Source organism: Caretta caretta, chromosome 1, assembly GCF_965140235.1.
Source record: "Caretta caretta isolate rCarCar2 chromosome 1, rCarCar1.hap1, whole genome shotgun sequence".
NCBI lineage: Eukaryota > Metazoa > Chordata > Testudines > Cheloniidae > Caretta > Caretta caretta.
In genome coordinates, this window is record NC_134206.1 from 126964118 (window position 1) to 127025781 (window position 61664).

A 61664-nucleotide genomic window follows, 5' to 3' on the forward strand; every position below is an offset into this window, starting at 1 on the left:
TCATGCCAAGTTACTGGCCAGACATGAGGGTGGAGCCGAGTCTTTGTCAGATGCGCATACGATGCTCCTGGTTGCAGAACCAGGCTCAAAGTCCTTAGTCTTTAGGGTCTGTTTTTATAGGAGTTTATTCCTATGCCAGTCTACGGAGATTGATTCAGCAACAGCATGATGAAGCCATCAGCAGATGGCACATCCCTGATGGCTCCGTGCTGCCAGATGTTATCTTGTTCTTTGGTTCTCCCATCCTTGAGGCTGTTGGGTGGATTCCACTCTGCCCTCCGGGGGTCATCCAGTTATCTCCACTTAGCGCTTTCTTCGGCCAACTGATACTGAAGCTTATGCTCAAATAAATTGGTTAGTCTCTAAGGTGCCACAAGTACTCATTTTCTTTTTGATACTGAAGTGGTAACTCTTAGGCTAGCACTCCTAACCATTCATCTTCTATTTACACACAACATCCATTCACATGCATTCTCTAGCTTTATTTCAACATATATCTCTTCTGACTTTAACAACTCTTAGGGTGTAATAAAACTGCTTAACCCCCTTACCATATAACATACATAAAAGCAAGATAAGGAACGCCAGAAGGGTGGGAGTCTCTGTGTGCTCTTCCGAGGAACAGTTGTTTTTGCAAAGTCTTATCTCTTCTGAGAACAGACTCTCTGTCCCAGGATGTGCTGAGCAGTTTGGCCTTGCAAACCACTCACAGAGAAAGGAAAAAGTAAAGGCCTTCTAATTAACATTACTTTGGAATCTTTAAACTATATAAAATTAAAAATCATACAGAAATCCTCTGGTATAATAACACCTGCCTGGGTTCGGAGCTATGAAACTCCAGAGAGAAAAATATCCTCAGAGTAACACATTGCCACCAGCTCCTCTGATGTTTGACAGCTGAGTCAATGTATGCAGTCTCTGCTGTCTTGACTTCTCAAACCATGTATGTGTCAGTGGAGGTATAATGCCAAAGAAGGAAAACAGTAAAATGCTTGCAAACAATAAAATAGTCAAAGTGAAGGCTAGGGGGTAGGCACTAGTGACTATGTGCACTCTAAGGGCAGTATTTCTTTATGCGTCACCCTCATGACAGCAGGAAGGGGTGAGGCAGGGCCTGAGTTAATGACTGTTACCATTGTTGTTGAACTTAACATCGTCAGAGCCCAGTGTACTCCAGCTCCACCACCTCAGAGAGCTGCCCTACCTAGACAGCCAGGGATTCCCCCCTGGAGGGGAAACCCCAAGGTGTGTGAAGCTGGCAAAGCCGATTCTAAACCTTCTCAGGGTGCCCTTATGTCTGGGTTGGGAAGAAAGAAGTTTAGAATCAGGTCTCTGTCCCATTTGTGCCATGCTAGGTAAAATGTAGAGAAAGATGTGCACAATTTGTTTTAACGTTAATCGGGACTCAATGCATCATGCTGAAAGCATACATCCAGGGTAAGTGAAGAGTTTGTGGTTGAATTTCTTTCAGTATTTTTGCTACCTCCACGTCCTTTTTGGTTGGTGGGTGTTGCCCCAGGCCCAAACAGTTAGCTAGTATTCAAGGCCTTGCCAGACTGTTTCTGTTAGGAGGAGAAATGGATGATAGAGTCAAGTATTTCATTGGTAAATAATCTTGTTTATTTACAAAAAATGTACACGAAGTCCTCTTTCTCTGAACACAATAGGAACAAACAGGAGGCAGTTTCCTTGTTCAGAAATCCAAGCCTGCTTCCCAGTCAGTCCTGTGCTTCAAGGAGCTCTGTCTCTGTGTCTTCTCCAGGCCATGCTATAGTGCTTCTCAGGCTTTCTGCTGGATTTCTGGTGCTGTCCACATTGGACGCGCACACACAGTTCCACCAATCAGTGCCTTAGCCTGTGTATAATCAAGGTGGGCCATTTCCAGCAGTTGACAAGAACGTGTGAGGAATGGTGGGGGTGGGGAGGGGAATAAACGTGGGGAAATAGTTTTACTTTGTGTAATGACACATCCACTCCCAGCCTTTATTCAAGCGTAAATTAATTGTATCCAGTTTACAAATTAATTCCAATTCAGCAGTCTCTTGTTGGAGTCTGTTTTTGAAGTTTTTTTGTTGAAGAATTGCCACTTTTAGGTCAGCTTGGGAGCTGGGATCAGCTGAATCTGTGGACACAGCAGGTAAACAAACCGGCCTGGCGCGCCAGGGGGCTTACCCTAGTGGGCTGCGTGCCAAAGGTTGCTGATCCCTGACCTAGAGGATCACAGAATTATAAGTAATAGCCTACATGGATTTGTCAAGAACAAATCATGCCAAGCCAACCTAATTTCCTTCTTTGACAGGGTTACTAGCCTAGAGAATAGGGGAGAAGAAGTAGACATGATATATCTTGATTTTTATATGGCTTTTGACATAGTCCCACATGACTTTCTCATAAACAAACTAGGGAAATGTGGTCTAGATGAAATTACTACAAGGTGATTGCAAAACTGGTAAACAGACCATGCTCAGTAGTAATCAATAGTTTGTTGCCAAACTGAGGACGGGGGTATCCTGTGGCTTCCCACAAGGGTTAGTTCTGGGTTTGGTACTATTCAGTATTTTCATTAATGACGCAGATAATGGAATAGGGAGTATGCTTCTAAAACTTGCAGATGGAACCAGGCTGGGAAGGGTTGAAGTACTTTGGAGGACTGGATTAGAATTCAAAATGACCTTGACAAATTAGAGAATTGGTCTCAATTCAACAGGATAAAATGAAATAAAGACACATGTCAAATATTTCCCTTAGGAAGGAAAAATCAAATGCACAACTGCAAAATGCAGAATAATTGACTAGTTGTTAGTACTGCTGAAAAGAATCTAGGGATTCTAGTGGATCACAAATTGAACATGAGTCAATAATGTAATGCAGTTGTGAAAAAAGGCTAATATCATGATGGGGTATATTAAAAGGAGTGTTATATGCAAGACATGGGAGGTAATTGTCCTGCTCTAGGCACTGGTGCGGCCTCACCAAGAGTACTCTTTCAGAGTAGCAGCTGTGTTAGTCTGTATTCGCAAAAAAAGAAAAGGAGGACTTGTGGCACCTTAGAGACTAACCAATTTATTTGAGTATAAGCTTTCTACTTTATGCATCCGATGAAATGAGCTGTAGCTCATGAAAGCTTATGCTCAAATAAATTGGTTAGTCTCTAAGGTTCCACTAGTACTCCTTTTCTTTTCAAGAGTACTGTCTCTCTTTAGGAAAGATGTGGACAAATTGGAGAGTATCCAGAGAAGAGCATTACAAATGATAAAAGGTTTAGAAAGGTTAAAAAAACTGGCTATGTTTAGTCTTCAGAAAAGAAGATGTGGGGAGGGGAGAGAATAACCTGATAACAGTCTTCAAAATCTGTTAAGGGCTGTTTTAAAGAGGACAGTGATCAGTTGTTCTGCAGGTCTGCTGGAGGTAGGACAAGAAGTAATGGGCTCAATCTGCAGCAAGGGAGATTTAGGTTCAATATTAGGAAAAACTTTCTAACTATAGCTCTGGAATAGGCTTGCAAGGGATATTGTGAAATCCCCATCATTGGAAGTTTTTAAGAACAGGTTTCACAAACACCTGTCAGGGATGGTCTAGGTTTACTTGGTCCTGCCTGAGTACAGGGGGCTCAACTTGTTGACTTGTCAAGGTTCCTGACAGCCCCACAGTTCTATGAAATTATGATGACTCTGATCTTTATCCAAGCAGCCAACTGTCCCGTTAAAGTTGGTGGATCTTTTGGACACAAGGTAAATCAAATTGGGCAACTAAATTAAACAATTGGTAAAAATATTGTTCTCTACACAAGGCTAGATTTGCAAATAATGGATATGAGCAAATCATTTTGTGGTCACCTGACTTAGGTACACAAATCCCTACTGTGCTTGAACTTCAAGTTCTTCGTGCATGAACAACCATAACTAGTGCATACACATTGGTGGATTTGCATATCTAAAGTGGATGCCATCTGAATATTTTGGTCTAATTTATTTTCATTATATGACTCTTAGTCAGTGGTTGAGTTTGTTTAAGTCAGTCTGAGTCTTTGGAACAGTTCTATCTGCAAGTCTGAACAAGGATCACTGTGAGAATGTAGTTAAATAGGTGCAATGTCAAAGCCAGAGGAAACGGTCAGTAGAGACTTTCACAACAAAAATATGTATGGAAGCTTGTAAGAAAAATCACAGCAATTTCTAGGACAGAGCAACCATACTAAGCACAAGTCTATAGCATTAGGCTTCCATAACTGAAGCAAGTGGGGTGAGTGGAGCTGTCTGGATATTACTGAAGGTAGAATTTGGCCCTAATTTCCCAATTGTCTACCTAGAAGATTAATATCTGCAAGTATAAAATGTAATTTTTATTAAACTTGAACTTAAAACTACTAGTATATTGTCAATTTGCTTTATAAAAGTAAATCCTATTTTAATTTTGAGTGCATGCCTAGCAATCTGACCTGAAAGGATGTGTTTTATTTGCTAAGGCTACAGGGGCAGACTAAAGCTAGTGATTTAGGCCCAATGTACATTTTCGAGTTTTGCCAGCAAAGCTGTATCAGTTAGGAACGTGAAAAAATTGTATGCCTGACCAACATATCTGTGCTGGCAAAAGTCTTAGAATAGATGCAGCTATACTAGGAAAGAGGCCTTTTGTTGAATAGTTTATTTTGTTCAGGAAACTGGTAATAACCATACCAGCAAAAGAACTCTGGCAGAAAGGGGAACTGAGCCAGGGTTTCCCACGTTCCATGTACGTGCTCTAATCACTGGGATAAAAGTTTATAAGGTATGGACCACCTCCTCTGGCCAGGTTTTGAATGGTGCCCTATCCAGTAGGTGCCCTCTGAACACACCTACCAGACTGGGTTTTGCACACAAGTTAGGTGTTCATCCACCTGTCTTCCCCCGTCCATGGGTCAGTCATGGGACTTAGGCAGGAGATAGGCATCCGGATGCCTAGATTGTGGTTTCAGAACAAATGCTTGGAGGAAGAAACATAGGCACCTAAGGAACTTTTACCCTGAAAACTTAGGCACTGAGTGAGTTTGTGAGGTGACCTAGGGCAAATTATTTCTCTCCCTGTGCCTCAATTTCTCCATCTGTAAAATGGGGATAACGATACTCCCTTAGTAAAGCATTTGGCAGGAGTTGCGTGGACTGCAGTAGAGCCTAAAATTGGGATTTAGGCACCTAAATACCTTTGTGGGTTGAGGTTTTTGAGCATCTCTCAGAGACCATAAAAACTAGGGGTCAAAACAGAAGGTTTATACAGGCAAAACACTACGGACAATCCATCTTAGGTTTATGTTTTGCTGCTACTGCTGTTAAAGTTTATAATAAAGAAAAACTCCAGGAAGGGCATGTTTGGACCAGATCCAGTTTCTATATCGTGTGTGAGGAGCAAGAGGAGGAAAATGCTACCAGTTTACACTATGCTTAAGTGTGTGTGTGTTTGTGTGTTTGTGTGTGTGTGTATATGTATGGGGTAACCCCTGCTTTTATTATGGATAGTAAAACAAACAGATTCCCCATACTCTCACACCTACTCCTTGCCATCATAAACTTTCATGGTAATTGCAGACTAAGGGGAATATTTTTGTGTGAGACCTTTGTTAAAATATTGGCAGCCCATGACTGAAAAACCTTAGGTCTTATTGCTTAGGACGAGAAACCTAAGAACCCATTGATTTCAGTCGGGGTTAGATCAGTCCCTAAGGCAGGGGAGGTAATAGTTGGATGGTGTGTAATGTTCTAAAATATCCAGCCAATTAAATAAGTGAAAACATTACTCAAGTTATGTTAACTGGATGGTCTGGTTTTGTGACCTACTTTCCCCTTTGTAGTACAGGTTTTCAGAAACAACACACTGTTGGACAAGGGTAGTCGTGTTTTATAGCTCATTCTTTGGAATTCCAACCATATATTATCATTCCTGTCAGAGTGTGTAGCTATGTAATTAAGTCCTTGAAACATGCACTTCAATTAAAGTATAATATAAGAATAAAAATGTTTTAAACTTGTATGTGTGATCCCTCTCATTTGAGGATCTCAGTATTTTACCAATATTTATTAAGTCTTCTAACAGCTTTGTGAGTTACAGAAGTGTCACTCTCCTATTATAGGAGGCAGTGTTGCCTATTCCTGGCTCTGCCATTGGTTTGTGGGGTGACCTTGGGCAAATTATTTCCCTCCCTGTGCCTCAATTTCTCCATCTGTAAAATGGGGATAATGGTACTCCCTTAGTAAAGCATTTGGGCACCTACTGATGAAAAGTGCTATATAAGATCTAGGCATTATTATCCCCTTTATACAGACTGATAAACAGACAAAAATCAAGTGACTTGCCCGAGGTCACACTCACAAAGTCAGTGGCAGAGCTGAGAATAAAAACCATAATTTTGACTCCCAGAAACTTTTTTTTTTCACTTTGTGCCAGCTGTTCTTGTGTTCAGTCTACACAGATATTAAGGAGTGAATGAAGACAAACAGTGCTACATTCTGCACGAAAGTCAATGGCTGCTTATTTCATAAAGAGGTGATTTACAAAAGCTTTTCAGTTAAAGCAAAACACGCCAACCACAACAACACAAAGGAAATCCCAAATCACTAACTGATCAGTAGACTCAGTTACAAGCTGTTAGGATACAATATTTTAAATCTTTCCCAGCTTTATTTTCCTGCCAAGTCCTCATGTCAGGATGGTGTTTTTTCTCTTGTAACAATTAATGACATCACTAAGACCTAAAACAGAGCAGGAAGATGTTGTTTTTCTTTCAGATATTTCAGGGTGCAGTGGAGAGCAAATGGGTGTAGATAACAAACACACTTTGACAGTTGTAAATGCTGCCATATGTCAGAGGAAGAAGTTAAACTGTGCAGATTTAATTTACAAGTGATTTCAAGGCAGGTGTGTCAGTAAAACTTTTAACCAGATCTGTAAAGTTAAGCTGTTAAAACACTAATGAATTTATTAAAACCACTTTTTCTGATTGTGGTATAACATGCCACTGGTGACACTGATTCACCCAGAGTTGTTGGCAGGGGCTATCAAACCTGGGACCTCTGATCCTCTACTCCAGGAGCAAAAAGACACATCTCATTTAACCAAGCTTGTAGCAGACTCCTCAATCATTAGCTGGCCTAGCCACCACTCGGGGGAGACAGAGTGCCACTCTGAGAAAACAGTTTGAAAGAACAGTAATGTGCAAAATCTTGTTTCTGTTTCTTTGGACACACTGTGGACTTCTGGCTGCTGTACTTGCCTTCCATAACGAGCAAAGCAGGCTCTTCAAAGGGATTTGACATATTGATTGAATCTGGGGTGGTATTATTGGCCAAATCCTTCCTGTTCTATTGGAATGAGTATCCCCTTTGAATTCAATGGGCTAATTTGTGTGATCACACAAAGGCCCCCCTGACAGAGTGGAGCTCATGAATAGCTTCCTCTGGCATGTACCCCTTTACTGGACTTTCCACCACCAGGTGCCTGCATCCTATGCCCTGCCAGCAGAGCTCTGGTGGTGAATCACACACATAAAAGTTAACACAACACTAACTGAAATAGGTATAAAATGTTCCTACACACACACATTAATGTGTCGTTTCTTTTGGTAGGTCAAGGTGATTTTGATTTATCTGATGCTCTTGATCATCCAGGTAAGTAAAATTGCCCAAAAAAAGGGGGGAGGGGGCTGGGTTGCCCTATTGTGTTTAATATTATTGCTACATCTTTAATACATTTTCCATTTTATGAGAACTGGACCACAACATAAATTAGTTCAATTTAAAGGACATGCATAAAAGTCAATGGAAATGCCGGATTTAGCACTTTTGATGATCAGGCTTTTTAGAAAAACTTGCTTAAGTTCAGGTTCTATTTTAAAAGAATTTTGGCCATAAGACCTTGGCACTTAATTTGTGGTCTAAGGGATGCTTAAGTTTTCTTTATCTAGAATATTTATCAAGATTTACAGATGCCTCCCTTTGATGTATTGAAAAGTGTTTCAGTTTGTATTGATTTTATGGTCTCACTGTGTCTCATAGGGGAAACAATTACTAAGAAGCCTCCACCGGCTACTAAAAGGCCAGTGTTTGGTGAGTAATAAATTTAAATTGGGAAATGGTTCATGACAATGAACTCAGATTTGTAGTTTCTACAAGATTCATTGTGATGTGTGCCAAGTGCAGGATCTGAGATCAAGGTTGTGCGATAACTGTCTAAGTATCAAGTATAGGTTAAAAATAAGTATTAAAGGAAATCTCTTGGACATTTACCACATAATAAGAGTTCCTTAATGGGTATAATATAGCTCTAGACAGTGACTGGACAACACTGAAGTTGTATTGCCTTATAATTGGTAATCTCTTACCTGCCCTGGAATCCCCAAGGAACATACAAATAGACAACTGTAGCTTTTGTTTGCCTTACAAAACATTTGTGCAGGGGAAAAGGCAAGTCCACAACAAATGACTTTTAAAAAATATTATTAGTATTGAAGACTAAAGTCTCATATGCATGGGACTTTTTAAAATTTGATGGACTCCCTCTTCTGGCATTCACTTGTTAGCGTGACTTTTAATAGTGCTACAACAGGCTATGCCAATGAAGAGAAATGAGCTGTCAATGGTAAAGGAGGACTAGAAAGGTTTAAAGCCATAAACCCTGGAGGAGATTGGATGTGACAAACTAATTTTAAAAGGGCAAACCAATTTTCTCATTCTCTCCGTTTAAAAATACTTTTTATTTGATTATGATATTCCACATGCTACACTGAAAGAAAATTTAAGTTCTAAAATGAAGCATTCAGGAATCAGGAAATGGATAAGGTTGCTATGCAATCTTAATTTAGCTCCCTTCTGACCATGCATTATGGTAGAGTCTTTCACTACACAATCAGTTTCCCCCCCACAGGAATCCTATCTCATTCAGTGCATAAGTTGGACATTGTTCTATGTATGTGGCAGCTGTTAAATATTTGTATCATCACAATCCAGTGAATGGCTTCATGTTTTATACATTGCACAGTGTCCCAGCCCCCACATTGCATGAGGCCAAAAGTCCTTTCTTACCTCTGTCTCTTACACCATACACGGAACAAATAATATAGCACATGGAGCAGGACCCCTCATAAAAATCTAAATAGATCTATTCTCCCACTTTCCCTGCTTCATTACACTATGTCTATAGTGAATCGGGTGGGATTCTTCAAGATTAAGGAGCCCCTTCCTTATGTACCTCTACGTATTATTCAGAAGGAGTCACTGTCCTTTTAGAGCTCCGCCTCATTGCATACTCCCCCTCAAAGACCATATTTCACGCAGACCTGCACACTCTAAATGAAATTCCACTCAACTTTTTTGTCCATGTGTAACTGCAATAGAAGTTGAGAGACTGTCTACTGAATGGAAAATTCCACTCAACTCGCATGCACACATGTGCAGTACCAATGGAATGTTGCCAGATCATTAGTCTAATGTATAACAAAAAACAATGCACATGCATGCAGCATGTTTTAAAATCTTTATAACTTGTCCAAAGCAAAACTGATTTTCACCAGATCCCAGAAAGGCATATGAGCTACTTGGGGACTCTGTCCTCTGATTAAAGGTTCCCCCACTCCCGCACTATATTCCTACTCAAAGTAACTGGACAGTTTTTGCTCAAACATTCCAAAAACGTGCTTCTGGGCTGAGAACAAATGTGTCTAGTGTTTGCCCAAAAGGTAAAGGTTATTAAAATATCGACATCTTTATTGCTAATAGATGATCATCTAAAACCTCACCCACGTCCTCCTCACGAGCCGCAGCCGGGAAGCTATGGACATGATGGTGGTAAGAATATTTTTGTGCATTAAAAATAATTGAGGCTGCAACTGGTTAATTTTGGTTTGCATTTTTTGTTGTACATTGTGCTATGATAATGAACATATTTATTTTTATTAGATGCTTATGGGATCAGTATGTTTATTTCTGATTTTTTAAATTTATTTTTCAACATATAAAATGTAGCTTGTGTATCTATTATAGATATGCTGGTCTGGACACCACATTGCACTGAGTTTTTTATTTACAGCACGGATTCAACCTCTTTGTTGTTTTATAAAGAATTTGGTGTAGGGCCCTGAATTTACAGCTCATAAATTCTGGATAAAGAAAAAATTTTATAAGAATCTTCACGTAAATTTGTGAATTACTTTGAGTGAAAATCAATTTAAAATGAACTATTTAAAACGTGTCCCAGGATGTCTCACCTTTTTGTTCCTAATTAAAACACCACAGCTTTAAAAAAATGAGCTTTCCCCTTATTCATCGTCACTGTTACGTTCTCCGTCATCCTGCCTGATGAGCAATATTTTGAAGATTGAATGGCTAGTCTGGAATCTAAACTTTTATTTTAAAAGATAAATGCTTTGCACCTTTGTGGCTGTGAAGAAAAATTTGGAACTGTAAACTGAAATGCAGCTCACCCCTATATCCCAGCTGCCTTGAAATTTTGCTAGCAAGGCATTGGAGAATGATGCGGGCAATAATCCTTCTTTCCATGTAATGTGGTGGAGCTAAATGTCTAAAAATACTGAGTCACCTTCTGTGAGATGCTAAAGCACTTGCAGATGACCTGGGCCAACGTATTTCCACTTGTCTTAAACAATCGCTTTACATTTCCTATTTAAAAGTAACATTTCACTCCTTCCCCAAAGTGCCTTCTGTTTACTCTCTTCTTTGTCTTCTTTTAGATAAAGACCTTTATTTAAGAGATGCCTCTGGTGGTGGTACTCTCTAAAAGTTTTGTAGTATGTTAGACTACTTTTTATTAGGCTTTCACATTTCAGAAAATAATTCCCCCAGCATCATATTTCAGATGGTTAGACTACTAGAAATTGGAGACTAAAAACACTATTAAACCCTGGGTGAAATGATCAGAAGTACCTGAAGTCCCATTTTCTAGAGTGATACAGGTGTTTGGACTCCTAAGCACCTAATTGCTTTTGAAAACAGGATTTAGGATTGTAAATCACAGGCACATTTTAAAATATCAGCCCTTATCTTTACATGTTTATAAATATGTGCCCATTTAGTCATCTCTTAGCCAAACTCTTATTCTTTTCTCATAAATCAATCTCTTCATTCCTCCCATTACATCTGTAACTGTATTCAGTTTGTTTACATCTTCCTAGAAGTCAGGAGCCTGGAGCTGTGTGCAGTTAATCCAGCTGTGGTCTCATGGGTCTCAGTTCAGCAAGGTACTTAAGGATATTTGTAACTTCAAGCATAAGAGTAGTCCCAAATGCATGGGGACTAGTCACATACTTCTAATTACACACGTGCTTAAACACCTTGTTGAATCGGGGCTATACGGAGAGATTATTACTTCCCAGTTCTGTTATACCAGGGATCAGCAACCTTTGGAACGTGGCCCGTCAGTGAAATCCGCTGGCGGGTCGGGATGGTTTGTTTACCTGCCGCGTCCGCAGGTTCGGCCGATCGCAGCTCCCACTGGCCGTGGTTCGCTGTTCCAAGCCAATGGGGGCTGCGGGAAGTAGTGTGGGCCGAGGGATGTGCTGGCCGCCGCTTCCCGCAGCCCCCATTGGCCTGGAACAGCGAACTGCGGCCAGTGGGAGCTGTGATTGGCCGAACCTGTGGACGCTGCAGGTAAACAAACCGTCCCAGCCTGCCAGTGGATTTCCCTGACAGGCCACGTGCCAAAGGTTGACGATCCTTGTGTTATACTATGCCTTTGCATTTGCAGGCCAAAATTGCAATGGCTTGTTTGACTATCATATCACACACATTTCAAAATCAGGCATAATATACTATCCTCTCTCATCCCTACATCTTTCAGCATTTCCAGGTTTCTCACTTCCATTTGATACCTGTTTCCTCAGATGTTAGTCTATATTTTTCAAAATTGAAACTTATTTTGTCCCGTCCTCCACATATTTACTTTATTTAATCTTTTTAGGCCATTTTTTATTATTATTTTTTGCTCATAGTGGTGTTTGCAGCTCCTTCAAATTATTATTATTATTGGTTAATTTTATTAATGTGTTGCCTTAATATCTCTTTTAGATAAATAAGATACCTAATTCAATTCACTACAGTTTATTATTTTTCTTTACTTTTGGTTCCTTCAGCCAATTTTCCATCCACATTTTGGTCTCTGGTTCCTGTATGATACCCATAATATCCCACAATCCTTCCCTGATGTCAGTATCTGATGTGTTCATAATGGTGGAGCTGGCTTAAGAAACACAAAATATTTTTCTCAAAAATTGTCGTGGGTTCTTTTTTTTCTTCTTATTTTCACTGAAGATGGAAATTTTTTGACGAACATTTTGTAGTCAGTAGAAATTCTCTGATGCCAAGAAAATCAGGGTCAGGATGTTTGGCCCTGCTTGCAATGGTTTTACCTACCAAGGAGGACATTTTCTGAATCTATTGGAAGAAAAATCAGCAATGGACTATAAAAAAATCCCAAAGTTTTACACTTCTTGTTTACTTTTTTATGCACTTTTGAAACTTTGGCCTTCATTCTGCCAAAGTCAGATTCAGGACTCACATAATTTGTCAGACCACTCTGTTTATTAGCAAAGCGCTTTGCCAATGCACCCATGTGATTGTGAGCCTCCTGCAGATGCTCAAGCTAACTTATTTATACAGATAAGCCAAAGCCAATTTAACATAGGAGACAAAAGGAAGCAGAAACTGACAAATATACATACATATCTTATTTGCATACTAACGTTTACCAATCTCCTAGCTCAGTAGGAGCTCTAAGTTAATTAGTTTGAGGACCCATTGTCTCACAATCCTTAATGTTTCTCTTTCTGACAACTATATTTCAACAAACCCTTCAAGTAGCATTTCTTTAATGAATTATAATTTCATGCATCCGATGCATCTGATGAAGTGAGCTGTAGCTCACGAAGGCTCATGCTCAAATAAATTGGTTAGTCTCTAAGGTGCCACAAGTACTCCTTTTCTTTTTATAATTTCGATATAATTCATTCTACTTTCAGTCTTCCTTCTAACAAATTTATGATCAATAGAGGACCACCCAAAACCTCAGCCATATCCACCTGCTCACCTGCAACCAGGAAGGTATAGCAATTCTGTTAAGAATATTTTCTCCTAAGAATGTTAGATCCAAAAATTATTTCAGTCAGATTTTTATTTTGTTTGCTGGATGCACTCTGATGGTGCACTTATTTATTAACCACTGTAGGGAACTTTTGGTTTGCTATGTGCTTGTTTGTTTGTTCCTTTTTGATCAACATTCCAGGTCCACTTTTTGAAAAAGGTTACTGGGTCTTTGTGTCTATTCAACAAAGTATATCTAGCCTGAAAAATTTACAAGATATTGGATCCTAAAATCATGTTGATAATCATCTTGTTTTCCCTTCCACTCCTGTTGACAAATTTAGCTGCACCTATCCTGGGAATGGATAGGAACCAAAAATTTTCTATTGACATGACTGGAATTCTAGCCTTCAAATAGATTCTAATGGTTGACCTTGAGGTGAAAGACAGAAAGTGGGCTCTATGCCCAAAAGGTCTGTCTCCACGTAAGGCTCCTGGGGGAATAATCCTCTCCCAGGACACCAAGAATAAACAGGTCATGGTAGTGTAAGGGAGGGGGAAAAGATGAAATTCCAGATAAATTTGAATAATGAATAACACTTTTATCTTACAGACCGCTTCAGTGACTTAGATCTCAATGATGGGAAACCTCTACCCCCAAGGCCTGCAGGTACTGTATGCCAGTTCTGTTGAATATTTCACAACCTTGGACATATAGTCACACAGCTGCCTGTTTTTGCTTTAGACTTGCATCTAGCTGGTATAGGGCCAGATTCTTCTCCTCTTACACATATTGAGCAATCTCTTGCTCCACAAACAGTGCTAAAAGATGTCGAGTGGTCAGTCCTCAAGAGAGAAATCACTTTAATCCACTTAAGCAGGGTGGATTTTATTTAAATCACTAGTCAGGAAGACTCAATTTAATCATTGTTTTCTACATAAAAGTGCATTCTTGTTGGTTGTTATAACAATACATATTCTTCACAACTCAGAGATAGATGTAGGTTTCATTTTTAGAAGGTACACACTATACATTTTTAAACAGTGATTTATTTTGAAAGCTTTTCAGGTTAGTTTTACAGCTATATCAGAAAATGAATGATTGGTTATTTAATTTACCAAAGGCAATTGAAGCAAATATTTATGAAGTCATTGGGAGGTGAACTATCTCCAATTCAACAGGTTAATCATTAATATTTGGAGAATATTCTTGCCATGCTGTATTAAGAGGAGAACATCACCAGACAGACATTTAAATTGTTTTATTTAACTAAAACAACAATGTTAAGTATTCTGGATTTTTTTCTTCAACAGCAAACATATAATATTTTAACAAAACAAGCATATGTCCCTCGCGTCTCACATTTATCTCCAGACTTATTCTCCTTGTCCATATCTATTCCACCCCCAACAATCTTCTATTCATTGAACTTTTTGAAACTTTGCACTTTTAGAGAGAGGTAAGGGATTGACTCTGTGTACACAAATTTGCAGAGGGACAATAGAATTGAGGTCTGTTATTTTTCACCTCTCTATATTATTTATTTATTTAAAAACGTTTTTGCTGTTGACAAGTATGTTACCTCTGGAGACACAAATCCACAGTTTGAGGACTGCAAAACTAAGCATCTCTGATGGTATCTTCTAGACTGAGCACTGAGTCCCATTGGGTAGATAGAAAGATTAACCTAAATAATCTATACAGAAGCCTGTGTAACCCCAGAAGATTGGGTCCTTAATCCATGAACTATTGGAACTCATTTACAAAACTTTTCTTAAACATTACATGAATATATTGTCTCATACTATAGAATTAGAATTTATAATCCCTATTCCATAATGAGATACCTTTGAGCTATAATGTATCTTAATTAAAACTATCTTTTCCTTAAAAAACATTTTATAAAAAATCTGATTTAAATAAAAAAAAAATCGATTTTTTTGATTTAAAAAAAACCACATTGATTTGTATCCACCCTGCGCTTACGTGCTTTGCTGGGTTGGACAAGGTCTTCTGCACCTTGCAGGATTGGGCACATAGTCTGGTTGAATTCAGTGGGACTATTTACAGATTAAGGGGCTATTCAGAGAGTGTAAAGGTGGAAGCATTGGGCCTATAGTGAGTTAGTGAATGGCTCCCCGGGTGGTTGTCTGCCAGTGGAGAATAGCCAGAGTGTTGCAGTGCTCTGGCTACTCCCCTGTCTCACACCCCACGCTGGCAGCTGTCTTTTATTTGAAATTTACAACATTTTTTATGAAGTTGGGTAAGCAGTTTCAGCCCCATTTTATTGGGTGGGGGGTGATTAGTATTATCATTCTGAGGAAATTAAGACAGTGACACAATGTGCCTCCAAAAAGTTAAGGTCCAAATCAGGATTAGAACCCCCATTTCCTTACTCCCACTCCCCAGTTCTAACCAAATACCATTTTGCAGGCTGCCTCTGCATGGAATTTGTTGTTGTTTCGCTCTGTGTTAGCTGTGAGTTTTCTCCAAAAGGTTTCTTCCAACAATGAAGTTATTTCCTCTTTTCCAGGAGAAAAGGAGAGTAATGTCAATCATGGTGGAAACACTGGTCAGTAAATACATATATACATATTACCTTATGGTATATTTAGGACAGTTGTAACAATGCTGGTTCTGGTGGGACCCAACTGAGAGTCCAAATTCAGTGCTTAAAGCAGGGCAGTTACAGCCCAAGGCTGGGGTTTCTGTGCACACCAAGGCAAACCAAACCAGCCAAACAGTGAAAACTTCGGTTTTACCCCACTGGCTAACCATAAGTCACACAAGCAATTCCCTTAGACACTCCAGTTTCCCAGTATCACCACCAGTGCCACTCGTTATGGGGACAAATGGTTATGAAAACCAATACCCCAGTAAAAGAAAAAAGCTTCTCCCGATCCCAAAGGACCAAGCCCCAGAATCAGGCCAATATACAAATCAGATCTTACCCAAAAATCACGCTGTTGCCAATCCGATAGAATCTAAAATCTAAAGGTTTATTCATAAAAGGAAAAAGATATAGATGAGAGCTAGAATTGATTAAATGGAATCAATTACATACTGTAATGGTAAAGTTCTTGGTTCAGGCTTGTAGCAGTGATGGAATAAACTGCAGGTTCAAATCAAGTCTCTGGAGTACATCCACAGCTGGGATGGGTCATTCAGTCCTTTGTTCAAAGCTTCAGTTTGTAGCAAAGTCCCTTCAGAGCAGTGGTTCCCAAACTTTAACAGGCCGCAAACCCCTTTCACTAAATTGTGAAATCTTGTGAACCCCCTCCTAAAAATGAATATTTCCAGGGATTTAAGTTTAAATTTCCTCCACACTCCGCACTCCATGGGGCTCCTGCTGCTGGACCCCGTTGACCGCCCCAGTCAGCTGAGCTCCACTGAGCTCGGGATGCAGGTCCCGCTGATCGCCGGGACTTGGGCTGCCAGCCCAAACTGCCCAGCCCTGCTCTCCATAGGGCTCAGGCTGCCAGCCCCGCGTAGAGCGCTGGGGTTCGGGCTGCCAGCTCCTCTGCTCACAGGGGCAGGGCTCGGGCTGCCAGCCCCAACTGCCCTGCCCTGCTCTCCGTGGGGCTCGGGCTGTCTGTCCTGCAACTGGGTCCCACCTGCTATCTCCAATGCCCAGGGTCCTCTGACCGCCATTAGTGAAATTTTTCTGGCGAACCCCCTGTAATGTTCTACGAACCCCCAGGGTTTCGCAAACCCCAGTTTGGGAATCACTGCTCCAGAGATACGAAGCAGGATTGAAGACAAGATGGAGATGAGTCATCAGCCTTTTATAGTCTTTTCCAGGTGTAAGAACACCTCTTTGTTCTTACTGTGGAAAATTACAATACAGCGAAATGGAGTTTAGAGTCACATGGGCAAGTTCCTGCATACTTTGCTGAGTCACAAGGTGTATCTGCCTTCTCTCAATGGGTCAACTGTATAGCTGATGGTCCTTAATGGGCCATCAAGCAGGCTAGGCAGAGCTGACACCAACTTGTCTGGGGTGTCACCCAGAAGCATTGCATAAGTTTGAAATACAGACAGTATAGAGCCAATATTCATAACTTCAACTACAAAAATGATACACATACACAGATAGCATAATCATAACCAGCAAACCACAACCTTGTCTTAGACATGTCATTTGACGCCCTTTATACAAGATTTGGTGCTGCTACAGGACCTTGGTTGCAACAATGATCTATATGTTCCCAGTTCATGTCAATAACCTCACAACAGTCTTAGCTGAACCAAAAGAGTTTTAAAACATATATAAAACATATGTGTAGATAAGTCACTATTTTCTTGTCTGTAGTAATAATATGGTTTCTGGTCCTTATATTTTTTTAAAAAAATGTTTTATTTCATGCTGCAAATGAAATTCAAAAGTTGTATGAACCCTTTCTCATGTCAAACTGTGTTTGCAACGATTTACTTTATGTACTGTAAAATAAGGATGCTCTTTTGTTGCTTCTGAATAAAATATATTTTTTCTGTCAATAGATTCTGGAGTAGTTGCTGGAGTTACGTCACCTGTGATTTCTGTGCTTGTGCTGTTAGTTGTTGGAACAGTTGCTGGTTACACAGCTTACAAGAAGAAGCAACTCTGTTTTAAAGCTAATGGTAAGATTTACACTAGCTTTTTTGTTCTTTTTTTGGAACAGTGGCAGATCTTGATTGAAACAGCACTTTCTTATTTCTTGTAATATAAATTAAAACCATCTTGTACATTCTTATAGGTCTTGCAAATATTTAAGTGGAGTAAAATGAATTCTTTAAACCAGGTGCACTATATTTTATTATCCAAACTCAAAGACTGAAACAGATATATATCAGTCTTTGAGTTTGCAATACCTATAATGTTTCAAGTAGTAATTGCAACTTCATTGTTCATCTTTATTTTTTGTATTGCAGTTGCGCAATTAATATGCTATGTGCTTCCCAGAGTGGAAGACACTGTCTCTGCCCTGAAGAGTGTAGGGTCTTGAATATGAACTTATATTTAAAATATTTTTATTCCCAGACACAAACTTAATGAAATTGAAACTAAGGTTGAAAATTCATGCATGTGATGGTCAGTCAGTCAGATGCTGCCTGATAAGAACTGCGAATATAATAATGAATTAAATATTTAGGTGGGATATTCAAAAGTGCTCACAGCTGTCCTAACTTGGCTTCCATTGAAGTCAATGGGAGTTTTACTACTGACTTCCGTGAGGGCAGATTTTGCTTTTGAAAAAATCCCAATCTTAGCGTTGTTAACAGTTAGCATGCATACTCTTTTCAGATATTTGAAGTAAACCATTGAAATGATCAAATTCCTAGGTCCCCGGTGTCAGATAGTGTGATGGTGGGTGGGAGTGGAAGTTGCACTGGTACAAGGCAGCTGCAACTTTTCCTGCAGCAAGGCGGGGGGTGGGGCTATATAGGAGGGCATGGCCGACCCCAAAGAGGGGCATGATTATAGCATCAATGCATCCCCTGAACAGCCTCTGCCATCAAAGATCCGATAGAACCCACAGCAGGAGCAGTTAGAGAGGACAAAGGTTATCTGTCCTTCCATAGGGGCAGGGAGGAGCTATAGTAAAGGATAGAGATTCATTGATCTGAATAAGCATCCATATCAGAATTTTTAAATTTTCTTTACAATCTTCCATTTTAGGTGGGACAACTGTGTAAGCTGGCAAAAGAGGAACTGCCCAGTGATTATGAATATTTTCTGCACAACACTGGACTGCTTATTGTTAAGATGTACTTAATTAATATATGAATGGATAATATAGTACAATCTGATGCATATTATACATGTGAATGTATATTTTGGTTCAAATGATAACTCCGTGATAATTCCTCAGTTATGTGCTATAATATTTTGCTAAGGTTAAAGGTTTGTGTCTGAGCATTGGGATCACAGAATATTCAGTGTTTTTTCTAGGCCTATTTTTTTTTTTTATAAATAGGTTAATACATTAGGTGATGAGAAAAAAGGAACTTCTGTATTATATTGGTGTTCTCTTGTACATTTGTATTTTTTGTAAAGTTTGAGGCAAATACTTGAAGTTTGGAAAAAAGTTTGTAAAGATTTTACTTTATTTTATACTTGATATCTGAATTCTGCTGAATAGAAAAATCTATAGTTGGAAAAGCATTTTCATCCTTCATTTTTCAAAAAATGACAAGGGAGATGTACGGTGCACTGCAAAACCACCGACAGAAAGGAAGCCCCAAACCATATGTGAGGGGCTCACATTGATTTTTAAGAAAATGTGTTTAGCTCTACTTAAGTTCTGCAAATCTTGCTTGAACTCTGCTTCTTTTCTATGAAATTTCTTAATATAGAAAGGGCCAGTTCCAGAATCCATTAGAGTCAGTGGGTGCCCTCGCATTGTCTTTTATGGGCTGAATCAGCCCCATAGGTACTGGTTTTCAGGTAATTTGAAGACCCTGTAATAGAAACTAAATTGCAGTAGTTCTTTAAATCAGTCATCATAATCACTACATTACTGGCCTTTTTACAAAAACAGTCAGAATTTTCTTGTGGAGGAAGGAATCAATTTGATTCGGGGAAGGATAGCTCAGTGGTTTGAGCATTGGTCTGCTAAACCCAGGCGTATGAGTTCAATCCTTGAGGGGACCATTTGGGGATTGGTCCTGCTTTGAGCAGGGGGTTGGACTAGAAGACCTCCTGAGGTCCCTCCCAACCCTGATATTTGATGATTCTATGATGCAGATTACAGCTGTAGAATGCAAGGAGAATTTAAGGAGAGTGCTTGTGGGTAGGAAACATGATGCTTTGAATTCTAAGCCCCATCTTGAGTCACATATAACCAATCTGTCAAATTTGATCTTTTTGATGTATGTTGTACTTATGATTTTAATCATGTAGTCTCTATTCATCTCTAAACTGAGTGTTTTGACCTTTATTTTACAAATGAACTATGTTGTGCTTTCAATTACACATTAATGGGGGTAAGCCTGAAGAAGTGCAATCTGTGCTTGTTTAGTAAGAGGAAAGGAATAATTTAATGAAGAAATGAGCATGAAATTTTGTTTATAAAGGTGATGAAAAGAAGAGGTAATCTGAAAAGAGAGAGCTCTTTCCACAAAAACACACACACACATGGGTGACCAGATGTCCCGATATTAGGGGCTGTCTTATATATACAACTATACCCCTCTTCTCCCCTATCCCCCCAAAGTGTCCTGATTCTTTACACTTGCTATCTGGTCTCTCTCTCTCTCTCTCCCCCACCCCTCTCCACAACCCCCCTAAAAGATAGTTTATATCCACTGCAATCCTCTCAGTAAGTGAGGAAAGGAATTATTAAGGGAAGGACATTTTACTCATGTCAGGTGTTTTGAGCCTGTAATTTTGTGTATTCTTTTAATTCACTTCAAATATGAAGATGTTTTGACAACACACAAAGCAAATAACCTCTTTACAACTCTTTCACCTTTACATCGCAGGTGAGGTAAATTCTCTTTAACTTGATTTTAAGGAGACAAGATATTCCTTGAAAGGTGTCAGACCACCATGTTGATGGTTGAAGCTGCTCGACACATGCTGCATTAGAGCACAGACAGATTTGACCTGTTGAAGTATTAAGAGATTTCTGAAACAGGTGGTGCAACAGGTGAGCACCCAAATAATATATAACTCAGCACATCTAGAAGAAAATTGTTGTATCTTTTTCAGTTGTTTAATATTAAAAGATGTTTATTTCTGTTCTATCCAGTGTAAACTTTCAATAAATACTTCCTTTGTTTTATCTAGGATGAATTGGTGTTGGTTGTTACTTTCTAGGAGACAACGATGGCTGATGCTTCTGAACAAAATAGATCTGTCATGTTAAAGGAGGCAGGGAACTATTCATGATACTTCATCTTTAAGGGTATTGGGGAGAAAGAGAGGGCTGCAGTCTTTCTTCAGGAGCATACGTGCCAACATTTCCCAGGGCCGGTGGGTGCTCAACCACCACCCCGCCCCTGGCCTGGACCCGATTCTACCCCTGCCCAGCCCCCTCCTGCCCCTGCCCCATCCCAACTCCACCCCCTCCCTGCCCCTGCCCCATCCCAACTCCACCCCCTCCCTGCCCCTATTGGACTCCTTCCCCAAATCCCGGCACCGCCTCTTCCCCGAGCGCACCGCGTTCCCACTCCTCTCCCTCCTTCCCAGCACTTGCGGCCGTGAAACAGCTGTTTCGCGGCGGCAAGTGCTGGTTGCTAGGGGGAGAAGCAGGAATGCAATGTGCTCGGGGGAGGAGGCAGAGCGGAGGCGGAGGTGAGTTGGAGCGGGGGTCTTGGCTGTCTGTGGGTGCAGAGAACCCACCAATTTTTCCCCCTGGGTGCTCCAGCCTATGTTGGCCCCTATGGTCAGGAGTAGTGCCAGAGAAGGGCCTCTGTATATCCTTAAGGGCACACAAGGACTAAACGGTGTTATGGTGTTGTCATAAATATAAAGGGAAGGGTAACCACCTTTCTGTATACAGTGCTATAAAATCCCTCCTGGCCAGAGGCAACAGCCTATTACCTGTAAAGGGTTAAGAAGCTCAGCTCACCTGGCTGGCACCTGACCCAAAGAACCAATAAGGGAACACAATACTTGGGGGGGGGAGTCTTTTGTTTGTGCTCTTTGTTTACGTTTTGTTCTCTCTTGGGACTGAGAGAGGCCAGACAGAAACCCATCTTCTCCAACCCATCCTAATCCAAGTCTCCAATATTGGAACCACTATAGGTAAGCCAGGCAAGGCGGATTAGTTTATCTTTTGTTTTATGTGAATTTTCCCTGTGTTAAGAGGGAAGTTTATTCCTGTTTTCTGTAACTTTAAGGTTTTGCCCAGAGGGGGATCCTCTGTGTTTTGAATCTGAATACCCTGTAAAGTATTTTCCATCCTGATTTTACAGAGGTGATTCTTTTACCTTTTCTTTAATTAAAATTCTTCTTTTAAGAACCTGATTGATTTTTCATTGTTCTTTAGGATCCAAGGGTTTGGGTCTGTGTTCACCTGTACAAATTGGTGAGGATTATTATCAAGCCTTCCCTAGGAAAGGGGGTGTAGGGCTTGGGGGGATATTTTGGGGAAAGATGTCTCCAAGTGGTCTCTTTCCCTGTTCTTTGTTTAAAACGCTTGGTGGTGGCAGCATACTGTTCAACGTCAAGGCAAAGTTTGTACCTTGGGGAAGTTTTTAACCTAAGCTGGTAAGAATAAGCTTAGGGGGTCTTTCATGCAGGTCCCCACATCTGTACCCTAGAGTTCAGAGTGGGGAAGGAACCCTGACAGGGGTGAACCACTGTTACACCCTACTTTTCATTTGTTTACAGTTTAAAAAAACAACAAGATAAACACATTCCTATGGAGTGGAAACTTCCCATGTTTATTTTCTCAACCAAAAGGTGGATTTTATTTTTGCAAGTTTATGCAAAATTGACTCAGCCACTTGATTTGGCTAAGCAAGAAAAACAATGTTTTAAAAAAATTCTCAGTAGTCTAATTGCATACACATAGTGGATGGTGGTTTTTTTTTTTTTGGCTGCTATTGCTATTGTTTGCTATTGCCTGGTGATGTTTTGTTTTGTTTTTGGGTTTGGGCAGCTTTTAATTTATGAGAGTAGGAAAAGAAGACAGTCACTTGATCTGATCACAGGACTCAGAGGCAGGACTGCTAGACTGTATTCTTGGCTCTGCCACTGACTTACTGTGTGATCTTGGGTAAAGTAAAGCTTCTTTACTTCACTTTTCCTACATGTGCAGTGGGGATGATCAAAACTACCTTGCAGAGGTATTGTGAGGCATAATTGAATGTTTGTTAAGCACTTTGCGATCCTTGGATAAAACATGCTATGTACATTCAAAATGTTACTGTGGCCAAATATTAACTTGCATTTGGCTGTAAGGGATATAATAGATTCAGATTTCAGAGTAGCAGACGTGTTAGTCTGTATTCGCAAAAAGAAGAGGAATGCTTGCGGCACCTTAGAGACTAACAAATTTATTTGAGCATAAGCTTTCGTGAGTTACACGTGTAACTCACGAAAGCTTATGCTCAAATAAATTTGTTAGTCTCTAAGGTGCCACAAGCACTCCTTTTCTTAATAGATTCAGAGAACCCCCAAAACAGAATTACACAGGAGTAAAACAGGAGTAATGCAGTAGTGAATCTCTGTCTTCTTGGTTACTACAAGTTGGATTAGATTCTATGTGAGCCACCAGGCTCTTTAATGGTGTTTTTTCTTTAAATCAAAACTCTATCTAAAACTTATCCTAAGATGAAAGAAAAAAAAAAGACTCTTCTAAGGGGTGCATGTTGTGTACCCTTTCCTGGTTTTTTTTTGAGCATGCATGTGCATGTGTCAACCTATATGTGCAGACTCATGGGCTGATGATATGAAGTACCTCCCCTGAAGAGCAAGCTGAGGAATGTAGTAGCAAAGGTAGCTTTTGTTCAATTTTTGTACCACCTGAATTCTCAGCCAGTGTGGTCCCAAATAAGCAATAGCAGCCTCGGGGATGATGACTATGCTGCCTACAATCCTTCCCAAGTCATCCTACAGTCCAGAATAGCCACAACAAAGCTCTCTGGCTATACTTGCTCCAGATCACTCACCACCAGTTTTGCCCTGATAAGATGCTGAGCAAGGGCATCACCCATCAAAGGGAGGTTATGTGAGCTTGACAAGTCTGGAAATTATTATTTGTATTGCGGCAGCACCGAGTAGCGTGGACCAAGACCTATTGTGCTAGGTGTACCAACACAGAACAGAGAGATGGTCCCTGCCCCAAAGCGCTTTCATTTAAGTCCCTGAACATGGCTTCAGGAACCTAATGTAAGGCACCCGGGCCTGGAAACGTGTGTGTGTCTTCTTTCTTGCCTGCTTTGTCTCCACAAACAATAACACCCCTCTCCTCCTCCACCTCCACCCAACAATGTCGAGATGGGGGAGGGGATTTTATGGCTTTTTCTCCCCAGAACCCTTCTGCCCAAGGCAGTGGGAGACAGAGTGGGGCTGAGACTGTAAAGGTCTCAGGGAAACACACAAGCCAAATGCTTTGGAGCCAGGTTAAATGGCCACAGACTGGGTCCCCCCCCGCACCAGCTGTGTGTGTGTGTGTGGAGGGGGGGGGTCCCTGGAGCACGCCGGAGCAGGAGGCGGGAGCTCCCCTGGAGCGGGCACAGTCCCGCTGGCGCCCCAGAGGTTACCTGAGTGCAGGCGGACGGCGCTGGGGGCGGAGGCAGCCCCGCTGCCCAGCAAATGGCTGCGCGAGGGCAAAGCGGGAGGACTCGCGCGGGCCCCCGCCCCTCATAAAGGCATCTGGGCCGGGCCGGGCGCGGGCTGCACCCGAGGCTTTGTCCGTGCGCTGGGCTGGGAGGCGGCGGCGGCAGACGCGACCCCCGGCCAATGCAGTCGGGCCGGGCGCGCGTCTCGCAGGCACGCTAGAGCCTCCGGAGGGTCAGGCTTTGTCCCCTGCTAATGACCGCGCTGCTGCGGGGGCTGAAGGGAGCGTGACTTTGTAATTCCCTTCCTGGGTCTCCAGCCGCAGGGAAGAGGCTAATTACCAGCTGGGGATTTGTCAGCTCAGCCCAGGCCTGCTGGACGCCCGGGAGACGGGCTGGGGTTGTTACTGCCACTGCCCTTATCCCACACACCAGCAATAATAGCCCAGCCTTCTGGCTTGAAAGGATGGCTGGTGAGTAGGTTTTCTTTCTCTCTTACTGGAGATCATGTTAATTAACTAGGCTTTATTTGATTTTTAAGCCCCTTGTCTTGAATAGAGTACACCAGGTGTGGTAGAGCTGTGTAGGAGTACGATAGGGTTCCCCCTCCGCCCCCCTTTGGGTTTAGGGTGCATACGGATTTCCCAGTGTTTTTCTTGATAAAGACAATGTCATTTAGTGTATGTAGTGTTTGTTCACAATAGAATAATACTATGCTGTAATTAGTAGGCCTGGATTAGGATTTTAGCCATCTGGCTGGTAGGAGCTAAACTCATTTATCTATTACATATGCAAATATAAAGCCCTTTACCTGGCTTATCATTGGAGATTTCAGATGTTCGCAAGGTTACGTTTGGTTTAAAAGTATACTTATGGACTTTCTTGATGTGGGTGAAGAAAAGCTCTCTGTTTTATGCTGCTAATAGTGACCCAGGTATTGTTTATGAATAACCCTCAGTTTAAGAAAAGCCTAGTGGTAGTTTGTTGTAATACAGGACATTTGGTTGGGTTTGATTTTCCTGCCTCCTTATTGCCCAGGATCATTTCCTAATTTGTACCAGGACTTTGCCAAAGCTGAGCCCTGGCACCTCTAGGCTTGGCAGTTCATCTTCTTCCCTGCCCCTCCCCCCCCCCCGCCACCTCTGGGCTTGCTGCATCAGTTATGAATGTGAAAAGATTGCTTGAGAGCCATCCCCTTTTTCATTACAAATTTAAGCATTGCCCAGGATTACTGTGGTATAGAAGTTGTGGGGGAAAAGGTTCTTCACATTGCTTTAAACTGATTCCTCTGACCAATTAAGGAGTATCACTGAGGGCTTGAAGAAAATTCCGCTTGGTTCTGGACCACAAAGATAGTGGCTGTGGTTTGGAACTTTGAGTGTTGGGAATGATACATGGAAGGAATTGTATGGAAGGAATCCAAATAAATTAGAAAAGAAACCATTTTAGGCATCCTTATTTGTCAAGATTAAAAGTTATGCAGATGTCTTACTGAGTTGATTTTGGTAGCATGCTGAACTGTGATTTGTGAAAATCTAATGATGCATTGCATGGGCTCTTCTTACCTATCCCTCCAAAGTCAGAATTTCCAGCAGCTCCAGGGCCAAATTTAATAACTGATTTTTTTTAACTGATATGTTAAAATCCTGGGACTAATATGGATTGCAGTGAAATTATGGTTAACAGAGTGTCAAAACCATTTTCTCATGTTATTTATTTGGCTTTCACCATGATTATTGATTATATTAAAAATCATGAATTCTAAGCTGATATGTGATTAGACCATACCTCGCTTCTCAGTTGAAAATAAATACAATTCAATAGAAGTTACATGGTTTGAGATGCAATTACTACTGTTCCCTTGAAGGAACTATGCAAAGCATAACAATGTTGAATAATTTAAAAAAAACCCCGAATAACTATATGGATTTCCCTCATGGTAAAATTTGATCCTTCTCTGATCAGACTGACCAGCGTGTCCAAGTTAGAGTTCAGGAGAGAGTCTGTTCAGTCATTGGACAATGTTAGGTCCTGATCCTGCCAACACTTGCCTAACTGTGTAACATTAAGCAGGTGATTGTTTGAAGTGTTGTAGCTGAAGAAGAGTTCTGTCTAAGCTCAAAAGCTTGTCTGTTTCGCCAACGGAAGTTGGTCCAGTAAAAAGGGATGAATCACCTGCTTAAAGTTAAGCAGTTAAATAAGTGTTTGCAGGTGTCAAACCTTAGTGGTTATTCTTAAGAACATAATCTGAGAATGGCCATACTGAATCAGACCAATTATCTATCTAGCCCAGTATCCTGTCTTCCAACAGTGGCCAATGCCAGGTGCTTTAGAGGGAATGAACAGAACGGGGCAATTATTGAGTGCTCCATCCCCTGTTGTCCAGTCTCAGCTTCTGGGGATGTCCAGAGCATGGGGTTGCACCCCTGACCATCTTGGTTAATAGCCATTGATTGAGCTATCCTCCATGAACTTACCTAATTCTTTTTGAACCCGGTTATGTTTTTGGCCTTCACAACATCCCCTGGCAGCAAGTTCCACAGGTTTCCTGTGTGTTGTGTGAAGAAGTACTTCCTTATGTTTGTTTTAAACCTCCTGCCTATCAATTTCATCAGTAAACCCTAGTTCTTGTGTTGTGTGAAGGGTAAATAACACTTCCCTATTCACTTTCTCCATACTGTTCATGATTTTATAGACCTCTGTAATATCCGTCTTAGCTGTTTCCTTTTCTAAACTGAACAGTTCCTCTTTTTAATCTTGCATTATAGGGGAGCTGTTCCATATCCCTAATAATTGTTGTTTGCCTGTCTCTGCTCCTTTTCCAATTCTAATATATCTTTCCTGAGATGACACATCCAAAACTGCACACAGTATTCAAGGTGTGTGCACACCATGGATTTATATAGTAGAATTATGATGTTTACTGTCTTATTGGTCCCTCTCCTTATGGTTCTTAACATTGTTAGCTTTTTTTGACTGCTGCTGCATGTCGAGTGGATGTTTTCAGAGAACTACCCACAATGACTCTAAGATCTTTCTTGAGTGGTAACAGCTAATTTAGACCCCATCTTTTTGTATGTATGGTTAGGATTATTTTTTCCAGATCACTTTGCACTTATTAATGTGGTGGGCTTCTTTGGTATTTTTCCCCCTATGGGTGTTAAATTTAATTATGGTTGGTATAACTGAGCGTTTTAACTATGTTCATCTTTTTGCCTAGATCCTGTATTCCACTTAGTCAATTCTTGATTTAGTCTTCTCTTCTTATGAGTTCCAGGACAAGTTGCTCCCTGAAGCAGTCATTTAATGTGTTCAAAAATGTTATCTCTGCACCCTTCCTGAGGTGACATACCCAGTAAATATTAGGATAGTTGAAATCCCCCATTACTATTGTGTTTTCTGCCTTTGTAGCCCTTCTAATCTCCCTGAGCATTTCACAGTCACCATTGCTATCCTGGTCAGTTGGTTGGTAATATATTCCTACTGCTAGACTCTTACTGTTGAAGCATGGAATTTCTATCCATATAGAGATTCCATAGTACAGTTGCTTTATTTAAAATGTTTACCTTCTTTGACTCTAGGCTTTCTTTCACATGTAGTGCCATTCCCGCACCAGTGCAACCTATCTATCATTCCTATATATTTTGTACCCTGTTATTACCATGTCCCATTGATTATCCTCATTTCCATGATGCCTGTTATAGCAATATCCTCACTTAATGCTAGTTCACCCATGTTAGTATTTAGACTTCTAGACTGTGTATAATAAGCACTTGTACATTTGTCAATATTTAGTTGCTTGCCTTCATGTGTTCTATTTAAATGTGATTCTACTTGCGCTATATTGATGACATCTTCATCATCTGGACCCATGGAAAAGAAGCCCTTGAGGAATTCCACCATGATTTCAACAATTTCCATCCCACCACCAACCTCAGCCTGGTCCAGTCCACACAAGAGATCCACTTCCTGGACACTACAGTGCTAATAAACGATGGCCACATAAACACCACCCTATACCGGAAACCTACTGACCGCTATTCCTACCTGCATGCCTCCAGCTTTCACCCTGACCACACCACACGATCCATCGTCTACAGCCAAGCTCTGCGATACAACCGCATTTGCTCCAACCCCTCAGACAGAGACAAACACCTACAAGATCTCTGTCAAGCTTTCTTACAACTACAATACCCACCTGCAGAAGTAAAGAAACAGATTGATAGAGCCAGAAGAGTTCCCAGAAGTTACCTACTACAGGACAGGCCTAACAAAGAAAATAACAGAACGCCACTAGCGGTCACCTTCAGCCCCCAACTAAAACCCCTCCAACGCATTATTAAGGATCTACAACCTATCCTAAAGGATGACCCAACACTCTCACAAGTCTTGGGAGACAGGCCAGTCCTTGCCTACAGACAGCCCCGCAATCTGAAGCAAATACTCACCAACAACCACATACCACACAACAGAACCACTAACCCAGGAACTTATCCTTGCAACAAAGCCCGTTGCCAATTGTGCCCACATATCTATTCAGGGGACACCATCACAGGGCCTAATAACATCAGCCACACTATCAGAGGCTCGTTCACCTGCACATCCACCAATGTGATATATGCCATCATGTGCCAGCAATGCCCCTCTGCCATGTACATTGGTCAAACTGGACAGTCTCTACGTAAAAGAATAAATGGACACAAATCAGATGTCAAGAATTATAACATTCATAAACCAGTCGGAGAACACTTCAATCTCTCTGGTCACGCAATCACAGACATGAAGGTCGCTATCTTAAAACAAAAAAACTTCAAATCCAGACTCCAGCGAGAAACTGCTGAATTGGAATTCATTTGCAAATTGGATACTATTAATTTAGGCTTAAATAGAGACTGGGAGTGGCTAAGTCATTATGCAAGGTAGCCTGTTTCCTCTTGTTTTTTCCTACCCCCCCCCCCCAGATGTTCTGGTTTAACTTGGATTTAAACTTGGAGAGTGGTCAGTTTAGATGAGCTATTACCAGCAGGAGAGTGAGTTTGTGTGTGTATGGGGGTGGGGGGGATGTGAGAAAACCTGGATCTATGCAGGAAATAGCCCGACTTGACTATGTAAAGAGTTGTCACTTTGGATGGGCTAGCACCAGCAGGAGAGTGAATTTGTGTGGGGGGGTGGAGGGTGAGAAAACCTGGATTTGTGCTGGAAATGGCCCACCTGTTGATCACTTTAGATAAGCTATTACCAGCAGGACAGTGGGGTGGGAGGAGGTATTGTTTCATATTCTCTGTGTGTATATAAAGTCTGCTGCAGTTTCCACGGTAAACATCTGATGAAGTGAGCTGTAGCTCACGAAAGCTCATGCTCAAATAAATTGGTTAGTCTCTAAGGTGCCACAAGTACTCCTTTTCTTTTTGCGAATACAGACTAACACGGCTGTTCCTCTGAAACCTGTTTTTATGTTTGACTATTTCTCGCTAGCTCCTACCTGTACTTTATCAACTACGTTCCTATCCCTTTATTAGGATATAGATTTCCTCCTTTAATAAGTTCATCCCTAATGGATGTATCCACCTGAACCATGTGCTCTTCCACACCTGTTCATTTTCCCTCAGCCCTTAGTTTAAAAAGTTCTCTGCAGTGAGATTCCATTTTGGTTTAAGTGGATCCCATCTTTTCTGTATCAGCTCCTCCATTCCAAAAAGGTTCTTCCGTTCCTAATAAACCTAAAACCTTCCTACTTACAGCATTGTTTCAGCCACCCATTGAGACCCTGCAGTTCTGTTTGTCTTCCTGGCCCTGCATGTAGAACTGGAAGCAGTTCAGAGAATGCTATCATGTAGGTCCTGGACTTTAATCTCTTCTGTAGCAGCCTAAATTTGGGCTCCAGGATCTCTCCTACCTTTCTCTGTTACTGGTACCTTCATGTACCACCAGTTCCGTCCCAGCACTGCACATAAATCTGTCTTAGATGACTCATGAGATCTGCAAGCTTTGCACCCAGCAGGCAATTTACAAGTTCTCCTGATCATCACAGACCCAGCTATAGGTTTCTAATAACCAAATCCCCCATTACTATTACCTGGCTCTTCCTAGAAACTGGGGTTGCCTCCCCAGGAGGAGTAACCTCAGTGTGAGCGAATATCCGGACATCATCTGGAAGCAGGGTCCCAACTATGGGATTGTGTCTCTACAGTCCAACTTGATGTTCTTTTTCCCTGAGACTTTCATCCATCTTTATTGTATCCCTGAAAGTCTCCACTATGTACATCTGTTTCCCTTAGCTCCTCCAGTTCAAACACTGTGGCCTCAAGAGCCTGTAATATTTCCCTGAAGGCCATGAACTGCTTGCGCCATATGCATACTTATACCACCTGCCCACAAGGAAGGTAACCATACATGCTGCATTCAGTGCAATACATAGGATAGTACCCACTCTGCTACTGGACTTCTGCCTGCATTATTTTTACTCTTGTAGGGATTTTGGTTGGGTGTGTTTTGTTTTTGGTTGTTGTGTTGTGGTGCTGGTGGTTTTTTTGTTTGTTTGTGGGGGTTTTGTTTTTTTTTTGAGGAGGGGGGAGTTTTGTGAGTTTTGGAGTATTGGCCTAGGTTTAGGGAATCATAGAATATCAGAGTTGGAAGGGACCTCAGGAGGTCATCCAGTCCAACCCCCTGCTCAGAGCAGGACCAATCCCCATCTAAATCATCCCAGCCAGGGCTTTGTCAAGCCTGACCTTAAAAATGTCTAAGGAAGGAGATTCCACCACCTCCCTAGGTAATACATTCCAGTGTTTCACCACCCTCCTAGTGAAAAAGTTTTTCCTAATATCCAACCTAAACCTCCCCCACTGCAACTTGAGACCATTACTCCTTGTTCTGTCATCTGCTATCACTGAGAATAGTCTAGATCCATCCTCTTTGGAACCCCCTTTCAGGTAGTTGAAAGCAACTACCAAATCTCCCCTATTTTTCTCTTCTGCAGACTAAACAATCCCAGTTTCCTCAGCCTCTCCTCATAAATCTTGTGTTCCAGTCCCCTAATCATTTTTGTTGCCCTCTGCTGGACTCTTTCCAATTTTTCCACATCCTTCTTGTAGTGTGGGGCCAAAACTGGACACAGTACTCCAGATGAGCCCTCACCAATGTCGAATAGAGAGGAACGATCACATCCCTCGATCTGCTGGCAATGCCCCTACAAATACATCCCAAAATGCAATTGACCTTCTTAGCACCAAGGGCACACTGTTGACTTATATCCAGCTTCTCGTCCACTGTAACCCCTAGGTCCTTTTCTGCAGAACTGCTACTGAGCCATTCGGTCCCTAGTCTGTAGCGGTGCATGGGATTCTTCCGTCCTAAGTGCAGGACTCTGCACTTGTCCTTGTTGAACCTCATCAGATTTCTTTTGGCCCAATCCTCTAATTTGCCTAGGGCCCTCTGTATCCTATCCCTACCCTCCAGCACATCTACCTCTCCTCCCAGTTTAGTGTCATCTGCAAACTTGCTGAGGGTGCAATCCACATCACCCTCCAGATCATTAATGAAGATATTGAACAAAACCGGCCACAAGACCGACCCTTGGGGCACTCCACTTGATACCAGCTGCCAGCTAGACATGGAGCCATTGATCACTACCCGTTGAGCCCGACAATCTAGCTAACTTTCTATCCACCTTTATAGTCCATTCCTCCAGCCCATACTTCTTTAACTTGCTGCAAGAATACTGTGGGAGACCCTTGACTTTAGCAATTTGTCCACATCCTTTCTGTAGTGGGGGGACCAAAACTGGACACAATACTCCAGATGTGGCCTCACCAATGCTGAATAGAGGGAAATAATCTCGTCCCTCAATCTGCTGGCAATGATCCTACTAATACAGCCCAATATGCTGTTGTCCTTCTTGGCAACAAGGACACACTATTGACTCATATCCAGTTTCTCATCCACTATAATCCGCAGGTCCTTTTCGACAGAGCTGCTGCTTAGCCAGTTTAGTTTAGGTTTCAACTAAACTCATGTCTAGTCGGTCCCCAGCCTGTAGCAGGGACTACAAGTGGCGGTAGCTATGTCCGGTGGGAGAGTGTCTCTTGCCAACAGCACTGGCCACACTGGTGCTTCTGTTGGTGTAACTTACGTCTCTCCAGAGGGGTGTTTTTTTAATCACACCCCTGAGTGACATAAGTTATACCGACAAATGTGCTAGTGTAGAAATAGCCCTATACGGAGAAAATAGAGTCCTCTGCCAACTTCTGTTTGTTTAGCAATTTTCAGTACACCTATCAGTTTTAGTTTTAAAGCGTTACATCTTTAGATTATCTTGCTGAAATTGGACAGAAATAATACATTCATTTAATTAAAAAATAAACACACTTTGATATCAAAACCTTTTTTACCATTTAATTAGTATGTATGTACTATGTTCCTCTGGAACAGTTTGCTTCACCCAGTGATGCTGGTTTTGCCCAGAACTGTTGATAATAGTACCATGCTTCAGAGAAATTCCCCTTGAGACAATCTCCTTGATAAAATCTTATGCTATTGCCGGTATAATTTGCTTCTGCATAATTTCCAGCACTTTTAAGTAGTGGGGTTGATTTAATAATGCTTCCAAAACAAATACTGACTGAAGATATCCAACAATTTGGAGGAGTCGGTGGCATCCACCCAACATCATCTCCTGGTCAATTGTGTGGCCTAATGAGCCCAGATGTGCTGGGTGGTGGGTGGGCTCACTCTGAGAGATGCTGTTCACCTGTTGGCTGTGCTATTCTAGCTTTTCCCCTGGACAACCCGGTAATGGCATTCCTGTTAGAAAGTAAAAATATATTGTTATGCAACCAAGTTTAGTAATAGGTTTACACCAGCAGGCAGAGACTCTGGAATAATGATGCAGATGTGAGCCCAGTAAATAAAATAACCAGCTGTTACTGCAAGAATGTGTAGAGACTGCTTGCCGCCGCCTCCTCCTATTGGTGCTGTGACAGTTTCATTTCCCTCAGAGGCAAGAAGCACAGGCATGCCCCTGAACATCTTCTGAGAGTTACTTCGTGATTTGGGGTCCTTGTCATCTGAGAAGAGCTACTCCTGCTAGGGACTATATGCAGGTATGCCATGGTACACCTGCCTACCCAGCCTGCTTAGTAACTCTTACATTATTCTTCTCTGTATCCTTTTTGAATATTGGTTTGATTCAGGGAGGTCACAAAAAGATGGATGGATGGATTTAGCAATTTCTTGTCCTCCTGCCTTAACAATATGCAGCAATGTGTTTTTTCTGTGATAATGACATGTGAGTGAATTTACCTAATCAGTTGGATTATATTGTATACAATATTATTTGAATGAAAAAATCTAAAGTTTATTACAGGTAAGCTGTCATGCATTGGCAGTTGGATTATGCAACACCCTGTGGGAAATGATTTTTTTATAAATCAATTTAAGGTTAGCCCACAAACTCGTAGCAGATACTCCAAACATAACAGGACACGTTCTGCAAGTGTGTCCCTGGAATTCTGTGTTCAGTTTTCTGTCTTTTGGCAGGGTTTGGGAAGGGAAGGAGCCTGTGCTTATCGTAGAGAGTGCAGGCTCTTATAAGCTATAGCCTGTTTGTTAGCTGGAGGAGAAGATGGATGGTGCGATGCTGCCAAGAACGTTTATTTTACATAAATAAAATAACCATTCTAAATATTTGTTCATGGTCGCAGATCAGGCATTTGTGACCCTTGGAACTGATGATGATTATTGCCGAGGAGCTCTGGTTCTTGGGCAGTCCTTGAGGAATCACATGACCTCTAGAAAGCTGGCTGTACTAATTACACCACAGGTCTCCAGTGCGATGAGGTAAGAATTCACAAATTCTCATTTGTAGTTAATGTGAAAAATAATCAGTTGCAAACAGGACTAAACCCAAGGTTTTCAACAGTGACTAGTGATTTTTGGGTTTCTCAATTTTGTATTTCCACCAAAAAAGGGCAGCATACCCTCCTAAAAATTAGGCTTCTTTAAGATGTCCCAGGTTCGGCACCTAAAATTACTAATCACTTGAAAATATTGCCCTAAGTCTCTGGTGGTGGAACATGTAAATATTTTGTTTTGTTTTGTTTAAAAACAAAAACACATTACCGCTTACAGTCTGATTCCACAGCCATCCCATGTGCAGAACTCTCATTCGATCGCTTCACAATTAATTTATTAGTTGTATCAGGCCTGGACAACAATATGCTGGGAGACCCAGTTACTGCAGGACATGATGCATGTAAATCAGTAGATGGTAATCTTCCCTCTTACCACTGAACCAGTGCTGCAATATACTGCTGAAGGTGCTATCTTTTGAATGGGATGTAAAACAGAACACCACAGACTTCAATTGTTACATCTACTTATACTGGGTCTGAGTTTGGCTTTGTGTGCAGTGTGGGAACTGTGTACGTTGCTGATTCTGAATGCTGTGTGGTGGTGATCATAAAGCCGGGGGCAATTTTTCCTTCCCCCCCCCCCCCCCCCCCCCCGCAGGTTAGATGTACTGGTAAATCCATGCTTCCTGGATTTTAAGCGCAGGTCAAATCTGAATAGTATACTATCCCTGAATAAGGCTTTAAGATCTTGATAATATGAATTTTAGAGCTGGATGGAATTATTTTATCTAATGAAGGTTTTTTGGTGACCGTTTTCAAAAAATGTCCATTTTTTTCCAATTGAGAATAATATTTTCAAAAGCACCTAAATGACTTGGGAGCCTAAATCTCAGTGAAAGTTATAGGACTTTTTGAAAACTTTACCCCACATAAAAAAACCCCAAGCAAACCAAATCTTAACCCCTTTCTCCCCCCCCCCCCATCATATTTTTGTGACTAATGACTGATTCTGAGAGCCAGTTAGTCCTTATTATATAAGCTTCAGAGTGCAGGGCTTTGGACAAAACCTAGGATATTGTAGGCGATACCATAACACAAATAAATTACCTTAAAAAGATTTTTTTCCTGTTCTAGGCTTGTAAATGTTGATGATCATCAATTTCAGTATTGTCTAGGAACGTTCTGTGAGTGATTATGAAGACACACCTTACTGAAATTCTTTTGAGAGGGTTTGAAGCAATAGTTATATATCTATATCTCACAAATTTTAAACATGTATAACTGTGAGGATAAATTTACTCTGAGTGGCACAGGGAGGTGCAAATAGCTGTACCAGCAAGGCCTTCTACACCATGGGGAGGGACCATGCACTGCAGAAGTGGCCTGTGGTGGTGGTTCTGCATGGCTACGCAATGAGAGGACAGCTTTACTGTCCACTTGGCAAATGCTATAATAGGGATGCACTGAAAATGTGAGAGTCCTAGTTACACGATCTCCCCAGCCAGAGCCAATCACTTCTTGAGATGCACTGGCCCTTAGAAGAATGGAGGTTGTAATTTGTCCCCCTATAGTTACCTGTAGGGCAGATTTCTTGTTTACAGAGACCGTGCATCTTGGTTTACACTCTAGTTTGTGTGTGTTCGTGGGTTTTGTTTTTTTTTAAAACTGGACCCAGAATGACAGTCAGTTCTGATATCTGCATGCCAGAATTTTTGCACTATGTTTTAACTGAAGAAATGTTTCTAAATTCTGTTGTTCCTGTATGTTGCTTGCTTTATCAGGACTGCCCTCTGCAGTGTGTTTGATGAAGTGATTGAAGTGGATGCAATTGACAGTGCTGACTCAATGCACTTGGCTCTGCTGGAGAGGCCAGAGCTGGGTGTAACCTTCACCAAACTTCACTGTTGGACTCTCACTCAATATAGCAAATGTGTCTTTATGGATGCAGACACTTTGGTGAGTAGAATGGTAATCATGTTGCTAGGATTCTGAGAGATGTTAAAGATAGCTGGGTAGGTTCTGCTAGACCAGGCTAGCCGCGTCCACAGGTTCGGCTGATTGCAGCTCCCACTGGCCATGGTTTGCCGCTCCGGGCCAATGGGCGCTGCGGGAAGCGGCGTGGGCCAAGGGATGTGCTGGCTGCCGCTTCCCGGAGCGGCCAACTGTGGCCAGTGGGAGCTGTGATTGGCTGAACCTGCGGATGCGGCAAGTAAACAAACTGGCCCGGCCTGCCGGGGGGCTTACCCTGGCAGGCCGCATGCCAAAGGTTGCCGATCCCTGTGCTAGACAAATCCAGACTGGTACCCATCAGAGTAAGGTGGCCCAAAGATCAAAAGAGTTTGTGCTGAAATAAAGCTGTCCAGTACAAATTATGGCCATGATCCCATGGGCCATCCTCTACACATAAACCGTTCATTTTTCAGGATTAGTTGGGCCATTTTATTGTTTATAATAGAAATAAAGTTAAATAGTTGAACATTTGTCTCTGGGTCTGAAAAACATTTCTATGAGCTGTGATCCTGTACTGTGTGTTGTATTTACCAAAAAAGAGAGAGATTCAGGGGAAATGTTTTTTTTATTAAATCTTTCCTTTTTGGGGTAAAGAAATGTATTTATTCACTATTTTATATATCTAATTTATAATGTTATATAAAAGAGCACCTATCCCATGCAATAGGCTTCTCTTAACCATTCAAATTTCAGGCCAGATCCTCAATTAACGTAATATAGCATCTCTCCATTGAAGGAGCAATACAGAATTTCATCAGCAGAGGCTCTGGTCCTCAATGTTATAGTATAAACTGAGCAATCTTTCCTGCTCCCTTCAAAGCTTAAAAGAAGGAAACCTGCAAACAAACATACCCGGCAAACAATTCCAAAAATAAAGCCAAACAATTTTATAAAAACAAACTAGTGCTCCACTCAGCCGTCTCCAGAGTCGGTGCCAACCCAGTTCTTTCAGACACACAGCTTTCACCAGCCCTTATTACACTTGTTCAAACAGATGGGCTCTGCAGCATGCCCAGAAGGACCCGTTCTGTCTCTGTCTCTAGATATCTATATCTATAAAAATGTACCAGCAAGGCCTGGTTATATGCTGGGGTGTAAAAGTGTTGTTCTCCTTGTTGCACTAGAATATTTTGAGGGACTTGCCGTTTAAACCTGGTGATCATGTTGTAATGTTATTAGGGTCACTGTTTTACCTTAGAACTTAAGGAAAGCGAGAAATATTATCTTATCAACTAACAAATGAAAGTTCTGATCTCCAGCCTCCTTTGTACTGTCCCTGTTTAAAGTGCTCTAAATACTTAGAACTTCCCTGACAAGGATAGTAATTTAATCCATCAGTTTTGATTTAGCTGTCCAGATGTTAAAGGCAACACAATATTCGTAAACTGTTACTTTAAAATTGTAAATTTGAGTTTCTTTTTTTTCCCCCAAGGTGTTATGTAATGTTGATGAACTGTTTGATCGGGAAGAGCTTTCAGCAGCTCCTGATTCTGGATGGCCAGATTGCTTTAATAGTGGTGTATTTGTCTTTCGACCTTCTGTAGAAACTTATAACCGTCTGCTGCAATTTGCTACTGAACATGGCAGCTTTGATGGTAAGTCTTTGAGAGAACATAGAGCAAGAAATTACCCTTACCCTCAACAAGACAATTCTCCACAACTGTAAAGGGCCGAGCGTACTACTTAGCAGAGCAGAGGGAGGAAATGACAATACTCAAGGTTTAATCTCTCAAAAAACCTCAGCTGATGTAAATTGTCATAGCTCCAGTTTACACTAGTTGAGGATCTAACCCTAGAACTATTGATCAGATAAGCTGGACAGGGGTTACCTGAATATTTCTGCCTCACTACTCATTATTTCATTTAAAGCTTACATTAAAAAAAAAATTTTTCCTTTGTCTATATCCTATAAATAGAAACAGACAAATTGCTAAGTATGAATACAAAATAATAACACAAGCTAACAGGGACAAAATCAGAAAGGCTAAGGGACACAATGAGTTGAACCTAGCAAGGGACATCAAAGGCAATAAGAAGAGGGTCTATAAAAACATCAGGAGCAAGAGAAAGATGAAGGAAAGTGTAGGCTCTCTGTTTATTGGGGAAGGAGATCTAATAACAGATGACATCAAGATGACTGAGGTGTTTGTCTATTTTACTTCAGTCTTCTCTAAAAAGGTAAGTTGTTACTAGATACTTAATACAGTTAATATTAACAAGAATGGGGAAGGAACACAAGCCAAAATTGGGCTGGGGGGGAACAAGCTGAAGAATATTTAGATAGGTTAGATGTATTCAAGTCAGCAGGGCCTGATGAAATTCACCCTAGAGTACGTAAGGATGTGATTGAAGCAATTTTGGAACCATTGATGATTATCTTTGAGAACTCCTAGAGGATGGTTTAAGCACCCGTGGACTGGAGAAGGGCAAATATAGTACCTATCTTTAAAAAGGGGAACAAAGAGAATCCAGGAATTATAGATCAGTCATCCTAACTTGGGTACCTGAAAAGATACTAGAACAGATTATTCCACAACCAATTTGTAAGCACCTAAAGATTCATCGGGCTAATAGGGTTCATAGGAATAGCAGGCATGGATTTGTCAGCATGGATTATGCCAAATCAACGTAATTTCCTTTTCTGACATTGTTACTGGCATCGTGGGTAAGGGGAAAGCTGTAGACATGATATAGCTTGATTTTTTTGTTAGGCTTTTGAGGCTGTTCCACATGTTGTTCGCAAAAGCAAGCTAGGAAAATGTAGTCTATATGATATGGCCTATAAGAAGAGTGGAAAACTGGTTAAAGACTGTACTTGGAGTAATTATCAGTGGTTTGCTGTTAAACTGGGAGTAGGTATCTAGTAGGGTCCCACAGGTGTACTAGTCAATATTTTCAGTAATGACTTGGATTATGGAATGGAGAGCATACTTAAAAATTTGCAGATGACCCCAAACTGGGAAGGATTGCAAACCTGGAGGACAGGATTAGAATTCAACTTGACCTTGACAAACTGGAGAACAGGTCTGAAGTCAACAAGATGAATTTCAATGAAGACCAGTGCAAAGTGCTATGCTTGGAGAGGCATGATCAAATGCACATTGATTATGAATCAGCAGTGTCATGCAATAGTGAAAAAGACTAATATCTTTATGGGATGTATTAACAGGAGTGTCCTATATAAAACATGGGAGGTAATTGTCCAATTCTGCACTGGTGAGGTCTCAGCTGAAGTACTCTGTCCAGTTTGGGTGGCTACACTTTAAGAAAGATGTGAACAATTTGGAGAGAGACCAGAGGAGAAGGAAACAAATGATAAAATGTTCAGAAAACCTGGGCAATGAGGAAGAGATTTTTTTAACAAAAAAAACCCAAACCCTGGACATACTTAGTCTTGAAAGAAAAAGACTGAGGGTGGATCTGATAAGTCTTCAAATATGTGAAGGGTTGTTACAAAGACTATGGTGAGCAAATGCTGAAGGTAGAAGAAGCACCAATTGACTTAATCTGCAGAAGGGGAGATTTATGTTAGATATTAAGGAAAATTTTCAAGGATAGGTAAACTCTGGAATAGACTTCCAGAGGAGGTTGTGGAATCCCCATCACTGGCAGTTTTTAAGAATAGGCTTGACAAACACCTGTCAGGGATGGGCTAGGTTTACTTTGTCTTGCCTGCATGCACAGGGGTGGACTAGGTAACCTGTCAAGGTCCCTTCCAGTCCAGCATTGCTAGGATTCTGTGATTCTATGAACTTTTAATTTCTGTTTCCTTCCATTCTTTATTATTTGATGATTTAGTAAGTGTATGTATTTCTCATCCTATGAAATTCATGCTGTATAATTATATTTTGTATTTATATTAACTTTCAGTATATTAGCCAGTAGGCTAATTCTGCAAACAGTTACACACTGGCATCAAGCTGTTGCTTTTGTTACCTCATCTTCCCACCCACCATCACCTCGGTTGTCTCTTTTGTCTACTTGCTGCTGCTTACGGGCAATTTTTACCCAATTTGAAGATTTTTTGCAGTTTCTTCTCATACACAAACTGGCTTTTGAAAGAAAGACAGCACTGAATAGTCCTATAACTTCCTCTTTGGAGCCTAAAGGATTAAGCTAAAATACAGTGGGGGACACAGATTTACCTCATGACTCTGGGCTAGATTGTGCTTTCGTTGTGCAGCGGCAGGAACAGAACAGGGAAGGAGCATTGGCTCGTGCTCCACTGGCTGGCTTGTGGAGGAGGTGGAGCCCAGGCTCCAACCATGTGTTCGGGGGGAGCAGGAAATGGGTGCACAGCACCCACTTACCCTGCACGCCCAGGCTCAAGGTCCAGGGAGACTGCACAGGATTATAAAGCCGTGTGGGTATGTAGCCCAAATCACTCAAGTTTTAGACCAAAGAGTCTCACTTGCACTCATTTTTTTCTTTTTTCAGCACTGAATTTTCTCTTCGCTATTAAATCTTCAAACAAATTGTAGCTTACATGAACATTTTGTTGATGCTGTTTGTAATTTTATTTATTCTCTAGGTGGTGATCAAGGCTTATTAAATAGTTTCTTCAGTAACTGGGCAACAACAGATATTGGCAAACATTTACCGTTTATCTACAATTTAAGCAGTAGTGTTATCTACACATATGTTCCTGCTTTCAAACAGTAAGTAGTATTACTGGTGGATGATTGCAATTCTGTACAACCCTTTAATATATTTTGCCCATTTATAAGAGAAAGGGCTAGTGACCCATTCTGATACTTGTTGAGAAGGAGTTAGTCTAACACAATAGTCCACAATGTGAAGTCGTGTGACAAGAAATTGGAATACAGTAATGCAGAGCCTTTATCATCTGCTCTGATACAGAATACCAAGATTTCTCAACGCTTAGTATTGTTAAATAGCTCTTACAATAGAGAACAAAAGTAAAAGTTGGAATAGTATTACTTGAATTGATATATCTTGGTTGATATGTCACTTCAGTGACACTTTCCTTATATTCTGCAGACCACAGATTACCTAATGGCACAGTTCCGATATTCTTACTGCAAAAGTAGCCCCATTGATTTTCATTAGTTTCTCACAGTGTAAGGGTGTTGAAATCTGTCCATAAGATTCTTCCTTGAAGCAAAATCGGTCTAGCAATTATTATATGATTTCAAATGCTCTTCTTTTTTTCTCTTTTAATAAACTTTTATGGTACACTGTTATACGTATGGCTATATGAAATTCTTTCAAAAATGGGTCATGAATTCGATGATCCATTAGTGTGAATTACGGTGAACTTCTTTTGAAGCTTTCACTGGATAATTTAAATACTGGAACCACAATAATCCATTTTTACTGCTTTGATATTCGTTTGGAGGGGAACATGCAAGAAGAGATGAACTATTTCCACTGGAATCAGCAGTAGGAAACAAGTGACAATGCAGTCTTTTATTTCCTTTCTTTCAAGCAAAGCAATTCAGATTAATAAAATAATTTAATTCAGTAGCTTTCAATTATTCTGCATGACTGAGATCACATCTGGTGATATTTCATTGACCTCTTATTAATGTATTGTCACGAGTAGCGGTTGCAAGATGTCATGCCTGCCACTTATGAAATGCCAGTCAGGACGTATTCCTTCCTATCCCGCAACTTTGTATTTCTCTCCTCTGCAGTTTTGGCAGGGATGCGAAGGTAGTTCATTTTTTGGGGCCAGCAAAGCCCTGGCACTACAAGTACAACTCTCAGACAAGAACCGTTATGCAGGATGACTCCACCTCAGGATCTCCGCATCAGTTCTCATTTCTTGTACTCTGGTGGAAGATATACTATGCTAACCTATTGCCTTTGTTAGAAAAACTTCCAGAGGTGGAAGACACAGAATCCCCGGGACAAAAGGTAAAGTGCTATCTTGGAAAAGAGACTAGCGGGAATGTGCCAAAATCAAAACACCAACAAAAATCCCATAAGTAAAAATAAATTACTATCTTGACTTCTTTTTTGGCCTGGGGAGTTGAGTGAGATGGGAAGGCATGATGGCTTTTGAACGGCAATAAACCTGCAGTGACTTTTTAGTGCAGATGTTGTCTAGAGATGGATGTGATAACTGAACCTCTGTGTAAAGTATTAGCTTATTATTATTAGTGCTCCAAAGATTTTTCCTTTGTATCAAAAGTAAACATAATTGATGAATAATGTTTGTAAACTGACACTTAAACCTCCCAAAACCTCTCTTCAAAAGCCTGGCAGCCAGATTTTCGGCTGGTGTAAATCAGCATTGCTCCACTGTCTTTGATAGAGCTAAGATGATTACCGTCAGCTGAAGCCCTGGTGTGGGAATACAGTCACTTTACCTTTTTTCAGAACTGCATTGTAACTGTTCGTATGAGGGTCATAGCTTCTCAGCTTATTGAATAAAGTTGCCCTGAAAAAGGTCTGAATATTTATGTTGAGGAAATAGTTTGCTATAGCTTTACAGCTGAAAGCATGCTGCTGTAAAGCATGCAGTTTGGCACTTCAATTTTAATTTAAAGGTAAAACTTAAAAATTAGTTCTCTCATTAAGAAATATACTCTTAATTTGCATATTTAAAATGGCTAGAGTAGACTAGTTGCTGATAAATAGATTAGATTGTGGTTTCAAAAGAGATAAAGCAGCAACTAGAAGTAGTGGGGGCAGAGAATACTTTGATTTTGATTGATACGCATTATAAATTTCATCTCCTTGATACGTGCAAATGAATTTTCACAACTGTGTTTAGAATTGGATGATGATAATCATAAAAACTTCAACAGGCCCATCAAATCAGTTGGAGTATTGCCACTGATGTGAAGAGAATCGGTTTGTAAAACCTTTCTTATGCCTAGCAAACTGGGAAGGAGGAGAGAGGCAGGGGAACTGCAGGTTATAGATATTTGCAATTTTTGTTTGCCTAACTTTTGTCCCTCCTATACTTGGTAGAATAAAGAAACAATAGAAGTAAGCTAGCATGGAAATTGAATAATTTCTTCTCAGTGGATGGGGGTGGCTTTAAGGTTTGTATTAAGGGCTTGATCCATCTCCTGCTGAAGTCTATGGGAGTCTTTCCATTGACTTTAATGGGTGTTGGATTGGCTACGAAGTTTAGGTAGGAGACTCTCACTGAAACCTGTGCCCCAGTCTGGGGATAAAAGAAACCCCTTCAGATTCTGTAGCTCTTTATTCCTTAACTTCTATAGGGCCTGTGGCAATCAACAAGAAAATACCACAGTAGAACCTTGTGTCATGAAGAAAGTGTAAATATTTTGTATAATTTGTTAATCACACATATCATAAAACAATTTTTTGCAAAATTCTTCTTTTAGTGATGTGATGTGATTTGTTTTTTCTAGCACATTTTCAGTGGAGATGAAATTAGACCAAAAAATGAGAATCCTCTGATCAATTCTCTGCAAATCCCTGTGTTTCCAGAACAGACATCTGAAATGGACATCACTACTTGTCCACCGGAAGAGTTTGATACTCAAACAGTAAGTACAAACTGTATATTTCTTGTGAATATCTATGTATATTTTTACATATTGGGCACTACCAGTGATGGACATTTTTATGATGACACATGTAAGCCTCTAAACAAAATTTAATTTAAGCATTTGATCTTGATGATAACATCCTCCTCAATTTAGTTCTAGTGCTTTAATTCTCTCACTGGATTCAGAAGTAAATTCAAGTCTCATCATGAAAATTTATGGTCTTTGATCTTCAGTCAAGAATGGCTCTGATGTATCTGGACGTTAAAAAATTTGTATTGAACATTGCCAAGAGAATATTTGACAAGTTAGTGGGTGCTAAATAAATCCTAGGGAAATTCTACTGCCAAAGTAACCTTATTGAATTACAGTATTCTTATCATTGTATAAATGTAAAGCTGGAATCTTCTTTTATCCATAATATCTACAGAGATTTCTGTTTAAAACTTAAGTGTATTCCTCAAAGACTGTTTCCTAGTCTGCATTCCTCTGATATAGATGTACCGTTCACTTCTGCAAGGCAGTTTAAGTTCCCCTTTGAGTACTTGTTTTACACTTGTGTATGTCAATTTACTTAATTGGAATAGCTTATATGCTTACTGGAGTGAGGTCACTTGGATGCACATTATTCTGTTCATCCTGGCTCCGTAGAGCCTTGTCCATAATAGCACTTTCATACCATGCAGGGCTACTAACCATAAAAGTTTTTGTTTTGTAATACTTGCTATATTATGGTAGATTGGGAGAAAGTAAATCAAATTGTAGCTTCAGTGTCACCTGCTGTTTGTTTTTACTGATTACACTCCCAGTGCATCCGATGAAGTGAGCTGTAGCTCACGAAAGCTCATGCTCAAATAAATTGGTTAGTCTCTAAGGTGCCACAAGTACTGCTTTTCTTTACTCCCAATACAGTGGCCAAATGAAATATAATTTTCCTCATTTTTAATGGCAAAATCTGTGTCAAGGCTTCATAACAGTACTGTGTTCGTGTGTTGTAAATATATCACTATTTTAGTGTTTCTTGACCATTATTGTAGAGAAGTGTAGTGGTTTTGGTTAGAGTTTTTAGAGAGAAACTGCAAATGAACTATTTGCAAGAATCCCTTTTTTAAAAACTGAATTTATGTAAAGGATTTTAATTTTTGTTGAACCTTTCTGATGGTGTTGGAATGTTGTTAGACCCAGACTATTACCATATACACTACTGCGTGGTAATTCTAAAACACGTTGCTTAACAACGTGGTTCTTTGGGTTTTTAAAAATATCTTTAAATTGCTAGTTTTATACAAGCTACTCATTTAATTTTTCATTAAAATAAAATATGAATGCTTCATCAAGAGATTATGTAAACTAGGATTAAGGGCCTCCCACTTATAATGGCCTAACTCCATTGACCTCATGGAGTTATTTCTGTTTTACTTTGGTGTAAGTGAAAAGACACTCACGCTTAAGGGCTCTATGTTCTGACTGCCAGAAGAAGTGAATGTGTATTTCTGTTAACCTATGTAGACCTGAATACAGTTTCTCTACTTCATCTCTATTATGGATCACCTTGATCTGCTCTCATTTCTGTAGATAGAAATTGCTTGCCTAGCCATAGAGCAAACTGAACTTCTAGCATCTCTTTTCCATCCTTCATTCCTCCAGCTGAAATTATTTTCTACTGTACAAATTCTGTTGGTGTAAAAACTGTGAAGAAAAAGCAAGAATTAATAAAAACTTTACATTTCAGCCACCTGTACCTCAAGTTGAACAACCTAGTTCTGAAGTCGGTCTCCCTGAGCCAGACCAGCCATTAGAACAGCTTGCCTTTCATCCTGCCCCTCAGCAAACCTTGGAACTGGTATATACAACTTTGTGTTCCATCCTTGTTGCAAGTCTTTGTGCATTTACTTCATTCTTTGCCAGCACAATTTTGGGAGAGATCAGCTAATTATGATTTAATTTAACATAAGTATGTCTTAGCTAATCAGGCAGATATAGAAATGATTTATCTGTATAATTTCTTAGCCATTTCCAGTCCTTTTTTATGAAGCTCTCTCTTTAATATTTGTGAATTTTCTATCTGAATGTATACCCCCCTCTGCCCCCCCCCCCCAAAAAGAAAAAAGTGGTAAATTTGTGAAATTAGTCTTGGTTATCTTGTAATAAATAGTTGTTTCAATTATAATTGGTGTTTAAAGCTCAAATGTACTATCTGCTGAAATAATTTAAGATAAATATAATAGGTTAAATCTTGGTTCCATGGAAGTCAATGGGAGTTTTGCTACTGACTTGGACAGAGTCAGGATTTCACCCATAATATTTAATCTTCTGTCAATAATACTATCCAAAGGTTAGCTTTAATCCATGTAATAAAGGTAAATACATGGGTTAGCATGTATTAGTAGGGATTATATATTTACTTAAGAAACCAGTGCCAGATTTTGTCACATGTGCATATCTGCAGGGAGTAAGTATACTCTGTAAAATGTTTTGTTCCTTGGTTGTTGGGCCTCAAGTAAACGTACTGGGAGCTGAGCAGAAAGATCTGGAGTTTTATTTTGAAACTGCCTTATTATGAATTTCTTACAAGTGTTCAAAGGATTATGTGGACCCTTCTGAATGAGATAAGTCAGTTCTTCTTTGCTCATAACATCAGAGGAGCTGCTTCTCGGCGTGCCTTTCTGAGCAGAGTATTCGAATGGAGCAAACTTTCAACTACTACTTTATCAGCTGCCATAGTATTTAGATAGTTGGTATTAAATCCACAATATTTTAAATTTGGTAGGTACTATATGAAAAGGCTTGAAATATTAGACAGTTTTAGGAGTGCAAAATTTCTGATGAAACATAATCTGTAATGTACTTTACAAACATGACCAAATAGTCTAACAGTCAAACAAGTCAGACAAAATAAATGCCAGATAAGTGTCCTGTGGATTTTTTTTTAAATATAAATCTGATTTAGGAACTCATTAACACAAGGATCTGTACTGAAATCTTCCTATGGTTCTTCAGTTTCCATCAGTAGTCACATGTCGGGCATATGCCATTAATACTACAGTAATATTGCTGTCTGCCCCTCATGGTTTGGAGAAGCACTACAGTAAATAGCTTCACACTTTTTCTTCTAATTATTACTTAAGGGTTTTGTCATGCTATAAGGAAAATTAAGATTGAAGTCATTTAGCAGGCAGCACTCTCAAACTGAACGAACAGTTCCATCCTTTTCTGCTTGTCAGATGGTCTATATTTTTACTTGAATTCTCACTTTATCCTTTGAATGACTTGATAGATGATACACTGTAAAGTAAAATCTCTCTCTGTTAACCTGTGCATTGGGCGTCATCTCTACGTATAGATTTTATTTAAGCAGATGTTAGGAATTTTTACATTCTGCCCTTTGCTATATATTCATCTGATCCTTGGTTTTTGTTACGGACTACTTTGTCAGGTCAATTAATAATTTTTCTTCCCTACATTATACTTGATTTTACAGAAATGATCCTTAATTGACATGTCCAGAAAGGAAGATCTCTTAGATCTTCATCTGGAGTCAAACAGAACAGTTACAGATAGCATGTATCAAAGATAAAATGTATGAAAATTGGTGGTTGCATTCTGGATCGTCATACTTGCCTGAGTAAGGGCTATTTGTATGAGTAGTGGAATACAGGGTGAGGTCCTAGGTCAGTCTGGAATATTGATTTTGTTTAAGTCATGCATGTGAAACAGGGTGGGTATATCATAGGTATTACAGAAATGAAATTCCTTTCACAGTATATTAATTTCCCTCTAATTGATTAAATTATCAGTACTTGTTCATTATCTTTTATTCACATAATAACCTTTGCTAATAGAGTCTCCAAACCAAAATTAGCAATTTGAAATATCCCTCAGAGGAGCAAACTATCTGTGCATTGAATGGTCATTGTTTTAATTAAAATTTACAAGAGCTTCAGGATGGTTAGTGAGACTGGTGTCTGACAAATGCTGTTTCTAGCCTGAGTTCTTACTGCCTTGTCCATTAACTCTTTGGAGACCAGACAAAACTCTGATCCCAGCCTGGCACTGGGATCTGCTAGTGTAGATACCTCTGTCCATGTGGAGTCCTGCTAAAGTTATTCAGACTCTGCACAGGTATAGAACGTTATTCATATGTATCCTCATTAAAAACCTCCTTTTTTTGTTCGCATTTCTGAATTTGCCAGATTGTGAGTTAACACAAGGAAATCTGTTTGACTCTTTCAAAGATACTTTGCCAAGTGATAGAGCTGCGAAAATGTGACCACATCATGGAAATCATAATGAACAATGTCTTCAAGATAATTTTGGTTTGGATAATTACAATTTAGAAACTGATTTTTAAGGCTAATGAAGTGACTGCTTTGCTCTGTCCTGTCTCCTTTCCTAGGATGAGCCTACCCATCATATTTCTGAGCTGTCCACTCCGCTCAAACCAGAAGAGCCAAATGCAGAAGATGAACGGAAGAAGTGGGAGGAAGGCCGCATGGACTACATGGGGAAGGATGCTTTTGAACATATTAAAAAGAAATTGGATACATTTTTAAAGTAGACTTAATTGTAATGCAATATATTGACCAGCCACTGTTTGCGTTTATGGTGTACATGCAACCCCGGGATGTTTTGTTATCTTCCTTTGATACTGAAGTTAAAATGGACCTCCTCTATTTTAAGAAAAAAATTGCAAACATAGCACCACTAACTTTTTAACTCTGGTGTGTGCCTCATATTGATTGTTGACCAATAGTGCCTCATGAAGTAGTAGTGCAGAAATTGTGACATCTCCACTTGACATCCCTGCATTAAGGAAAAAGTCCTATAGTATTCTGCAGTAATATCCAAAATATTAGAACTGATAACATTAAACTTCCAGAGGAGATTAGATTAATCTAGAGGATTTCCACCTTTAGAAAATGCTGCAAAACCTTTTTTATGAAAGCTTTTCCACCGGAACCAAAGTGACTTTCACACCATCAACTATTATACATAAGCTGACAAAGAGAAAATCCAAAGGAGAAAACTCTGGCTCCACTGAAATCGATGCCAAAACTCCCGTTGACTTCAGTGGTGCTAGGCTTTCACCTGGATACTCCAAGAAGTCCACTGGGGGCTCTGTTCTTGCTATTCTACTTTAGGTGGAAGGTGCCCAGGTTCAAAGCTAATGGGCAACAGTACAACTCTAAAATAGATGGTAATGGTGTTACTAGTTTCTTTTGGATCATTGCGATAAACTGCTACAGGATTTTTATATGTTACCTTAATCTATATATTCAGGGTTTCTCATGTTTTATTATGTATTTTATTAGCTAAATGGTTGAGAGAGAAAAAAAACACTATATAGGCCTATAGGCCATCATAACGAACAGCTGTTCTGCCTCATTCTGGTGCTTTAAATGAATTTGTTTACCAGTGCTCCAAACTGCATTTCACAAAGGCACTAAATCCATTAGATGGTACTTTTCTATATTGAAGGCAGTTTGTGTGCATCTGAGACAGATAACTGACACCTATTTAATAAAACAGCTATTTATTAGCTACAAACTAAGGACCTATTTCCAGAAACCGATACAACTGTGTGTATAGTTATTGTCAGTGGGACTCTGCTGTATTAACTATACTTGTGAGGGTACTGCTTTGCAGATTTGGGCCTTCAGATTTAACTTTAATCACGTTGTTGAATAAAAATAAATACATTTCAGAAGACCGAGAAACTTGACAGATTTTTCTAATTTGGTAACTCTTGCATTGCATCTTGAAACTTCAGCTCTGGTATTACCAGAGCTGGAAATTAGAGTTATACAACACTTGATGCAGGACTTCTTTAAACATTTTGGGTCATATTGTCACTAGTTTTTAAGTTGCAGAACTACCTAATGAAATCATTTGGGAACTCTGCTTAAAAAAAAAATCAATGGCATAATTTATCGCTTCTTGGTAAGAGGAATGTACACAGAATTCTACTGAGGAAAAGAAAAGATAGCTTCTTTCCCCCCCAGAATCCTGCACAAATTAATCCACTAGGAAAGCAGCAAGAGAATCCAAAGGAGTGGAAGAAAGAAAACATTTGAAACCTTTTTTTTTTTTTTTTTTTGAATGTGTCTGTAAGGAATTATTGTCACTTTCATGAGTCTAACTACCTCCACTTTTACCCATCTTGTCTCTTATTTACTCTTAGGGAAGTGATTTGGGTGTTTAAGAGAATTCTCAGTTTTATGAGGAATATTGCCAATGCAACCTAAACAGTTTGAAGATTGTTTAAATGGAAAGACTTTTTTTTTTAAAAAAAAAAAAAGTGAACTCATGTTTTGTGCAGCTACATTTTGTGCAGTTACTACTGCATCTTACTGGGCATGTTAATTAGATTATGGGGGAAATTACTGACTTAAAGGGAAAATCAGTAATTCTAAAAGATTTTCAGAGTAGGTTTATTACCGTAAAGTATTAAAGTGAAAGGAGGGATCAGGGAGCATATCTGAAGGGAGCTAGGATGTGAATTTGCACCCTGTGGTGGTTATACAGTATTTTTCCAAGAAAACTAGATTTAAGGAATGTCTGATGTACCACAATAACATGTACTTAATGAGAAATTCATCTTTAATATTTAGAAAGAAATCTTTGTCATCTTTTTCGGCTGGTGTTTAGAAAGGATTTGGTCCAGTTGTTGATGCTTTTCCCCCCAATGTATTGGAATACTGAGGAGGATGAGCTCAGGAAGAATAGTGCACAGGGAAGAAATTTGAGTCACTTGTGCTTGGCCTCCTTAGACTAGTTGTGTTCTTTTGAAACATGTACAATATGATTTTCAAAAGTGCTCCTACATCCTTATATAGGACAGGAATAGCTTAATAGTTGCTTTTGAAAATCACACCCATATTGTACTAATGCACCTGGCAGTGGCAAATTCTGCTCATGTTAGCTTAATGGTTCAAGGTAATTTCTGTGGTTACATACCAACTACAGAGGAAGAATGAAGTGACGTTGATCTGGGAACCAAATATTCAATGGCAGACTCAACTATTGTGAATTTGAAAGATGCTGGACGCACATCATGGGGCAAGAGTTGAACAATACCTTTTTAGAGCAAGTTTGACTGTAGGAATGTAGTGTGAATTTGTTTTGTAGCTGTGGTCTGAATCTCCACCAAGTCTTGTGAATTTGAACTGATCTATGGAAGTGACGTTTGTTAGGCTCTGCTTATTATATTAACAACTTCATGATATTTTGTATGGTCACTTGTTACCAATGTTGCTGAAGTTCTACACTGCCATCTAAATAAGGATCAGGACTCCTACCCGTAAGTACAGAATCAAACAGTGAAACTTCCCGCAGAGCAGAAGGCTCAGCCAAGTCTGTAAACACCACTTAAGTTCCTAATGTGTTTAAGTGATGAATAGTCTTTGTACTAAAGTGAATGTCGCACAGAGAAATCAGAAAGGGAAAAGGCTTGAAGTAATCATGTCCATTATAGGGCTGGTGCAGGATTACAGTTCAAATTTCCATTGTGGCTGGGGAGTATCCTTCTTGAGTGATTGGTTACTTTTAAATATGTTTGTTATTAAATTGGTATTCTGGTGTCAGTAGTATGGTGATCAGTATTTGCAAACATAAGCTATGCTTGTCTGCTTAGTGATAGCTAGTAGGCGTAAAGTTTTTCAATCACTATTCGTGGACTGATTGAGTTTCCACTCATTGTTTTGACTTCATTTTTTTCTATAAAATGAAATTGCGACTTGTTTCCCTTTTTGTTTGTATTTTTTTCCCCACGGTGACTGAATATATTCTTTTCACATGAGAATGTTGTTTAGTTGCAAGTTGTCATCTCATTTTGTTTCAAGAAAAACTCAAGAGAGTGGTTATTTGTTAGAGAGCTGAGTACATATTTACTAAATGTGTAGACAATGAATTTTCAAAAAGTGTATTGAAATATAGTTGCCAGTGTCCAGTGGGAATCTACTGAGGTGAATCAATAAAGTGGTAGAGTGTCCACTTTGATGATGTGGGAAATTCAAGTAGGGTTTTTCTGTAAGAAGCATTGGTGTAGTCACAGAGTAAGCTTTGGGGGTGGATTTTCCCCTGAACAACACATCTTTTCTCAGTGTCAATTAGGAAGGGCTGGTAGGTAGAGACCTACCTCTTGTCTCTACTGGACACACTGTAATAATGATAAGGATATAGAGGTAAATGACTGGCATAAAGAGCTCCTGCTGTCCAATCTGTGTCAAGAATGGATGAGCAATTAATGGGGTTTTGAAAGGCTATATTAAAATAAAGCTCTCAAGGAGCTATTGATGTGAGAGAGTCCCTCTTTCACTTAAAGGGGACATCTTTATTTAATTAAAACCTGCTCATCGGTCTCTCCCCTCACATGTTTATGATCAAAAAGAATTAATCCCAGCTAGAATCAGAGTAATTCTCACTTGCAGTGTAACCATCAATTGTGTGGCTTAATAATTTGGATCTGGTGTGGGTGGGCCGCAAGCGGAGAACACTTCAGGTCATTTCCCCAGTACCATAGTAATAGGAGTGTGTCGATCTAGCCCTGAAATATCTCTTGCATCCATTTCCTAACATCATGCTTGAGGCCTTTCAATTTGGATATTCTTGGAAAGTAGCAAGACTGTTTAACTTCATGCCAGGGCAGTCCGTCCTGTATTTTGCTGTGAATTTTACATCTATTTTTGTTTTGCAAAGCTGGAACATAAAAATACCTAATTCTTATTTCCACTGGTATTCTGTTAAGTAATAGGAACTTGTATTGTTAACAGTGGTTGGTATTATTTGCAAGCCTCAGGCAGGGCTGCTGTTAGGGTGTAGCAAGCAAGGCAATTGCTCTGGGGCCCCACTCCACCGGGGACCCTGTGTGGCAGGGCTTGGGCTTCAACCCTCTGGGGCTTGGGCTTCAGCTTCAGCCCTGTGCGGCAGGGCTCAGGCTTTGGCTTCAGAAATGTTGCAGAAATCCAATGTGTGAGCAGATAAGGGAGGTGGGGTAGGGGCCCACTCCTTAGTTTCTCCCAGGGCCCCAGTGAGTCTAACATCTTTCCTGAGGCCAGGGATGGTATTGGTTCAGTAGAAAAAAGTCTGCAATGTGCCTGTGTTTTTTTTAACAGATCTGATTATCTGGTCAATTCCTCTACTGGGGATAAATTATAACTTCAGCTATCTCGAATTCTTGTGATATTTTTTTTTGGCCAATAACATCAATGAGAAGATGGTCAGCAAATAGAAAAATCTTCTCATTGATTTTTAACTTTTGTTTTGCATTTGTGTGAAAGTATTTTACCTCCGTTTTATCAAATAAATACATAAAACATTTTGCTTGGGTCTGTTTTTTTTTTTCTTCTGTGGTGTATCTGGGGTATTATAAATGGCAGTCATTTTTAAAATATCCCTCCAAAACTAGTCATTTTCTTATGTCTTATGAATTTTCAGTGCATTAGAAATTCAGACTGCTTCATGTGAACTTTTTTTCCCCACCTGTCTTTGCTGACCAATAAATGGGTAACTTTCTTAGAGGTTTTAATTGAAAATGGTGACACAAGCATTTCATCACATCATCTCTAATCCACTCCAACATCAACTTTTAATTGGGTTGTATAACATGGCCATAAATTTAGCCACTTTGTGCCAAGGTCATTAATAAAAATGTTGAATAAGACCGGTCCCAAGACTGATTCCTGAGGAACTCCACTAGTCACTTCCCTCTAGCTTTATAGTTCACCTTTCAGTATGACCTGTTGTTGTGCCCCTTTAACCAGTTCCTTATCCACCTTTCAATTCTCATATTAATCCCCATCTTCTCCAGTTTAATAATTTCCCATGTGGAAGTGTATCAAATGTCTCAGTGAAATCCAGGTAGATTAGATCCTTTGTCTAAAAAAATCAGTTAAAATTAGACTAAAATTTCCATGCTTTGTCTCTTCTTGAAAGTGACTCTTTTTTTGGGTGAGCAAAATCCTTTCAGTCGTTATGAAGTTCAATAAGTGTTAAAGATATACTTGCTTCGCTAACAAAAATTCTAATAATCCTTTGAGGGGGGGAAAAAAAGCAGTTTTTTGCACATTTTGAAATTGGGCATAAATGCAAGCCTCAATGAGGATAAATGCCCTTGGTTGGTTTGGAAAAAAGAAATCATATTGTATACAGAGAAACAGTACTAACTTTCCTTAAGACTACAGCTAACCTAGATCCACTGTGCCACCTAGTCAGTTGTTTCAAGGAAGTTATGTGTTCATCAGTTCCAAGCCTTTGCCGCTTTTCCTTTTAAAATGTTTTTTCTTAAAATCTAAGACATATGCACTTTGGTCTTTGCAATTTGGCAAAGACTTTGCAATTTGGTCTTTTTTAAAAATAAAGGAAAAAACCCTCCCATAAACCAACCACATACTCCATTGTTAGGAAATTCCCAAAATTAAAATGCTCTGGCAGTTTACCAACATTGCAACTATGTAGCGCTTTCTAATCCACTTGCCTTATTAAACGTAAATATTAACTGGGTACTCATTACTAATGTGCCCTAGAAAATCATAGAATATCAGGGCTGGATGGGACCTCAGGAGATCATCTAGTCCAACCTCCAAGCAGGACCAATCCAATTTTTGGCCCAGATCCCTAAATGGCCCCCTCAAGGATTGAACTCAAAACGCTGGGTTTAGCAGGCCAATGCTCAAACCACTGAGCTATCCCTCCTCTCACCCCCAAATACGTACATAGAATGATTGTTACCCAGGAGCAACTTTGATGTTAGCATTCTTGCAAACTTAACGCTGCATTAGAAGAGAGGTTTGGGGTTTTTTTTGTATTTTGTTTATAGTTGACCGATATTTTTCATAGATATTAAGGTCAGAAGGGACCATTATGATCATCTAATCTGACCTGCACAATGCAGGCCACAGTATCTCACCCACCCACTCCTGCAATAAACCTCTTACTTATGTCTGAGCTACTGAAGTCCTCAAATCATGGTTTAAAGACTTCAAGGTGCAGAGAATCCTCCAGCAAGTATCCATGCCCCATGCCACAGAAGAAAATGAAAAACCCCCAGGGCCTCTTCCAATCTGCCTTGGGGGGAAATTCCTTCCCAACCCCAAATATGGCAATCAGCTGAACCCTGAGCCTGTGGGTAAGATTCACCAGCCAGATACCCAGGAAAGAATTCTCTGTAGTAACTCAGATCCCATCCCATCACAGGCCATTGGGCCTATTTACCATGAATATTTAAAGATCAATTAATTGCCAAAATCATGTTATCCCATCATACCATCTCCTCCATAAACTTATCGAGTTTAATCTTGAAGCCAGATAGGTCTTTTGTCCCCACTGCTTCCCTTGGAAGGCTATTCCAGAACTTCGCTCCTTTGATGGTTAGAAACCTTCAAGTCTAAACTTCCCGATGGCCAGTTTATATCCATTTATTCTTGTGTCCACATTGGTACTGAGCTTAAATAATTCCTCTCCCTCTCCGGTATTTATCCCTCTGATATATTTATAGAGAGCAATCATATCTCCCCTCAACCTTTTTTTGGTTAGGCTAAAGGAGCCAAGCTCCTTGAGTCTCCCTTCATAAGACAGGTTTTCCATTCCTCGGATCATCCTAGTAGCCCTTCTCTGTACCTGTTCCAGTTTGAATTCATCCTTCTTAAACGTAGGAGACCAGAACTGCACACAGTATTCCAAGTGAGGTCTTACCAGTGCCTTGTATAACGGAACTAACACCTCCTGATCTCTACTGGAAATACCTTGCCTGATGCATCCCAAGACCGCATTAGCTTTTTTCATGGCCATATCACATTGGCGGCTCATAGTCATCCTGTGGTCAACCAATACTCCAAGGTCCTTCTCCTCCTCCGTTACTTCTAATTGATACGTCCCCAGCTTATAACTAAAATTCTTATTATTAATTCCTAAATGCATGACCTTGCACTTTTCACTATTAAATTTCATCTTACTACTATTACTCCAGTTTACAAGGTCATCCAGATCCTCATGTATGATATCCCGGTCCTTCTCTAAATTGGCAATACATCCCAGCTTTGTGTCATCCGCAAACTTTATTAGCACACTCCCACTTTTTGTGCTGAGGTCAGTAATAAAAAGATTGGTCCCAAAACCGATCCCTGAGGAACTCCACTAGTAACCTCCCTCCAGCCTGACAGTTCACCTTTCAGTGTAACCCACTGTAGTCTCCCTGTTAACCAATTCCTTATCCACCTTTCAATTTTCATATTGATCCCCATCTTTTCCAATTTAACTAATAATTCCCCATAGGGCACCGTATCAAACGCCTTACTGAAATCGAGGTAAATTGGATCCACTGTGTTTCCTTTGTCTAAGAAATGTTACTTTCTCAAAGAAGGAGATCAGGTTGGTTTGGCATGATTTACCTTTTGTAAAACCATGTTGTATTTTGTCCCATTTACCATTGACCTCAATGTCCTTAACTACTTTCTCCTTCAAAAATTTTTCCAAGACCTTGCATACTACAGATGTCAAACTAACAGGCCTGTATTTACCCGGATCACTTTTTTTCCTTTCTAACATAGTTCCTATTTTTAAGAAATTCTCCAGTCATATAGTACAACCCCTGAGTTTACAGATTCATTAAAAGTTCTTGCCAATAGGCTGGCAATTTCATGTGCCAACCTTCCTTTTGTTTCAAAGTCTTACACTTCCCATTTTTATACAAAAGGTAATATTTAAGCCTCAGCAATGCAGAAACTTCAGTACCCACAGATCAGAAATGTAAAAACACAGCTTTCCCCCCCATACTGCTGAGCGACAGGGTTACGTTTTCTGTGCTGGAACCTAGTTTTCTATGGTACTTGGCTTCTACAAAATTGTTTAGATGTAAAATTACTATCCATGGCTGCAGCACAGACATTTTCTTCAGTTCTTTAACACATTAGACAAATGTTAATTTTAAGAATGGACATTAAAAAGAAGTCTTTAAAATGTGGCTTTCAGCAAATGGTTTCATTCTTAATCCCTTAGAACACACACTGGCAGAAAAGCGCCTTGTTTTGGTAACCTAGGTGAATGGTCCTCAAATGTGAGGGGAATTCAAGGGAAATGCAGGCTGGATAACTCTAAAATGGCTCAAACTATATCTCTCACTTTGTCCATTATATATGTATTGCTTTATTGATTAGATGTGGCCTTGTGTTCAGCGCCCCGACTTTCCATTGGATCTAAAAGGAGCAAACAACATTTCAATAATATTTGAACATGTTGAAATATTGTGGTAGAAGCTTATTGTCTCACCATAGATGGGAACTTTGAGTCAGTCCAAATGCAGCGATTCTAAATGTCATGGAATAATGATTCAAGCATTCAGCTGGAAACCCGCGTCAGAAAACCTGAATGTCAAATATTTCCACAATTCACTCCCCGCTTTATCCAATAAAAACAAACTCTAGTTGTTACAATGCATCCATTCCATCTGTAAGGTATCTATTTTTAACCATACATAGGCACATTCTCCTGTGGTCAGAAAGTTGGCTAATTCCAACACCCATGTTGGACTTTTGTCATCATTTGTCATTCTATATGGGGTATGCCCCCATCACACCCCTTTCAGAGAGAGAGAGAATGCATAAAAAAAGACCAATGGATGGAGCTGGTAAAAAGTTTGAAATAGTGATCACTATTTTGGAAAAAATATTCAGCTTTTTCAAACAACTCTACCAGTGAATAACTGCCCTGGGAGTTCTCCTGTGGCATACAATACTTAAAATCAAACACACACCGAAGGCTTTTGCAATAGCCTTTTAATTGCTGTAGTGCAAAGGTACGCAGTGTAACCATTTTATTTGTGAAGCAAAGAGCATGCCCACTCTTCATAATAATTGTAAGTGCAACCCAGGGTAAGATGGGGATTGAGATCTTACTGGAACCAGTTTATGTAGTGCTATGTAGTATATAATCCCCGGAAAACCATGTAAACTGGCTGTGCAATGGGCCAACTATCTTGGCTTGAATGCATAAATAAGGGGGATGAGACCTGCAGGGAACTCCATGTAAACAAGCTAGCCTACCTCAAGTTGGCCCTACATACTACCTTTGACCCTTACTCTCCTCCAACCCCTGTCGTCTTACCACTGGAGTAGAGTAGGGTTTATGAGCTCCAGGGAGGGAGGGAGAATTGACTGAAAATAGGTTGCTTGTTTTTTGTTTCCCCTCTTTGAAATTAAATTGTGGGTCTGTCTTTGGTCACCAGGTTAAATTCTACTTTGCACTCACAGGAATCAGTGGGTGGAATTTGCTCTCTCTGTATGTGGGCAGACCCTGTTTTCTCTGCCTGGCTGAGCAGTTTCAGAGTTGTCAGCCATGGAGCAATCACTGTAGCCTCTCTGGCCTGTTTGTGTGCGCGCACTCTTTCTTTCTCAAAACAGATGTCAGCCCTGGAGAAATCATCCTTCCTAGGATGTCATCAGGAAGATTCTGTATATGCTCAGCGCCTCCCTAAGGTAAGTCCTTAGCACTTGACTGTGTCATGCTGTTAGCCAACATATGTAACATGTAGTGCACACCATATTTGTAAGTATTACACATTAATATATTCTTTTCACTGCTTATGGGAGTTATGTGCTAACCAGCTCATTCGGGGATATTGAAAAATTGCCTGACCTTATCAGTGATGAGCAATTAGCTAAATACTGTTAAACCTCAGTATACAACGAAGGTTGTTATAAATTAGCAATGTATTAAATCCATGTAAACAAATTTCATTTAGCCCAATTCATAATTTGGGGTCTGTGATTGTAATCGCGGTACTTGCTCTTCAGAACACTTATGCTCCATGTTAGGTTCCACGTGTATTTCAGTTACAGTATCTCTACTGATTTTGGCTCCTGACACTGCAATATTTGATACGTTGGCTACTGCCTGCTCAGAAGGTTACCTGGAAGACAGCATCTACAAGGAATGCATGGATCTACCTCAGCTACTGGTACATTCAGCAACGCAAACCTGGAGAGCACCTCAAATGGCTTGTTCTGTTAAAGGAGATCAATGTGTGTGTAAATAGGATGTTTTTTGATATTGTGACTCCAGTTTGTGGCCAAAACAGCCAGGATCAGTACAATGAGAAAGCGGCAAGGATAACTTGATAATATGGATGGGCAGTACGGTATAGTAAATAATTATGTATGGAGGCCTTGTTTGTACTGCCACTACTCCAAATTTCAGTTTTGCGCCTTGTGTATGCACTATAGTAATGTCTATTCCAGTTTTTCAAAAGCTGCAGTACCAAGATAAGTTTAAAAAAAAAAAAACCTCCTAGTTTTGAACGTACATATTGATCTACTAATCTTAAACGTATAAACATTACAAACTAGAAAAGACGTGTCAGTCAGATATGCACAAAACAGAACAAGCCCTGAATGACCTTTATCCATGATGGTGACCTTGAACTAATGGTTTTCCCCATTTGGATAGAAGTTGCATTTAAAGCTTTGCTTGCATTACGAGGAGTGTTCGTTTTAATTGTATCAATCACGTACTGCTGCTTAGACAGTTTGCTAAAATAGTATAGATTTCACATTAAATGCTCTCACTTCTGCTTCATATATCAATTTAGCAAAGGTGTCATCCTGATCTATTTATCAAAGCAACAAGTGGGGGAACTGTTAACGCATATTGCACACCATATTAATATGCATGACCCATCATATTAACATTATATACATATGAATATTGTGTTCAATTATGCTAATTTGTATGTTTCACTCTTACTTATGTCAAGAAATATATATTCCCCAATACCCTGCAGGCTCAACAGAACAGCTGGCATTCGCAAATATAAACCCTGTCAAAATCAAGACACAGAAATGTTTTACCCTGGTACAAGCCCAACTAATTTGTAATGCGGTGTTCAAAAACAAGAGAAGTTGGGGGGGGAGGCAGAGAAAAACAAGCTAAAAAGCTAATTGGTGAATTTCAGTCTTTGGTGATGTATAAAGTGCTTTTTAACTTGTAAACAAGTATGCTATAAATATCGTATCTATAAAGCTAGTTTTGGGGGCATATTGCCTTGACCTGTCAGCTGCCTTTAACACAGTGGCTGGCTTTTCTTGTAATGCTGTCCTTCCTTGGTTTCTGTGACTTTGTCCTCTCCTGATTCTCTGATCGCTCTTTCAGCCTGTCTTTTTGGAGGATCCTCCTAACCTACCCTCCAACTTTGTCATTCCCACCCCCCCAAACCTGTGCTAGGAGCTCTGGGCAGGAACGGGGCGAACAGAAAACTCTTTCAGCTACTCTTCTCCATCATGGCTGCAAGTATACCATCTCCTACAGCCTCTACTACACTGGGGCATGAGCACCCTGCTCTGCACCCTTAGTCCAGCAGTAGCTTGGGCAGCCCATGCATTCAGGACTCATGAGCAGTTGGGCAGGGCAAATAAACCCCAGGATGCCTTCCTTCTTCAACCTCTCTTGGGTGGAAACTTCCTCTCCCATTCCCCACCACCAAGTGAGAGGAAAACATGGAAAGGAGTATTATGTTGGGTATTGAACATTTTTGTGTGTGTGGTTTTGTAATTTGAGTGTTGCACTATTTTAAGACATGTTTACAAATAAAGCATGTTCAGTTTTCAAGAATGTTTGTTATTGCATCATATCAAACAATTATGATTTGAGACAATAAAGTTAAAAACCTGTTCAGGAGCAACTAAGTGTTCGTAAGCAAACAGTACTCCTGGATTTGGTGAGGTACAGAAATTCACATCAATAAATTCCATCTGTAAAACCCCTCACCCCACCCCACATTCATTATTCATCATGTCATTCAGACTTACACACTGCATGGCAATCAAGCCCATGCCCCTCTCAAGCACTGCTCCTGAGCCTAACATGAGCCAATTTCCGGCTCCCCAAGGACATTAATAGCAGTACTATTCCCCCTCATCCATTGGGCTGTGTGAGACCACAAAACATCTCTGACTTCTGCTGCCCGGGCACAACCAGCTCTCTCAGTGGTAGCTGTACTTTCTGGCTGAGGGTACCAATCCAGTCAGAGGGAAATGGCTCATCTCTGGCTTCACAAAGGTTGTGAAGGGCACAGCAAGCCAAGCAAGGTGGACAACATTGATGACAATGGCATCCAAACAATTTCTAATGGGCCTTCAATCTGCCTAAAGCACACTCAACAACCATTCTACACCTGCGCAGAGTGTGATTAAACCATCTGTTGTCAAGGCCTCTGAAATCAGGATACAGTTTTATAAGCCAAAGCAAAAGGGGTATGCAGGCTCCCCCAGGATGACAGTGCAGACAGTAACACCATTTATGTCAATGTCATTTGGTGGGACTAGTGTCCCACCTTGTCCATGAATGTAGATTCCTGATTGGCAAAAAACTAGCTTGTGAATTTTTCCTGTGCAGCCCACACTGACATTTCTAAATCTGGCTCTGTGGTCCACTGGCACCTGCAGAGCAATGGAGTAGTACCCTTTGCAGTGTATGTACTCAGGTGCTCCTCCAGGAGGGCAAATGAGGCCCAATAATGACCCCGGCACAGTTAGGCAACCCCACTCTCTTAAAGCCAGCAGTTACTGCTAGAATATCTTTAATGCCCACTACTTTGAGGTTGGAAAGTTGACTGAAGTGACGGCAGAGGTATCTAAGGCAATCAGGCATGTAGTTTACCCCAAACTGGTTGGCAATGGACCTGTATTTAAAAACAAATGTGCATTCAATTTGGTAACATGTTCACCTCAGTGATTATACCCCTCCATTAAGACTTTTCTAACCTCCGCTTGAACCTGGGGCTCTGACAGCCCCACGGCAGCGCACAGACCCGAGTCAAACTAACCAGATCCCAGAGGCACTAGTGCCCCCCTGGACTCGGGTCTGCGAGAGACCATATAGATGCTCAAGCCCAAGGATACTGAACACAGGTAGAAAAAGAAATCCCAGTTCATTTATCTGGGACAAAAGCCTGAGCTCACTGTTTAGGGCCAAATTGCAACTGAGACAGAATTTGGTCCAGAGATTATGTTCAGGACTTAATCAGGCAGACTCCAGGTCTACTGAACAGAGCTCAGTG

The 61664-nt window shown here is 40.3% G+C and overlaps 2 protein-coding genes across 3 annotated transcripts; both read left to right on the forward strand.

Moving 5' to 3' along the window:
• Window positions 1–7552: 7552 nt before the first annotated feature.
• On the forward strand, window positions 7553–18735 carry LOC125630097 (glycoprotein Xg-like). The gene is made up of 7 exons (XM_048835625.1): window positions 7553–7637; window positions 8025–8075; window positions 9744–9812; window positions 13672–13728; window positions 15593–15631; window positions 17560–17679; window positions 18719–18735. Exons 1-7 carry the CDS (start codon window positions 7553–7555, stop codon window positions 18733–18735), a joined length of 438 nt encoding a protein of 145 aa, XP_048691582.1.
• Window positions 18736–24266: 5531 nt separating this feature from the next.
• On the forward strand, window positions 24267–52935 carry GYG2 (glycogenin 2). 2 transcript variants are annotated; one of them, XM_048859944.2, is made up of 9 exons: window positions 24267–24743; window positions 33969–34104; window positions 35900–36074; window positions 37561–37723; window positions 40660–40786; window positions 41786–42008; window positions 43481–43618; window positions 45351–45461; window positions 48015–52935. In XM_048859944.2, exons 1-9 carry the CDS (start codon window positions 24737–24739, stop codon window positions 48174–48176), a joined length of 1242 nt encoding a protein of 413 aa, XP_048715901.2. In that variant the 5' UTR covers window positions 24267–24736; the 3' UTR covers window positions 48177–52935. The 2 variants fall into 2 exon arrangements, with proteins under 2 accessions (XP_048715901.2, XP_048715895.2); XM_048859938.2 differs by lacking the exon at window positions 24267–24743 and having other exon boundaries at window positions 33959–34104.
• The last annotated feature ends 8729 nt before the right edge of the window (window positions 52936–61664 follow it).

Coding starts and splice junctions, on each gene's coding strand:
- LOC125630097 (XM_048835625.1), top strand. CDS start 7,553: ATGTTCCTACACACACACATTAATGTGTCGTTTCTTTTGGTAGGTCAA. Junction 13,729..15,592: donor TCTACCCCCAAGGCCTGCAG/GTACTGTATGCC, acceptor CCTCTTTTCCAG/GAGAAAAGGAGAGTAATGTC. Junction 15,632..17,559: donor CAATCATGGTGGAAACACTG/GTCAGTAAATAC, acceptor TTCTGTCAATAG/ATTCTGGAGTAGTTGCTGGA.
- GYG2 (XM_048859938.2), top strand. CDS start 33,959: ATGGTCGCAGATCAGGCATTTGTGACCCTTGGAACTGATGATGATTAT. Junction 40,787..41,785: donor TATGTTCCTGCTTTCAAACA/GTAAGTAGTATT, acceptor TCTCCTCTGCAG/TTTTGGCAGGGATGCGAAGG. Junction 42,009..43,480: donor CAGAATCCCCGGGACAAAAG/GTAAAGTGCTAT, acceptor TGTTTTTTCTAG/CACATTTTCAGTGGAGATGA.